Source organism: Hemibagrus wyckioides, linkage group LG16, assembly GCF_019097595.1.
Source record: "Hemibagrus wyckioides isolate EC202008001 linkage group LG16, SWU_Hwy_1.0, whole genome shotgun sequence".
Taxonomy (NCBI): domain Eukaryota; kingdom Metazoa; phylum Chordata; class Actinopteri; order Siluriformes; family Bagridae; genus Hemibagrus; species Hemibagrus wyckioides.
This window is the reverse complement of record NC_080725.1, coordinates 8,168,066-8,240,154: the sequence shown is the minus strand read 5'-3', so window position 1 is coordinate 8,240,154 and position 72,089 is coordinate 8,168,066. Positions and strand designations below refer to the sequence as shown.

The following is a 72,089-nucleotide window of genomic DNA, read 5'->3' as shown; positions in this document are numbered from 1 at the left end:
CGGAAGAAGGAGTGTGTACTTGTTTGGAGACCAATGTTGTACTTACATTCCAGTGCACACTGGTCCAGAGGGTAACCTGAGTAAAATATTGAGGCAGATGAAAGATCTTAGAGATGAGCACGTAGAAAACACATATAAACCGACAAATGATTGGCTGGCATGGTTGTTCTCCTCAAATTGGAGAGCCGTCATACTTAGGATAGGAACAGTTGTAGGTGTGGTTTTGCTGGTACTAGCAGTTCTGTTGTGTTGTGTAGTTCCACTACTGCGTTCCATGATTACACAGATGATGCACACATTGTTTGGCCAATATGTTCAGATGACACATGAGATTGAGTCTCCGTTTAAACCCAGCAATGGCAGTGATGAATTGGACTTAATAAAGATGATTGCATAATGGAGGGGGATTGGAGGCATATATGGAAGTATTTATGGGGTAGGTTGTTGAAAAACGATTTGGGGGAGTGGGAGCCAAATGTAGGATTGCTAGAGTACCCTTTTATAGACAGACGTACATCAGTGAGGGAGATTTACACAGACAGGATGTATGTTACAGAGATACAAACATTTGCATACACTCCGAGGCAGACAGCGCAGTTACCTATTGTGGTAGAACATGTACATTATAGTGTAGAACGGTTACTTAATCTTGCGTACAGGAGGAAGAGAAGGTTCGGAATATGGATAGGCGTACCTCTTAGAAAGAGGGTAGAGGTCATTACAGGCAAGTTAGGAGAAGATGTATTGTGGACCAATGTTCCTAGACGAATGATGGAGCTGCTGAGATCCTTGCCGTTCCAATCATCAGGCGGGGGCTAAGTGATGTGCTAGTAACCTCTCCTTAGCCCCCCAACAGCCCCTCTACGTGGCGCAAAGTCACATGGGCAGAAGAACAACAGGGGACGTCATAGAAAGGACGTGGGTTATGTTATGTCGGCGTGTCGTATTATATTGTGTTTTAAGTCACTAATGTTTATGCATGCAACACTATTATCATTTACGTGTGTTTTGAAATACTACTGATGGAAAAGCGTAATCAGCTTCTTATATGAATCTATCCGTATGCCGAGTGTCAAATGTGCCGGAATCACTGGAGAAGTCTTATAATGACTACTGAATGATTGAATGTTACTCATTTATGCATCTTAATGACAACTGCTGATTTATGGTTAAAGGGAACATAATAATAATGATTCAGGCTTATTGGTCGTGTGGGAACGAGTGGTAGACATTACTGAATGTGTTATAAACATAGAGTATTTAAGTTGATACTTAATGTTTGCACACTTGAAGCTCTCTGCAGGTACAGTGGCTGGGTAGGTAAGGTGATGAGATCTCAAGAGTGACTGAGGACGGAGTGACTGAGGTTCCAATTTGGCTCATGGTACAGATCCCAACAATGCCCTACTGAAGAATCAATAGAAGACAGACCAGCAACACAAAAGCCACACCAGAGTCAGAGGTGTTGGGCAAAGGGAAAGCTGCTACCCGGAAAAAACAGGGGGCAGCCGGTGACCAGAGAAGAAGGCCGGTTAGCCAAAGACGGGTAAGATCTCACTGGGTGGGACAACCTAAGGCAGGCACGGTCATGCTGCTGGTCACCGGGTGTGGAACGGAAACAACGTGGATTGCGTGTAACCAGGGGAATACCTGGTGGGTAGGGTTGGGATCCAGGTAGGTATGAAATTGATTGGCGAATGTGAGAGAATGAGTGAGGTGGGTGATAGCAAGACTGAAAAGAACTACATGCCGTGGTACCTGCACAGAGCTTGGAGTACTTATTTCATTACTTAACGAGTATATAATCCAAATTTGTTTACTAGCACAATGATAGTAGTAAATCACCGAAAATGAATCATACGAGTATGTAATCCTTATGCTGATTTATGTACGTATATAAGGCATGTATGCATAGCGCCTGAACAAGTTGAGTGTGTTGTGACTTGAGTCACAAAAGGGGGGAAATGTGGGAGATAATTTTGTAAATGAGGATATATGTATGAGGTGTATGTTTGATGTAGTGTGAAATAATCAGGGGACAGCAGGAGTGAGTTCTCAGGTAAGGTTTATTCGTTAGGTCGTTTGAGCTTAAGAACAATATAAGGTTTAACACGGCATGTTGGCCTGTCACGGGCCTTGCACACAGGCTGCAAGGGCTTTGAAGAACAAATAGTTGTATCAATGATGTCAGCCTGGCAGGCTTTCTCTGCGGTACCAGGCTTTCCAAACTTGGACCAATCAATGGCAGAGATGTACCCTAGATTATTATGGTCAATCTTCGCTCCACTGGTACCTTGAGCGGCAGTGATCTCATCATGAAGTAAGCGCAGCGCGTGCTGGATGGAAATGGTGGTACCAGGCGAAATATCTAGAGTACATATGTAGAAGACAGTGGATAAATCAGAAAAGCCGTGAAGCGTAGAGTGAAATGTAGAAAAATAAAAGAAAGGGTGTTGGCCCCTGAAGGACTGAGAACTTACCCATGCTGTCTCCTGAAGAAGAATGAGGTGTTGGCGAGAGTGAGGCCGAAGACAATCCCACTGGTGGGGGCGGAAACGCCCAATTTTTAATATAATGATTTAGGGAAGTTTAATTATAATGGTATTCGAAAAGTTGTAAATTCAAAGATAATGGTGTAAAAAAAGAACCTAAAAGGTCCAAAAAAGAAAGATGGGTGGGATTGTCTAGGGAAAGAACCAGTGACGTGTTGCATTGGGAAGATAAAGGAAATGTATATAAAGGCTGTAGTTGGAGTTCCCCAGGGAGAGGTTGTTGGGACGTTCATGTGTGAGCATCTCAATTCTTGTGTCAGCGCTGATTACAAAATAAAATCTCTTATCTGCATTCATCTAGTCTGCTTGATTGGCTCATTTAGTTTGGTGGCCTTACTAACTATGAGTCTCACTCAGACAGGTCAGTGTGGAGCTGGAGTCAGATTTTAGTAGTGAGTACAGTAGAATTTTTATTCCACAATTTCTAAAAGTTAGATTGGAGAGCGTAGAAGTTCTGTACCCTCTGTTAGATCCTCTAAGTTGTGAAACCACTTGGGAGACCCAACAATTTATAAAACATTTTTTTAAAATAATAATTTCAAATAATCAATAGACTAAAAACAAATTAAACTTTATTCATAAACATTTTTTAAAATAATCAATAGACTAAAAACAAATTAAACTTTATTTATAAACATTTTTTAAAATAATAATTTCAAATAATCAATAGACTAAAAACAAATTAAACTTTATTTTTATAAAACATTTTTTAAAATAATAATTTCAAATAATCAGTAGACTAAAAACAAATTAAACTTTATTTATAAAGATTTTTAAAATAATAATTTCAAGTAATCAATAGACTAAAAACAAATTAAACTTTATTTTTATAAAATATTTTTAAAATAATAATTTCAAATAATCAATAGACTAAAACAAATTAAACTTTATTTTTTATAAACATTGGGTTTGTGCACGTGTGTGTGTGTGTCAAGGTAAGGGTTAAGGGGTTGTATGTGTGTGGGCGATTGTGGGGTGACTATGGAATATGTAACCTTCAGGAGATAAACTTATAACGTCTATGTTTTATCAGTAGAAACATACTTGTCCATATGTTTATGTGCGTAGGTGCGTCACGTACTTACGGTTTGTGCACGTGTGTGTGTGTGTGTGTGTGTGTGAGATTAAGATTCTGATGACTAAGGGAATATGTAACACCACCCCATCAATCAACCTCATCGGATGAAAGGGGGGGACATTGTGACGTAGACAATTCTGATTGGTTGAAAGGGGGCGGGACAATGTGATGTGGGCGATTCTGATTGGCTGTCAGACCTGTCAAAATCGGTTTGATGGAATATACACCATAAATCTCTCTTTCATATCATAGTTGACCCCAAACGTGAAAAAAGTCAAAGAAAACTGCCCCATTCAGCTGCACACATGCGTTTGTCTGAAAAACCACTTTCCTTTGCTTGTAGAGCACTGAGACTTGCGGAATCACATTTTCAGCGCCAGAGAAGCACAATGCAGAGAGCACACTGCGCTGAGGCAGGAAACGAGCCAGTTCGATGAAAAATGATGAAAGTTGACTGTGTTAAGTGAATTTTCGTGGAATATCACGTTTCTTATGAATTTGTGCACTTTCACTGTATAGGTGTAGCCTCAGGCTGTCCGTTAAGCAGAGGAGATAAAAGTTTATTGCTTCATGGCCTTTTGGCTAAGATCAAGTGTTCTCTGGTCTGGTTTTGGGCTTTGACTGGGTTTGAGAAGGAGAATAGATGGAATGGGGTTTATGTAGGATCGCTTCTTAGGCTTTTTAGCTAGGATCTATTGTGTTCACTGGTCTGGCTTTTTGGCCTTGGTCTGGGTTTACGTTACAATCCTTAGTCTGGCCTTGAGAAAACTAAAAATACCAAAATTCATATATTTATCACTTTCCTATATTTCTCATGAATTTTGGCATTTTAAAGTAAACAATCACATTTCATATCATAGTTGATCCCAAACATGTGAAAAAAGTCAAAGAAAACTGCCCCATTCAGCAGCACACATGCGTTTGTCTGAAACACCGCTTTCCCTTAGTCATAGAGCGCTGAGACTTGTGGAATCGTATTTTCAGCGCCAGAGAAGCACAATGCAGAGAGCTCACCGCGCTGAGGCAGGAAATGAGCCAGATCGATGAAAAATGATGAAAGTTGACTTTGTCAAGTGAATTTTCATGGATTATCACTGTTTCAATATTTCTTATGAATTTTTTCACTTTGATATAAAAAATCATATTTCATATCAAAATTCATATTTTTTATGACTTTCCTATGTTTCTTAAGAATTTTGGCATTTTAAAGTAAACAATCACATTTCATATCATAGTTGATCCCAAACATGTGAAAAAAGTCAAAGAAAACTGCTCCATTCAGCTGCACACATATGTTTGTATGAAAAACCTCTTTTCCCTTGCTCGTAGAGCACTGAGACTTGCGGAATTGCATTTTCAGCGCCAGAGAAGCACAATGCAGAGAGCACAGTGAGCTGAGGCAGGAAACGAGCCAGTTCGATGAAAAATCTTGAAAGATGACTTTGTTAAGTGAATTTTCATGGAATATAACTGTTTCCATGTTTCTCATGAATTGTTGCACTTTCACTGTATAGGTGTAGCCTCAGGCTGTCCGTTAAGCAGAGGAGATAAAAGTTTCTTGCCTCTTGGCCTTTTGGCTGAGATCAAGTGTTCTCTGGTCTGGTTTTGGGCTTTGACTGGGTTTGAGAAGGAGAATAGATGGAATGGGGTTTGTGTAGGATTGCTTCTCAGGCTTTTTAGCTAGGATCAATTGTGTTCACTGGTCTGGCTGTTTGGCCTTGGTCTGGGTTCACGTTACAATCCTTAGTCTGGCCTTGAGAAGGCGAATGGTTACACTGTAAAAAATGTATGTGAAAATTACAGTAAAATCTGTGAAATAGCAACAGTAAAAGACTGTAAAGTCAAAAATAGTATATCACCGTAGTACATACATCAAATTACCGTAAATAATGAACCAGTATGTACTTGACTGCCTGAATAACAGTATGTGGTACAAGTTCTACCAGGTGAGGCACTTGATTAGCCATTTATTTATTTAATATAGCCATTTGATTGTAGTTTACATTGAGATGCTTGAGATGATTTTACTTTCAATTAAGGCAATATATTTCTTACTGTCTTTGTTGCTGTCATCTGCCAGCAGTTGTTCTTGAAATGGACCTCATCAATCTCTTTCCTGTTCTACAAATCCCCCCTTTTGATCAGATGCTGGTCTTGTCGTGGATAAATATTGGTAAGTGGTTGTACATTTGACTGGTTACTGGTCAGTGTTGTAGTAAATTTGATTATTAATTGCTTCAGTGGAGGCAACTGTGTTTAGACTTCATGTCAACAGACATAAAATAAATGCTAATGATGACTTGTATGAAATGTTTCTGAAATGAGAACTTTCTCCCTGAGACCATCAGTTATAAAAAATAACCTGCAAAACCATATTAATTATTTAATTAATAAATAAATATTGCCTTCATTAATGTATAATTCATTGGAGCAAAGTTGAACATATTTGAACCACTTATTGGACAACTAGAAGGCTGTTTATCTTTCTGTGTAGGCATCATGCTTAAACATTGCATCAATCCAACATGTGCTTTGTGTATGTTTTCTGGCTGCAGAGGGGATCATATCAGCCCACAGTGGACAACATGCAAGTCCTCAAGCTGAACTAGTGACAGTACATGCTGCAGCTTCCAGTTTCTCGAACATCATGTCCAAGTCTATCCCATGTCTTCATACAAGTCTGGACTCAGTGACTTATTCCTCTTGTTCAACCAGGGAAAGTAAGCCCTGATACATAATGTTGGTTTATTTCACCATGGATTATCCAATCATATGGATGTGTGCTGTTTTTTCAAGATTTCATTACTAATTTGTGAGTACTGGACAAGGTATTTGATCAATTCAAACTGTTAAAACTGAATATGTACATGTTTTCTTGCTTTAGTCTGACAATGATATTTTTGTGCCTTGATTTACAATGGACCTTATTCATTTAGTAATTAATCATAAGTTGTTGACAGGAAAATCTAGGCAAACCAACTGTAATGCATTATGTGTTGTACTGTATTTTTTACGGTAAAATTCTGGCAACCACAGCTGCCAGTAATTTACCGTAAATTTGAACTTTACAATAAAACACTGTAATATATAATAGATATACGGCTGTTGTGGTTTTTATCTGAGAAAGACTGTAAATAGGTTTACAGTATATTTGCAATTTTACAGTAGTTTACCGTAAACAGGTTTACATTCTGTCTGCTTTTTTAACAGTAATTTGTTGTAAACAAACAACAGTTCTCAACTGTGAAATTTACAGTTGCTAATAAAGCATACTGTGAAGTGGTGAACAGTGTCATGGTACAATTTACGGTAAAATTCTGGCAACCACAGCTGCCAGTATTTTACCATAAAATATACAGATGTTTTTTTACAGTGTAAGGATATGGGTAGGATTTGGATTGAAAAAAAAAAGAAAATCTGTTCTTGTCAGTTTAATATCTGATACGTCCTCTATATTAAACAGATTTTTAGAGCTGGGAGCCGGAAAAGGGGCTTGCTACACCCACTCTGCAGATCGGCCTGGTATTGCATTACTGCCAGGTTTGGTGCACCGTTTTCTGATGTAAAATGAAAGAGAAAAAATTACTGACTTAATGACATACTTACTTGCCAAATTATGTCTGCGTTCAACCCGCCCTGTTCCCTACCCTATCTTCACCTCCTTCTGCTCAACACTGTCAGTTGTTGCTCTGCAAGATTTCCCCACCCTTTCTCCACTCAACCAACCCAAGAGGCCGGCCTTACCCTCATCGAGCATTGTGTTTCTCCGAAAAGGGTTTCCTGGTGCGGCTAGCCTTTTTTTCCTTCATAGCGCTGGTTTTTCTTAAGTCGTGCATAAATCTTTCGCCTTTTATTAAAGATTTTTGTGGTGAGGAACATCAATGAGTTTAATGTGTTTTTGTGGGCTTTGCCCTGGCAATGCTGTGTATGCTTCAATGTTGAATGGGTAGTTTCCAGTAGTTGTGTCTTATTAGGTTATGTGACTTTTATGCATGCTTGTATAGGTGTGGCCGGAGGCTGTCTATTAAACAGAGGTGATAAAAGTTTATTTTTCTTGGCCTTTGGGCTAAGATCAAGTATTCTCTGATCGGGTTTCGGCTTGGACTGGGTTTGAGAAAGAGAATAGATGGAATGGGGTTTGTGAAGGATCACTTCTCAGGCTTTGTTGCAAGAATCTATTGTGAATACTGGTCTGGCTTCATGGCCATGGTCTGGGTTCACGTTACAATCCTTAGTCTGGCCTTAAGAAAACTAAAAATACCTAAATTCATATATTTAACACTTTCGTATGATTATTAAGAATTTTGGCATTTTAAAGTAAACAATCACATTTCATATCATAATTGATAAAAACGTGAAAATATTCAAAGAAAACTTCCCCTTTCAGCTGCACACATATGTTTGTCTGAAAAACCGCTTTCCCTTGCTCGTAGAGCGCTGAGACTTGCGGAATCGCATTTTCAGCGCCAGAGAAGCACAATGCAGAGAGCTCACCGCGCTGAGGCAGGAAACGAGCCAGTTCGATGAAAAATGATGAAAGTTGACTTTGTCAAGTGAATTTTCCTGGAATATCACATTTTCCATGTTTCTTATGAATTTTTGCACCTTGACATAAAAAATCATGTTTCATATCAAAATTCATATTTTTTGTGACTTTCCTGTTTCTTTAGAATTTAGGCATATTAAAGTAAACAATCACATTTCATATCATAGTTGACCGCAAACATGTTAACAAAGTCAATCAAGACTGACCCAATCAGCTGCACACATATGTTTGTCTGAAAAACCGCTTTCCCTTGCTCGTAGAGCGCTGAGACTTGCGGAATAGCATTTTCAGCGCCAGAGAAGCACAATGCAGAGAGCTCACCGCGCTGAGGCAGGAAACGAGCCAGTTCGATGAAAAATGATGAAAGTTGACTTTGTTAACTGAATTTTCATGGATAAACACTTATTCCATGTTTTTTATGAATTTTTGAACTTTGATGAAAAAAATCATGTTTCATATGAAAATACATATTTTTGATGACTTTCCTTTGTTTCTTATGAATTTTTGCATTTTAAAGTAAACAAGCACGTTTCATATCATAGTCGACCCCAAACGTGTGAAAAAAGTCAAAGAAAACTGCCCCATTCAGCTGCACACATGCGTTTGTCTGAAAAACCGCTTTCCCTTGCTCGTAGAGCGCTGAGACTTGCGGAATCGCATTTTCAGCGCCAGAGAAGCACAATGCAGAGAGCTCACCGTGCTGAGGCAGGAAACGAGCCAGTTCGATGAAAAATGTTGAAAATTGACTTTGTTAAGTGAATTTTCATGGAATAACACCTTTTCCATGTTTCATATGATTTTTTGAACTTTCATGATAAAAATCATATTTCATGTGAAAATTCATGTTTGATGACTTTCCTTTGTTTCTTATGAATTTTTGCATTTTAAAGTAAACAAGCACGTTTCATATCATAGTCGACCCCAAACGTGTGAAAAAAGTAAAAAAAAACTGCCCCATTCAGATGCACACGAATGAAAAATGATGAAAGTTGACTTTCTTAACTGAATTTTCAAGGATTAACACCTTTTCCATGTTTCATATGAATTTTTGAACTTTGATGAAAAAAAATCATATTTCATGTGAAAATTCATATTTTTGATGACTTTCCTTTGTTTCTTATGAATTTTTGCATTTTAAAGTAAACAAGCACGTTTCATGTCATAGTCGACCACCAAACGTGTGAAAAAAGTCAAAGAAAACTGCCCCAATCAACTGCACACATGCGTTTGTCTGAAAAACCGCTTTCCCTTACTCGTAGAGCGCTGAGACTTGCGGAATCGCATTTTCAGCGCCAGAGAAGCACAATGCAGAGAGCTCACCGCGCTGAAGCAGGAAACGAGCCAGTTCGATGAACAATGATGAAAGTTGACTATGTTAAGTGAAGTTTCATGGAATAACACCTTTTCCATGTTTCATATGAATTTTTGAACTTTGATGAAAAAAATCATATTTCATTTGAAAATTCATATTTTTGATGACTTTCCTTTGTTTCTAATGAATGTTTGCATTTTAAAGTAAACAAGCACGTTTCATATCATAGTCGACCCCAAACGTGTGAAAAAAGTAAAAACAAAACTGCCCCATTCAGCTGCACACATGCGTTTGTCTGAAAAACCGCTTTCCCTTGCTCCTAGAGCGCTGAGACTTGCGGTATCGCATTTTCAGCGCCAGAGAAGCAAATGCAGAGAGCTCACCGTGCTGAGAAAGGAAACGAGCCAGTTCGATGAAAAATGTTGAAAGTTGATTTTGTTAAGTGAATTTTCATCGAATAAAACCTTTTCCATGTTTCATATGATTTTTTGAACTTTGATGAAAAAAATCATATTTCATATGAAAATTCATATTTTTGATGACTTGCCTTTGTTTCTAATGAATGTTTGCATTTTGAAGTAAACAAGCACGTTTCATATCATAGTCGACCCCAAACGTGTGAAAAAAGTCAAAGAAAACTGCCCCAATCAGCTGCACACATGCGTTTGTCTGAAAAACCGCTTTCCCTTGCTCGTAGAGCGCTGAGACTTGCGGAATCGCATTTTCAGCGCCAGAGAAGCACAATGCAGAGAGCTCACCGTGCTGAGAAAGGAAACGAGCCAGTTCGATGAAAAATGTTGAAAGTTGACTTTGTTAAGTGAATTTTCATCGAATAAAACCTTTTCCATGTTTCATATGATTTTTTGAACTTTGATGAAAAAAATCATATTTCATGTGAAAATTCATATGTTTGATGACTTTCCTTTGTTTTTTATGAATTATGGCATTTCAAAGTAAACAAGCACGTTTCATGTCATAATCGACCCCAAACGTGTGAAAAAAGTCAAAGAAAACTGCCCCAATCAGCTGCACACATGCATTTGTCTGAAAAACCGCTTTCCCTTGCTCGTAGAGCGCTGAGACTTGCGGAATCGCATTTTCAGCGCCAGAGAAGCACAATGCAGAGAGCTCACCGTGCTGAGGAAGGAAACGAGCCAGTTCGATGAAAAATGTTGAACGTTGACCTTGTTAAGTGAATTTTCATGGAATAACACCTTTTCCATGTTTAATATGATTTTTTGAACTTTGATGAAAAAAATCATATTTCATGTGAAAATTCATATTTTTGATTTCTTTCCTTTCTTTCTTATGAATTTTTGCATTTTAAAGTAAACAAGCACGTTTCATGTCATAGTCGACCCCAAACGTGTGAAAAAAGTCAAAGAAAACTGCCCCAATCAGCTGCACACGAATGAACAATGATGAAAGTTGACTATGTTAAGTGAAGTTTCATGGAATAACACCTTTTCCATGTTTCATATGAATTTTGAACTTTGATGAAAAAAATCATATTTCATTTGAAAATTCATATTTTTGATGAATTTCCTTTGTTTCGTATGAATTTTTGCATTTTAAAGTAAACAAGCACGTTTCATATCATAGTCGACCCCAAACGTGTGAAAAAAGTCAAAGAAAACTGCCCCAATCAGCTGCACACATGCGTTTGTCTGAAAAATCGCTTTCCCTTGCTCGTAGAGCGCTGAGACTTGCGGAATCGCATTTTCAGCGCCAGAGAAGCAAATGCAGAGAGCTCACCGTGCTGAGGCAGGAAACGAGCCAGTTCGATGAAAAATGTTGAAAGTTGACTTTGTTAAGTGAATTTTCATGGAATAACACCTTTTCCATGTTTCATTTGAATTTTTGAACTTTGATGAAAAAAATCATATTTCATGTGAAAATTCATATTTTTGATGACTTTCCTTTGTTTCTTATGAATTTTTGCATTTTAAAGTAAACAAGCACGTTTCATGTCATAGTCGACCCCAAACGTGTGATAAAAGTAAAAACAAAACTGCCCCATTCAGCTGCACACATGCGTTTGTCTGAAAAACCGCTTTCCCTTGCTCGTAGAGCGCTGAGACTTGCGGAATCGCATTTTCAGCGCCAGAGAAGCACAATGCAGAGAGCTCACCGTGCTGAGAAAGGAAACGAGCCAGTTCGATGAAAAATGTTGAAAGTTGACTTTGTTAAGTGAATTTTCATGGAATAACACCTTTTCCATGTTTCATATGATTTTTTGAACTTTGATGAAAAAAATCATATTTCATGTGAAAATTCATATTTTTGATGACTTTCCTTTGTTTCTAATGAATGTTTGCATTTTAAAGTAAACAAGCACGTTTCATATCATAGTCGACCCCAAACGTGTGAAAAACGTAAAAACAAAACTGCCCCATTCAGCTGCACACATGCGTTTGTCTGAAAAACCGCTTTCCCTTGCTCGTAGAGCGCTGAGACTTGCGGAATCGCATTTTCAGCGCCAGAGAAGCACAATGCAGAGAGCTCACCGCGCTGAAGTAGGAAAAGAGCCAGTTCGATGAAAAATGATGAAAGTTGACTATGTTAAGTGAATTTTCATGGAATAACACCTTTTCCATGTTTCATATGAATTTTTGAACTTTGATGAAAAAAATCATATTTCATGTGAAAATTCATATTTTTGATGACTTTCCTTTGTTTCTTATGAATTTTTGCATTTTAAAGTAAACAAGCACGTTTCATATCATAGTCGACCCCAAACGTGTGAAAAAAGTCAAAGAAAACTGCCCCAATCAGCTGCACACATGCGTTTGTCTGAAAAACCGCTTTCCCTTGCTCGTAGAGCGCTGAGACTTGCGGAATCGCATTTTCAGCGCCAGAGAAGCACAATGCAGAGAGCTCACCGTGCTGAGGCAGGAAACGAGCCAGTTCGATGAAAAATGTTGAAAGTTGACTTTGTTAAGTGAATTTTCATCGAATAACACCTTTTCCATGTTTCATATGAATTTTTGAACTTTGATGAAAAAAAATCATATTTCATTTGAAAATTAATATTTTTGATGACTTTCCTTTGTTTCTAATGAATGTTTGCATTTTAAAGTAAACAAGCACGTTTCATATCATAGTCGACCCCAAACGTGTGAAAAAAGTCAAAGAAAACTGCCCCAATCAGCTGCACACATGCGTTTGTCTGAAAAACCGCTTTCCCTTGCTCGTAGAGCGCTGAGACTTGCGGAATCGCATTTTCAGCGCCAGAGAAGCACAATGCAGAGAGCTCACCGTGCTGAGGCAGGAAACGAGCCAGTTCGATGAAAAATGTTGAAAGTTGACTTTGTTAAGTGAATTTTCATCGAATAACACCTTTTCCATGTTTCATATGATTTTTTGAACTTTGATGAAAAAAATCATATTTCATATGAAAATTCATATTTTTGATGACTTGCCTTTGTTTCTAATGAATGTTTGCATTTTGAAGTAAACAAGCACGTTTCATATCATAGTCGACCCAAACGTGTGAAAAAAGTTAAAGAAAACTGCCCCAATCAGCTGCTCACATGCGTTTGTCTGAAAAACCGCTTTCCCTTGCTCGTAGAGCGCTGAGACTTGCGGAATCGCATTTTCAGCGCCAGAGAAGCACAATGCAGAGAGCTCACCGTGCTGAGGCAGGAAACGAGCCAGTTCGATGAAAAATGTTGAAAGTTGACTTTGTTAAGTGAATTTTCATGGAATAACACCTTTTCCATGTTTCATATGATTTTTTTGAACTTTGATGAAAAAAATCATATTTCATGTGAAAATTCATATGTTTGATGACTTTCCTTTGTTTTTTATGAATTATGGCATTTCAAAGTAAACAAGCACGTTTCATGTCATAGTCGACCCCAAACGTGTGAAAAAAGTCAAAGAAAACTGCCCCAATCAGCTGCACACATGCGTTTGTCTGAAAAACCGCTTTCCCTTGCTCGTAGAGCGCTGAGACTTGCGGAATCGCATTTTCAGCGCCAGAGAAGCACAATGCAGAGAGCTCACCGTGCTGAGGAAGGAAACGAGCCAGTTCGATGAAAAATGTTGAACGTTGACCTTGTTAAGTGAATTTTCATGGAATAACACCTTTTCCATGTTTCATATGATTTTTTGAACTTTGATGAAAAAAATCATATTTCATGTGAAAATTCATATTTTTGATTTCTTTCCTTTCTTTCTTATGAATTTTTGCATTTTAAAGTAAACAACCACGTTTCATGTCATAGTCGACCCCAAACGTGTGAAAAAAGTCAAAGAAAACTGCCCCAATCAGCTGCACACATGCGTTTGTCTGAAAAACCGCTTTCCCTTGCTCGTAGAGCGCTGAGACTTGCGGAATCGCATTTTCAGCGCCAGAGAAGCACAATGCAGAGAGCTCACCGTGCTGAGGCAGGAAACGAGCCAGTTCGATGAAAAATGTTGAAAGTTGACTTTGTTAAGTGAATTTTCATGGAATAACACCTTTTCCATGTTTCATATGATTTTTTGAACTTTGATGAAAAAAATCATATTTCATGTGAAAATTCATATTTTTGATGACTTTCCTTTGTTTCTTATGATTTTTTGCATTTTAAAGTAAACAACCACGTTTCATGTCATAGTCGACCCCAAACGTGTGAAAAAAGTCAAAGAAAACTGCCCCAATCAGCTGCACACATGCGTTTGTCTGAAAAACCGCTTTCCCTTGCTCGTAGAGCGCTGAGACTTGCGGAATCGCATTTTCAGCGCCAGAGAAGCACAATGCAGAGAGCTCACCGTGCTGAGGAAGGAAACGAGCCAGTTCGATGAAAAATGTTGAACGTTGACCTTGTTAAGTGAATTTTCATGGAATAACACCTTTTCCATGTTTCATATGATTTTTTGAACTTTGATGAAAAAAATCATATTTCATGTGAAAATTCATATTTTTGATGACTTTCCTTTGTTTCTTATGAATTTTTGCATTTTAAAGTAAACAAGCACGTTTCATGTCATAGTCGACCCCAAACGTGTGAAAAAAGTCAAAGAAAACTGCCCCAATCAGCTGCACACATGCGTTTGTCTGAAAAACCGCTTTCCCTTGCTCGTAGAGCGCTGAGACTTGCGGAATCGCATTTTCAGCGCCAGAGAAGCACAATGCAGAGAGCTCACCGTGCTGAGGCAGGAAACGAGCCAGTTCGATGAAAAATGTTGAAAGTTGACTTTGTTAAGTGAATTTTCATGGAATAACACCTTTTCCATGTTTCATATGATTTTTTGAACTTTGATGAAAAAAATCATATTTCATGTGAAAATTCATATGTTTGATGACTTTCCTTTGTTTCTTATGAATTATGGCATTTCAAAGTAAACAAGCACGTTTCATGTCATAGTCGACCCCAAACGTGTGAAAAAAGTCAAAGAAAACTGCCCCAATCAGCTGCACACATGCGTTTGTCTGAAAAACCGCTTTCCCTTGCTCGTAGAGCGCTGAGACTTGCGGAATCGCATTTTCAGCGCCAGAGAAGCACAATGCAGAGAGCTCACCGTGCTGAGGCAGGAAACGAGCCAGTTCGATGAAAAATGTTGAAAGTTGACTTTGTTAAGTGAATTTTCATGGAATAACACCTTTTCCATGTTTCATATGATTTTTTGAACTTTGATGAAAAAAATCATATTTCATGTGAAAATTCATATTTTTGATGACTTTCCTTTGTTTCTTATGATTTTTTGCATTTTAAAGTAAACAACCACGTTTCATGTCATAGTCGACCCCAAACGTGTGAAAAAAGTCAAAGAAAACTGCCCCAATCAGCTGCACACATGCGTTTGTCTGAAAAACCGCTTTCCCTTGCTCGTAGAGCGCTGAGACTTGCGGAATCGCATTTTCAGCGCCAGAGAAGCACAATGCAGAGAGCTCACCGTGCTGAGGAAGGAAACGAGCCAGTTCGATGAAAAATGTTGAAAGTTGACCTTGTTAAGTGAATTTTCATGGAATAACACCTTTTCCATGTTTCATATGATTTTTTGAACTTTGATGAAAAAAATCATATTTCATGTGAAAATTCATATTTTTGATGACTTTCCTTTGATTCTTATGAATTTTTGCATTTTAAAGTAAACAAGCACGTTTCATGTCATAGTCGACCCCAAACGTGTGAAAAAAGTCAAAGAAAACTGCCCCAATCAGCTGCACACATGCGTTTGTCTGAAAAACCGCTTTCCCTTGCTCGTAGAGCGCTGAGACTTGCGGAATCGCATTTTCAGCGCCAGAGAAGCACAATGCAGAGAGCTCACCGTGCTGAGGCAGGAAACGAGCCAGTTCGATGAAAAATGTTGAAAGTTGACTTTGTTAAGTGAATTTTCATGGAATAACACCTTTTCCATGTTTCATATGATTTTTTGAACTTTGATGAAAAAAATCATATTTCATGTGAAAATTCATATGTTTGATGACTTTCCTTTGTTTCTTATGAATTATGGCATTTCAAAGTAAACAAGCACGTTTCATGTCATAGTCGACCCCAAACGTGTGAAAAAAGTCAAAGAAAACTGCCCCAATCAGCTGCACACATGCGTTTGTCTGAAAAACCGCTTTCCCTTGCTCGTAGAGCGCTGAGACTTGCGGAATCGCATTTTCAGCGCCAGAGAAGCACAATGCAGAGAGCTCACCGTGCTGAGGCAGGAAACGAGCCAGTTCGATGAAAAATGTTGAAAGTTGACTTTGTTAAGTGAATTTTCATGGAATAACACCTTTTCCATGTTTCATATGATTTTTTGAACTTTGATGAAAAAAATCATATTTCATGTGAAAATTCATATTTTTGATGACTTTCCTTTGTTTCTAATGAATGTTTGCATTTTAAAGTAAACAAGCACGTTTCATGTCATAGTCGACCCCAAACGTGTGAAAAAAGTCAAAGAAAACTGCCCCAATCAGCTGCACACATGCGTTTGTCTGAAAAACCGCTTTCCCTTGCTCGTAGAGCGCTGAGACTTGCGGAATCGCATTTTCAGCGCCAGAGAAGCACAATGCAGAGAGCTCACCGTGCTGAGGCAGGAAACGAGCCAGTTCGATGAAAAATGTTGAAAGTTGACTTTGTTAAGTGAATTTTCATGGAATAATACCTTTTCCATGTTTCATATGATTTTTTGAACTTTGATGAAAAAAATCATATTTCATGTGAAAATTCATATTTTTGATGACTTTCCTTTGTTTCTTATGATTTTTTGCATTTTAAAGTAAACAACCACGTTTCATGTCATAGTCGAACCCAAACGTGTGAAAAAAGTCAAAGAAAACTGCCCCATTCAGCTGCACACATGCGTTTGTCTGAAAAACCGCTTTCCCTTGCTCGTAGAGCGCTGAGACTTGCGGAATCGCATTTTCAGCGCCAGAGAAGCACAATGCAGAGTGCTCACCGTGCTGAGGCAGGAAACGAGGCAGTTCGATGAAAAATGTTGAAAGTTGACTTTGTTAAGTGAATTTTCATGGAATAACACCTTTTCCATGTTTCAAATGATTTTTTGAACTTTGATGAAAAAAATCATATTTCATGTGAAAATTCATATTTTTGATGACTTTCCTTTGTTTCTTATGAATTTTTGCATTTTAAAGTAAACAACCACGTTTCATGTCATAGTCGACCCCAAACGTGTGAAAAAAGTCAAAGAAAACTGCCCCATTCAACTGCACACATGCGTTTGTCTGAAAAACGGCTTTCCCTTGCTCGTAGGCCGCTGAGACTTGCGGAATCGCATTTTCAGCGCCAGAGAAGCACAATGCAGAGAGCTCACCGTGCTGAGAAAGGAAACGAGCCAGTTCGATGAAAAATGTTGAAAGTTGACTTTGTTAAGTGAATTTTCAAGGAATAACACCTTTTCCATGTTTCATATGATTTTTTGAACTTTGATGAAAAAAATCATATTTCATGTGAAAATTCATATGTTTGATGACTTTCCTTTGTTTCTTATGAATTATGGCATTTCAAAGTAAACAAGCACGTTTCATGTCATAGTCGACCCCAAACGTGTGAAAAAAGTCAAAGAAAACTGCCCCAATCAGCTGCACACATGCGTTTGTCTGAAAAACCGCTTTCCCTTGCTCGTAGAGCGCTGAGACTTGCGGAATCGCATTTTCAGCGCCAGAGAAGCACAATGCAGAGAGCTCACCGTGCTGAGGCAGGAAACGAGCCAGTTCGATGAAAAATGTTGAAAGTTGACTTTGTTAAGTGAATTTTCATGGAATAACACCTTTTCCATGTTTCATATGAATTTTTGAACTTTGATGAAAAAAATCATATTTCATGTGAAAATTCATATTTTTGATGACTTTCCTTTGTTTCTAATGAATGTTTGCATTTTAAAGTAAACAAGCACGTTTCATGTCATAGTCGACCCCAAACGTGTGAAAAAAGTCAAAGAAAACTGCCCCAATCAGCTGCACACATGCGTTTGTCTGAAAAACCGCTTTCCCTTGCTCGTAGAGCGCTGAGACTTGCGGAATCGCATTTTCAGCGCCAGAGAAGCACAATGCAGAGAGCTCACCGTGCTGAGGCAGGAAACGAGCCAGTTCGATGAAAAATGTTGAAAGTTGACTTTGTTAAGTGAATTTTCATGGAATAACACCTTTTCCATGTTTCATATGATTTTTTGAACTTTGATGAAAAAAATCATATTTCATGTGAAAATTCATATTTTTGATGACTTTCCTTTGTTTCTTATGATTTTTTGCATTTTAAAGTAAACAAGCACGTTTCATGTCATAGTCGACCCCAAACGTGTGAAAAAAGTCAAAGAAAACTGCCCCAATCAGCTGCACACATGCGTTTGTCTGAAAAACCGCTTTCCCTTGCTCGTAGAGCGCTGAGACTTGCGGAATCGCATTTTCAGCGCCAGAGAAGCACAATGCAGAGAGCTCACCGTGCTGAGGCAGGAAACGAGCCAGTTCGATGAAAAATGTTGAAAGTTGACTTTGTTAAGTGAATTTTCATGGAATAACACCTTTTCCATGTTTCATATGAATTTTTGAACTTTGATGAAAAAAATCATATTTCATGTGAAAATTCATATTTTTCATGACTTTCCTTTGATTCTTATGAATTTTTGCATTTTAAAGTAAACAAGCACGTTTCATGTTATAGTCGACCCCAAACGTGTGAAAAAAGTCAAAGAAAACTGCCCCAATCAGCTGCACACATGCGTTTGTCTGAAAAACCGCTTTCCCTTGCTCGTAGAGCGCTGAGACTTGCGGAATCGCATTTTCAGCGCCAGAGAAGCACAATGCAGAGAGCTCACCGTGCTGAGGCAGGAAACGAGCCAGTTCGATGAAAAATGTTGAAAGTTGACTTTGTTAAGTGAATTTTCATGGAATAACACCTTTTCCATGTTTCATATGATTTTTTGAACTTTGATGAAAAAAATCATATTTCATGTGAAAATTCATATTTTTGATGACTTTCCTTTGTTTCTTATGAATTTTTTGCATTTTAAAGTAAACAAGCACGTTTCATGTCATAGTCGACCCCAAACGTGTGAAAAAAGTCAAAGAAAACTGCCCCAATCAGCTGCACACATGCGTTTGTCTGAAAAACCGCTTTCCCTTGCTCGTAGAGCGCTGAGACTTGCGGAATCGCATTTTCAGCGCCAGAGAAGCACAATGCAGAGAGCTCACCGTGCTGAGGCAGGAAACGAGCCAGTTCGATGAAAAATGTTGAAAGTTGACTTTGTTAAGTGAATTTTCATGGAATAACACCTTTTCCATGTTTCATATGATTTTTTGAACTTTGATGAAAAAAATCATATTTCATGTGAAAATTCATATTTTTGATGACTTTCCTTTGTTTCTCATGAATTTTTTGCACTGTAAAGTAAACAAGCACGTTTCATGTCATAGTCGACCCCAAACGTGTGAAAAAAGTCAAAGAAAACTGCCCCAATCAGCTGCACACATGCGTTTGTCTGAAAAACCGCTTTCCCTTGCTCGTAGAGCGCTGAGACTTGCGGAATCGCATTTTCAGCGCCAGAGAAGCACAATGCAGAGAGCTCACCGTGCTGAGGCAGGAAACGAGCCAGTTCGATGAAAAATGTTGAAAGTTGACTTTGTTAAGTGAATTTTCATGGAATAACACCTTTTCCATGTTTCATATGATTTTTTGAACTTTGATGAAAAAAATCATATTTCATGTGAAAATTCATATTTTTGATGACTTTCCTTTGTTTCTTATGATTTTTTTGCATTTTAAAGTAAACAACCACGTTTCATGTCATAGTCGACCCCAAACGTGTGAAAAAAGTCAAAGAAAACTGCCCCAATCAGCTGCACACATGCGTTTGTCTGAAAAACCGCTTTCCCTTGCTCGTAGAGCGCTGAGACTTGCGGAATCGCATTTTCAGCGCCAGAGAAGCACAATGCAGAGAGCTCACCGTGCTGAGGCAGGAAACGAGCCAGTTCGATGAAAAATGTTGAAAGTTGACTTTGTTAAGTGAATTTTCATGGAATAACACCTTTTCCATGTTTCATATGATTTTTTGAACTTTGATGAAAAAAATCATATTTCATGTGAAAATTCATATTTTTGATGACTTTCCTTTGTTTCTATGAATGTTTGCATTTTAAAGTAAACAAGCACGTTTCATGTCATAGTCGACCCCAAACGTGTGAAAAAAGTCAAAGAAAACTGCCCCAATCAGCTGCACACATGCGTTTGTCTGAAAAACCGCTTTCCCTTGCTCGTAGAGCGCTGAGACTTGCGGAATCGCATTTTCAGCGCCAGAGAAGCACAATGCAGAGAGCTCACCGTGCTGAGGCAGGAAACGAGCCAGTTCGATGAAAAATGTTGAAAGTTGACTTTGTTAAGTGAATTTTCATGGAATAACACCTTTTCCATGTTTCATATGATTTTTTGAACTTTGATGAAAAAAATCATATTTCATGTGAAAATTCATATTTTTGATGACTTTCCTTTGTTTCTTATGAATTTTTGCATTTTAAAGTAAACAAGCACGTTTCATGTCATAGTCGACCCCAAACGTGTGAAAAAAGTCAAAGAAAACTGCCCCAATCAGCTGCACACATGCGTTTGTCTGAAAAACCGCTTTCCCTTGCTCGTAGAGCGCTGAGACTTGCGGAATCGCATTTTCAGCGCCAGAGAAGCACAATGCAGAGAGCTCACCGTGCTGAGGCAGGAAACGAGCCAGTTCGATGAAAAATGTTGAAAGTTGACTTTGTTAAGTGAATTTTCATGGAATAACACCTTTTCCATGTTTCATATGATTTTTTTGAACTTTGTTGAAAAAAATCATATTTCATATGAAAATTCATATTTTTGATGACTTGCCTTTGTTTCTAATGAATGTTTGCATTTTGAAGTAAACAACCACGTTTCATGTCATAGTCGACCCCAAACGTGTGAAAAAAGTCAAAGAAAACTGCCCCAATCAGCTGCACACATGCGTTTGTCTGAAAAACCGCTTTCCCTTGCTCGTAGAGCGCTGAGACTTGCGGAATCGCATTTTCAGCGCCAGAGAAGCACAATGCAGAGAGCTCACCGTGCTGAGGCAGGAAACGAGCCAGTTCGATGAAAAATGTTGAAAGTTGACTTTGTTAAGTGAATTTTCATGGAATAACACCTTTTCCATGTTTCATATGATTTTTTGAACTTTGATGAAAAAAATCATATTTCATGTGAAAATTCATATTTTTGATGACTTTCCTTTGTTTCTAATGAATGTTTGCATTTTGAAGTAAACAAGCACGTTTCATATCATAGTCGACCCAAACGTGTGAAAAAAGTCAAAGAAAACTGCCCCAATCAGCTGCACACATGCGTTTGTCTGAAAAACCGCTTTCCCTTGCTCGTAGAGCGCTGAGACTTGCGGAATCGCATTTTCAGCGCCAGAGAAGCACAATGCAGAGAGCTCACCGTGCTGAGGCAGGAAACGAGCCAGTTCGATGAAAAATGTTGAAAGTTGACTTTGTTAAGTGAATTTTCATGGAATAACACCTTTTCCATGTTTCATATGATTTTTTGAACTTTGATGAAAAAAATCATATTTCATGTGAAAATTCATATGTTTGATGACTTTCCTTTGTTTCTTATGAATTATGGCATTTCAAAGTAAACAAGCACGTTTCATGTCATAGTCGACCCCAAACGTGTGAAAAAAGTCAAAGAAAACTGCCCCAATCAGCTGCACACATGCGTTTGTCTGAAAAACCGCTTTCCCTTGCTCGTAGAGCGCTGAGACTTGCGGAATCGCATTTTCAGCGCCAGAGAAGCACAATGCAGAGAGCTCACCGTGCTGAGGCAGGAAACGAGCCAGTTCGATGAAAAATGTTGAAAGTTGACTTTGTTAAGTGAATTTTCATGGAATAACACCTTTTCCATGTTTCATATGATTTTTTGAACTTTGATGAAAAAAATCATATTTCATGTGAAAATTCATATTTTTGATGACTTTCCTTTGATTCTTATGAATTTTTGCATTTTAAAGTAAACAAGCACGTTTCATGTCATAGTCGACCCCAAACGTGTGAAAAAAGTCAAAGAAAACTGCCCCAATCAGCTGCACACATGCGTTTGTCTGAAAAACCGCTTTCCCTTGCTCGTAGAGCGCTGAGACTTGCGGAATCGCATTTTCAGCGCCAGAGAAGCACAATGCAGAGAGCTCACCGTGCTGAGGCAGGAAACGAGCCAGTTCGATGAAAAATGTTGAAAGTTGACTTTGTTAAGTGAATTTTCATGGAATAACACCTTTTCCATGTTTCATATGATTTTTTGAACTTTGATGAAAAAAATCATATTTCATGTGAAAATTCATATTTTTGATGACTTTCCTTTGTTTCTTATGAATTTTTTGCATTTTAAAGTAAACAAGCACGTTTCATGTCATAGTCGACCCCAAACGTGTGAAAAAAGTCAAAGAAAACTGCCCCAATCAGCTGCACACATGCGTTTGTCTGAAAAACCGCTTTCCCTTGCTCGTAGAGCGCTGAGACTTGCGGAATCGCATTTTCAGCGCCAGAGAAGCACAATGCAGAGAGCTCACCGTGCTGAGGCAGGAAACGAGCCAGTTCGATGAAAAATGTTGAAAGTTGACTTTGTTAAGTGAATTTTCATGGAATAACACCTTTTCCATGTTTCATATGATTTTTTGAACTTTGATGAAAAAAATCATATTTCATGTGAAAATTCATATTTTTGATGACTTTCCTTTGTTTCTTATGAATTTTTGCATTTTAAAGTAAACAAGCACGTTTCATGTCATAGTCGACCCCAAACGTGTGAAAAAAGTCAAAGAAAACTGCCCCAATCAGCTGCACACATGCGTTTGTCTGAAAAACCGCTTTCCCTTGCTCGTAGAGCGCTGAGACTTGCGGAATCGCATTTTCAGCGCCAGAGAAGCACAATGCAGAGAGCTCACCGTGCTGAGGCAGGAAACGAGCCAGTTCGATGAAAAATGTTGAAAGTTGACTTTGTTAAGTGAATTTTCATGGAATAACACCTTTTCCATGTTTCATATGATTTTTTGAACTTTGATGAAAAAAATCATATATCATGTGAAAATTCATATTTTTGATGACTTTCCTTTGTTTCTTATGATTTTTGCATTTTAAAGTAAACAACCACGTTTCATGTCATAGTCGACCCCAAACGTGTGAAAAAAGTCAAAGAAAACTGCCCCAATCAGCTGCACACATGCGTTTGTCTGAAAAACCGCTTTCCCTTGCTCGTAGAGCGCTGAGACTTGCGGAATCGCATTTTCAGCGCCAGAGAAGCACAATGCAGAGAGCTCACCGTGCTGAGGCAGGAAACGAGCCAGTTCGATGAAAAATGTTGAAAGTTGACTTTGTTAAGTGAATTTTCATGGAATAACACCTTTTCCATGTTTCATATGATTTTTTGAACTTTGATGAAAAAAATCATATTTCATGTGAAAATTCATATTTTTGATGACTTTCCTTTGTTTCTTATGAATTTTTGCATTTTAAAGTAAACAAGCACGTTTCATGTCATAGTCGACCCCAAACGTGTGAAAAAAGTCAAAGAAAACTGCCCCAATCAGCTGCACACATGCGTTTGTCTGAAAAACCGCTTTCCCTTGCTCGTAGAGCGCTGAGACTTGCGGAATCGCATTTTCAGCGCCAGAGAAGCACAATGCAGAGAGCTCACCGTGCTGAGGCAGGAAACGAGCCAGTTCGATGAAAAATGTTGAAAGTTGACTTTGTTAAGTGAATTTTCATGGAATAACACCTTTTCCATGTTTCATATGATTTTTTGAACTTTGATGAAAAAAATCATATTTCATGTGAAAATTCATATTTTTGATGACTTTCCTTTGTTTCTTATGAATTTTTGCATTTTAAAGTAAACAAGCACGTTTCATGTCATAGTCGACCCCAAACGTGTGAAAAAAGTCAAAGAAAACTGCCCCAATCAGCTGCACACATGCGTTTGTCTGAAAAACCGCTTTCCCTTGCTCGTAGAGCGCTGAGACTTGCGGAATCGCATTTTCAGCGCCAGAGAAGCACAATGCAGAGAGCTCACCGTGCTGAGGCAGGAAACGAGCCAGTTCGATGAAAAATGTTGAAAGTTGACTTTGTTAAGTGAATTTTCATGGAATAACACCTTTTCCATGTTTCATATGATTTTTTGAACTTTGATGAAAAAAATCATATTTCATGTGAAAATTCATATTTTTGATGACTTTCCTTTGTTTCTTATGAATTTTTGCATTTTAAAGTAAACAAGCACGTTTCATGTCATAGTCGACCCCAAACGTGTGAAAAAAGTCAAAGAAAACTGCCCCAATCAGCTGCACACATGCGTTTGTCTGAAAAACCGCTTTCCCTTGCTCGTAGAGCGCTGAGACTTGCGGAATCGCATTTTCAGCGCCAGAGAAGCACAATGCAGAGAGCTCACCGTGCTGAGGCAGGAAACGAGCCAGTTCGATGAAAAATGTTGAAAGTTGACTTTGTTAAGTGAATTTTCATGGAATAACACCTTTTCCATGTTTCATATGATTTTTTGAACTTTGATGAAAAAAATCATATTTCATGTGAAAATTCATATGTTTGATGACTTTCCTTTGTTTCTTATGAATTATGGCATTTCAAAGTAAACAAGCACGTTTCATGTCATAGTCGACCCCAAACGTGTGAAAAAAGTCAAAGAAAACTGCCCCAATCAGCTGCACACATGCGTTTGTCTGAAAAACCGCTTTCCCTTGCTCGTAGAGCGCTGAGACTTGCGGAATCGCATTTTCAGCGCCAGAGAAGCACAATGCAGAGAGCTCACCGTGCTGAGGCAGGAAACGAGCCAGTTCGATGAAAAATGTTGAAAGTTGACTTTGTTAAGTGAATTTTCATGGAATAACACCTTTTCCATGTTTCATATGATTTTTTGAACTTTGATGAAAAAAATCATATTTCATGTGAAAATTCATATTTTTGATGACTTTCCTTTGTTTCTTATGATTTTTTGCATTTTAAAGTAAACAAGCACGTTTCATGTCATAGTCGACCCCAAACGTGTGAAAAAAGTCAAAGAAAACTGCCCCAATCAGCTGCACACATGCGTTTGTCTGAAAAACCGCTTTCCCTTGCTCGTAGAGCGCTGAGACTTGCGGAATCGCATTTTCAGCGCCAGAGAAGCACAATGCAGAGAGCTCACCGTGCTGAGGCAGGAAACGAGCCAGTTCGATGAAAAATGTTGAAAGTTGACTTTGTTAAGTGAATTTTCATGGAATAACACCTTTTCCATGTTTCATATGATTTTTTGAACTTTGATGAAAAAAATCATATTTCATGTGAAAATTCATATTTTTGATGACTTTCCTTTGTTTCTTATGAATTTTTGCATTTTAAAGTAAACAACCACGTTTCATGTCATAGTCGACCCCAAACGTGTGAAAAAAGTCAAAGAAAACTGCCCCAATCAGCTGCACACATGCGTTTGTCTGAAAAACCGCTTTCCCTTGCTCGTAGAGCGCTGAGACTTGCGGAATCGCATTTTCAGCGCCAGAGAAGCACAATGCAGAGAGCTCACCGTGCTGAGGCAGGAAACGAGCCAGTTCGATGAAAAATGTTGAAAGTTGACTTTGTTAAGTGAATTTTCATGGAATAACACCTTTTCCATGTTTCATATGATTTTTTGAACTTTGATGAAAAAAATCATATTTCATGTGAAAATTCATATTTTTGATGACTTTCCTTTGTTTCTTATGAATTTTTGCATTTTAAAGTAAACAAGCACGTTTCATGTCATAGTCGACCCCAAACGTGTGAAAAAAGTCAAAGAAAACTGCCCCAATCAGCTGCACACATGCGTTTGTCTGAAAAACCGCTTTCCCTTGCTCGTAGAGCGCTGAGACTTGCGGAATCGCATTTTCAGCGCCAGAGAAGCACAATGCAGAGAGCTCACCGTGCTGAGGCAGGAAACGAGCCAGTTCGATGAAAAATGTTGAAAGTTGACTTTGTTAAGTGAATTTTCATGGAATAACACCTTTTCCATGTTTCATATGATTTTTTGAACTTTGATGAAAAAAATCATATTTCATGTGAAAATTCATATTTTTGATGACTTTCCTTTGTTTCTTATGAATTATGGCATTTCAAAGTAAACAAGCACGTTTCATGTCATAGTCGACCCCAAACGTGTGAAAAAAGTCAAAGAAAACTGCCCCAATCAGCTGCACACATGCGTTTGTCTGAAAAACCGCTTTCCCTTGCTCGTAGAGCGCTGAGACTTGCGGAATCGCATTTTCAGCGCCAGAGAAGCACAATGCAGAGAGCTCACCGTGCTGAGGCAGGAAACGAGCCAGTTCGATGAAAAATGTTGAAAGTTGACTTTGTTAAGTGAATTTTCATGGAATAACACCTTTTCCATGTTTCATATGAATTTTTGAACTTTGATGAAAAAAATCATATTTCATGTGAAAATTCATATTTTTGATGACTTTCCTTTGATTCTTAATGAATGTTTGCATTTTAAAGTAAACAAGCACGTTTCATGTCATAGTCGACCCCAAACGTGTGAAAAAAGTCAAAGAAAACTGCCCCAATCAGCTGCACACATGCGTTTGTCTGAAAAACCGCTTTCCCTTGCTCGTAGAGCGCTGAGACTTGCGGAATCGCATTTTCAGCGCCAGAGAAGCACAATGCAGAGAGCTCACCGTGCTGAGGCAGGAAACGAGCCAGTTCGATGAAAAATGTTGAAAGTTGACTTTGTTAAGTGAATTTTCATGGAATAACACCTTTTCCATGTTTCATATGATTTTTTGAACTTTGATGAAAAAAATCATATTTCATGTGAAAATTCATATTTTTGATGACTTTCCTTTGTTTCTAATGAATGTTTGCATTTTAAAGTAAACAAGCACGTTTCATATCATAGTCGACCCCAAACGTGTGAAAAAAGTCAAAGAAAACTGCCCCAATCAGCTGCACACATGCGTTTGTCTGAAAAACCGCTTTCCCTTGCTCGTAGAGCGCTGAGACTTGCGGAATCGCATTTTCAGCGCCAGAGAAGCACAATGCAGAGAGCTCACCGTGCTGAGGCAGGAAACGAGCCAGTTCGATGAAAAATGTTGAAAGTTGACTTTGTTAAGTGAATTTTCATGGAATAACACCTTTTCCATGTTTCATATGATTTTTTGAACTTTGATGAAAAAAATCATATTTCATGTGAAAATTCATATTTTTCATGACTTTCCTTTGATTCTTATGAATTTTTGCATTTTAAAGTAAACAAGCACGTTTCATGTTATAGTCGACCCCAAACGTGTGAAAAAAGTCAAAGAAAACTGCCCCAATCAGCTGCACACATGCGTTTGTCTGAAAAACCGCTTTCCCTTGCTCGTAGAGCGCTGAGACTTGCGGAATCGCATTTTCAGCGCCAGAGAAGCACAATGCAGAGAGCTCACCGTGCTGAGAAAGGAAACGAGCCAGTTCGATGAAAAATGTTGAAAGTTGACTTTGTTAAGTGAATTTTCATGGAATAACACCTTTTCCATGTTTCATATGATTTTTTGAACTTTGATGAAAAAAATCATATTTCATGTGAAAATTCATATTTTTGATGACTTTCCTTTGTTTCTTATGATTTTTGCATTTTAAAGTAAACAACCACGTTTCATGTCATAGTCGACCCCAAACGTGTGAAAAAAGTCAAAGAAAACTGCCCCAATCAGCTGCACACATGCGTTTGTCTGAAAAACCGCTTTCCCTTGCTCGTAGAGCGCTGAGACTTGCGGAATCGCATTTTCAGCGCCAGAGAAGCACAATGCAGAGAGCTCACCGTGCTGAGGCAGGAAACGAGCCAGTTCGATGAAAAATGTTGAAAGTTGACTTTGTTAAGTGAATTTTCATGGAATAACACCTTTTCCATGTTTCATATGATTTTTTGAACTTTGATGAAAAAAATCATATTTCATGTGAAAATTCATATTTTTGATGACTTTCCTTTGTTTCTTATGATTTTTTGCATTTTAAAGTAAACAAGCACGTTTCATGTCATAGTCGACCCCAAACGTGTGAAAAAAGTCAAAGAAAACTGCCCCAATCAGCTGCACACATGCGTTTGTCTGAAAAACCGCTTTCCCTTGCTCGTAGAGCGCTGAGACTTGCGGAATCGCATTTTCAGCGCCAGAGAAGCACAATGCAGAGAGCTCACCGTGCTGAGGCAGGAAACGAGCCAGTTCGATGAAAAATGTTGAAAGTTGACTTTGTTAAGTGAATTTTCATGGAATAACACCTTTTCCATGTTTCATATGATTTTTTGAACTTTGATGAAAAAAATCATATTTCATGTGAAAATTCATATTTTTGATGACTTTCCTTTGTTTCTTATGAATTTTTGCATTTTAAAGTAAACAAGCACGTTTCATGTCATAGTCGACCCCAAACGTGTGAAAAAAGTCAAAGAAAACTGCCCCAATCAGCTGCACACATGCGTTTGTCTGAAAAACCGCTTTCCCTTGCTCGTAGAGCGCTGAGACTTGCGGAATCGCATTTTCAGCGCCAGAGAAGCACAATGCAGAGAGCTCACCGTGCTGAGGCAGGAAACGAGCCAGTTCGATGAAAAATGTTGAAAGTTGACTTTGTTAAGTGAATTTTCATGGAATAACACCTTTTCCATGTTTCATATGATTTTTTGAACTTTGATGAAAAAAATCATATTTCATGTGAAAATTCATATTTTTGATGACTTTCCTTTGTTTCTTATGAATTTTTGCATTTTAAAGTAAACAAGCACGTTTCATGTCATAGTCGACCCCAAACGTGTGAAAAAAGTCAAAGAAAACTGCCCCAATCAGCTGCACACATGCGTTTGTCTGAAAAACCGCTTTCCCTTGCTCGTAGAGCGCTGAGACTTGCGGAATCGCATTTTCAGCGCCAGAGAAGCACAATGCAGAGAGCTCACCGTGCTGAGGCAGGAAACGAGCCAGTTCGATGAAAAATGTTGAAAGTTGACTTTGTTAAGTGAATTTTCATGGAATAACACCTTTTCCATGTTTCATATGATTTTTTGAACTTTGATGAAAAAAATCATATTTCATGTGAAAATTCATATTTTTGATGACTTTCCTTTGTTTCTTATGAATTTTTGCATTTTAAAGTAAACAAGCACGTTTCATGTCATAGTCGACCCCAAACGTGTGAAAAAAGTCAAAGAAAACTGCCCCAATCAGCTGCACACATGCGTTTGTCTGAAAAACCGCTTTCCCTTGCTCGTAGAGCGCTGAGACTTGCGGAATCGCATTTTCAGCGCCAGAGAAGCACAATGCAGAGAGCTCACCGTGCTGAGGCAGGAAACGAGCCAGTTCGATGAAAAATGTTGAAAGTTGACTTTGTTAAGTGAATTTTCATGGAATAACACCTTTTCCATGTTTCATATGATTTTTTGAACTTTGATGAAAAAAATCATATTTCATGTGAAAATTCATATTTTTGATGACTTTCCTTTGTTTCTTATGATTTTTTGCATTTTAAAGTAAACAACCACGTTTCATGTCATAGTCGACCCCAAACGTGTGAAAAAAGTCAAAGAAAACTGCCCCAATCAGCTGCACACATGCGTTTGTCTGAAAAACCGCTTTCCCTTGCTCGTAGAGCGCTGAGACTTGCGGAATCGCATTTTCAGCGCCAGAGAAGCACAATGCAGAGAGCTCACCGTGCTGAGGCAGGAAACGAGCCAGTTCGATGAAAAATGTTGAAAGTTGACTTTGTTAAGTGAATTTTCATGGAATAACACCTTTTCCATGTTTCATATGATTTTTTGAACTTTGATGAAAAAAATCATATTTCATGTGAAAATTCATATTTTTGATGACTTTCCTTTGTTTCTTATGATTTTTTGCATTTTAAAGTAAACAACCACGTTTCATGTCATAGTCGACCCCAAACGTGTGAAAAAAGTCAAAGAAAACTGCCCCAATCAGCTGCACACATGCGTTTGTCTGAAAAACCGCTTTCCCTTGCTCGTAGAGCGCTGAGACTTGCGGAATCGCATTTTCAGCGCCAGAGAAGCACAATGCAGAGAGCTCACCGTGCTGAGAAAGGAAACGAGCCAGTTCGATGAAAAATGTTGAAAGTTGACTTTGTTAAGTGAATTTTCATGGAATAACACCTTTTCCATGTTTCATATGATTTTTTGAACTTTGATGAAAAAAATCATATTTCATGTGAAAATTCATATTTTTCATGACTTTCCTTTGATTCTTATGAATTTTTGCATTTTAAAGTAAACAAGCACGTTTCATGTCATAGTCGACCCCAAACGTGTGAAAAAAGTCAAAGAAAACTGCCCCAATCAGCTGCACACATGCGTTTGTCTGAAAAACCGCTTTCCCTTGCTCGTAGAGCGCTGAGACTTGCGGAATCGCATTTTCAGCGCCAGAGAAGCACAATGCAGAGAGCTCACCGTGCTGAGGCAGGAAACGAGCCAGTTCGATGAAAAATGTTGAAAGTTGACTTTGTTAAGTGAATTTTCATGGAATAACACCTTTTCCATGTTTCATATGATTTTTTGAACTTTGATGAAAAAAATCATATTTCATGTGAAAATTCATATGTTTGATGACTTTCCTTTGTTTTTTATGAATTATGGCATTTCAAAGTAAACAAGCACGTTTCATGTCATAGTCGACCCCAAACGTGTGAAAAAAGTCAAAGAAAACTGCCCCAATCAGCTGCACACATGCGTTTGTCTGAAAAACCGCTTTCCCTTGCTCGTAGAGCGCTGAGACTTGCGGAATCGCATTTTCAGCGCCAGAGAAGCACAATGCAGAGAGCTCACCGTGCTGAGGCAGGAAACGAGCCAGTTCGATGAAAAATGTTGAAAGTTGACTTTGTTAAGTGAATTTTCATGGAATAACACCTTTTCCATGTTTCATATGATTTTTTGAACTTTGATGAAAAAAATCATATTTCATGTGAAAATTCATATTTTTGATGACTTTCCTTTGTTTCTTATGATTTTTTGCATTTTAAAGTAAACAAGCACGTTTCATGTCATAGTCGACCCCAAACGTGTGAAAAAAGTCAAAGAAAACTGCCCCAATCAGCTGCACACATGCGTTTGTCTGAAAAACCGCTTTCCCTTGCTCGTAGAGCGCTGAGACTTGCGGAATCGCATTTTCAGCGTCAGAGAAGCACAATGCAGAGAGCTCACCGTGCTGAAGCAGGAAACGAGCCAGTTCGATGAAAAATGTTGAAAGTTGACTTTGTTAAGTGAATTTTCATGGAATAACACCTTTTCCATGTTTCATATGAATTTTTGAACTTTGATGAAAAAAATCATATTTCATTTGAAAATTCATATTTTTGATGACTTTCCTTTGTTTCTAATGAATGTTTGCATTTTAAAGTAAACAAGCACGTTTCATATCATAGTCGACCCCAAACGTGTGAAAAAAGTCAAAGAAAACTGCCCCAATCAGCTGCACACATGCGTTTGTCTGAAAAACCGCTTTCCCTTGCTCGTAGAGCGCTGAGACTTGCGGAATCGCATTTTCAGCGCCAGAGAAGCACAATGCAGAGAGCTCACCGTGCTGAGGCAGGAAACGAGCCAGTTCGATGAAAAATGTTGAAAGTTGACTTTGTTAAGTGAATTTTCATGGAATAACACCTTTTCCATGTTTCATATGATTTTTTGAACTTTGATGAAAAAAATCATATTTCATGTGAAAATTCATATGTTTGATGACTTTCCTTTGTTTCTTATGAATTATGGCATTTCAAAGTAAACAAGCACGTTTCATGTCATAGTCGACCCCAAACGTGTGAAAAAAGTCAAAGAAAACTGCCCCAATCAGCTGCACACATGCGTTTGTCTGAAAAACCGCTTTCCCTTGCTCGTAGAGCGCTGAGACTTGCGGAATCGCATTTTCAGCGCCAGAGAAGCACAATGCAGAGAGCTCACCGTGCTGAGGCAGGAAACGAGCCAGTTCGATGAAAAATGTTGAAAGTTGACTTTGTTAAGTGAATTTTCATGGAATAACACCTTTTCCATGTTTCATATGATTTTTTGAACTTTGATGAAAAAAATCATATTTCATGTGAAAATTCATATTTTTGATGACTTTCCTTTGATTCTTATGAATTTTTGCATTTTAAAGTAAACAAGCACGTTTCATGTCATAGTCGACCCCAAACGTGTGAAAAAAGTCAAAGAAAACTGCCCCAATCAGCTGCACACATGCGTTTGTCTGAAAAACCGCTTTCCCTTGCTCGTAGAGCGCTGAGACTTGCGGAATCGCATTTTCAGCGCCAGAGAAGCACAATGCAGAGAGCTCACCGTGCTGAGGCAGGAAACGAGCCAGTTCGATGAAAAATGTTGAAAGTTGACTTTGTTAAGTGAATTTTCATGGAATAACACCTTTTCCATGTTTCATATGATTTTTTGAACTTTGATGAAAAAAATCATATTTCATGTGAAAATTCATATTTTTGATGACTTTCCTTTGTTTCTTATGATTTTTTGCATTTTAAAGTAAACAACCACGTTTCATGTCATAGTCGACCCCAAACGTGTGAAAAAAGTCAAAGAAAACTGCCCCAATCAGCTGCACACATGCGTTTGTCTGAAAAACCGCTTTCCCTTGCTCGTAGAGCGCTGAGACTTGCGGAATCGCATTTTCAGCGCCAGAGAAGCACAATGCAGAGTGCTCACCGTGCTGAGGCAGGAAACGAGCCAGTTCGATGAAAAATGTTGAAAGTTGACTTTGTTAAGTGAATTTTCATGGAATAACACCTTTTCCATGTTTCATATGATTTTTTGAACTTTGATGAAAAAAATCATATTTCATGTGAAAATTCATATTTTTGATGACTTTCCTTTGTTTCTAATGAATGTTTGCATTTTAAAGTAAACAAGCACGTTTCATGTCATAGTCGACCCCAAACGTGTGAAAAAAGTCAAAGAAAACTGCCCCAATCAGCTGCACACATGCGTTTGTCTGAAAAACCGCTTTCCCTTGCTCGTAGAGCGCTGAGACTTGCGGAATCGCATTTTCAGCGCCAGAGAAGCACAATGCAGAGAGCTCACCGTGCTGAGGCAGGAAACGAGCCAGTTCGATGAAAAATGTTGAAAGTTGACTTTGTTAAGTGAATTTTCATGGAATAACACCTTTTCCATGTTTCATATGATTTTTTGAACTTTGATGAAAAAAATCATATTTCATGTGAAAATTCATATTTTTGATGACTTTCCTTTGTTTCTAATGAATGTTTGCATTTTAAAGTAAACAAGCACGTTTCATGTCATAGTCGACCCCAAACGTGTGAAAAAAGTCAAAGAAAACTGCCCCAATCAGCTGCACACATGCGTTTGTCTGAAAAACCGCTTTCCCTTGCTCGTAGAGCGCTGAGACTTGCGGAATCGCATTTTCAGCGCCAGAGAAGCACAATGCAGAGAGCTCACCGTGCTGAGAAAGGAAACGAGCCAGTTCGATGAAAAATGTTGAAAGTTGACTTTGTTAAGTGAATTTTCATGGAATAACACCTTTTCCATGTTTCATATGAATTTTTGAACTTTGATGAAAAAAATCATATTTCATGTGAAAATTCATATTTTTGATGACTTTCCTTTGTTTCTAATGAATGTTTGCATTTTGAAGTAAACAAGCACGTTTCATATCATAGTCGACCCAAACGTGTGAAAAAAGTCAAAGAAAACTGCCCCAATCAGCTGCACACATGCGTTTGTCTGAAAAACCGCTTTCCCTTGCTCGTAGAGCGCTGAGACTTGCGGAATCGCATTTTCAGCGCCAGAGAAGCACAATGCAGAGAGCTCACCGTGCTGAGGCAGGAAACGAGCCAGTTCGATGAAAAATGTTGAAAGTTGACCTTGTTAAGTGAATTTTCATGGAATAACACCTTTTCCATGTTTCATATGAATTTTTGAACTTTGATGAAAAAAATCATATTTCATTTGAAAATTCATATTTTTGATGACTTTCCTTTGTTTTTTATGAATTATGGCATTTCAAAGTAAACAAGCACGTTTCATGTCATATTCGACCCCAAACGTGTGAAAAAATGTCAAAGAAAACTGCCCCAAAAAGCTGCACACATGCGTTTGTCTGAAAAACCGCTTTCCCTTGCTCGTAGAGCGCTGAGACTTGCGGAATCGCATTTTCAGCGCCAGAGAAGCACAATGCAGAGAGCTCACCGTGCTGAGGCAGGAAACGAGCCAGTTCGATGAAAAATGTTGAAAGTTGACTTTGTTAAGTGAATTTTCATGGAATAACACCTTTTCCATGTTTCATATGATTTTTTGAACTTTGATGAAAAAAATCATATTTCATGTGAAAATTCATATTTTTGATGACTTTCCTTTGTTTCTTATGATTTTTTGCATTTTAAAGTAAACAAGCACGTTTCATGTCATAGTCGACCCCAAACGTGTGAAAAAAGTCAAAGAAAACTGCCCCAATCAGCTGCACACATGCGTTTGTCTGAAAAACCGCTTTCCCTTGCTCGTAGAGCGCTGAGACTTGCGGAATCGCATTTTCAGCGCCAGAGAAGCACAATGCAGAGAGCTCACCGTGCTGAGGCAGGAAACGAGCCAGTTCGATGAAAAATGTTGAAAGTTGACTTTGTTAAGTGAATTTTCATGGAATAACACCTTTTCCATGTTTCATATGATTTTTTGAACTTTGATGAAAAAAATCATATTTCATGTGAAAATTCATATTTTTGATGACTTTCCTTTGTTTCTTATGAATTTTTGCATTTTAAAGTAAACAAGCACGTTTCATGTCATAGTCGACCCCAAACGTGTGAAAAAAGTCAAAGAAAACTGCCCCAATCAGCTGCACACATGCGTTTGTCTGAAAAACCGCTTTCCCTTGCTCGTAGAGCGCTGAGACTTGCGGAATCGCATTTTCAGCGCCAGAGAAGCACAATGCAGAGAGCTCACCGTGCTGAGGCAGGAAACGAGCCAGTTCGATGAAAAATGTTGAAAGTTGACTTTGTTAAGTGAATTTTCATGGAATAACACCTTTTCCATGTTTCATATGATTTTTTGAACTTTGATGAAAAAAATCATATTTCATGTGAAAATTCATATTTTTGATGACTTGCCTTTGTTTCTAATGAATGTTTGCATTTTGAAGTAAACAACCACGTTTCATGTCATAGTCGACCCCAAACGTGTGAAAAAAGTCAAAGAAAACTGCCCCAATCAGCTGCACACATGCGTTTGTCTGAAAAACCGCTTTCCCTTGCTCGTAGAGCGCTGAGACTTGCGGAATCGCATTTTCAGCGCCAGAGAAGCACAATGCAGAGAGCTCACCGTGCTGAGAAAGGAAACGAGCCAGTTCGATGAAAAATGTTGAAAGTTGACTTTGTTAAGTGAATTTTCATGGAATAACACCTTTTCCATGTTTCATATGATTTTTTGAACTTTGATGAAAAAAATCATATTTCATATGAAAATTCATATTTTTGATGACTTGCCTTTGTTTCTAATGAATGTTTGCATTTTGAAGTAAACAAGCACGTTTCATATCATAGTCGACCCCAAACGTGTGAAAAAAGTCAAAGAAAACTGCCCCAATCAGCTGCACACATGCGTTTGTCTGAAAAACCGCTTTCCCTTGCTCGTAGAGCGCTGAGACTTGCGGAATCGCATTTTCAGCGCCAGAGAAGCACAATGCAGAGAGCTCACCGTGCTGAGGCAGGAAACGAGCCAGTTCGATGAAAAATGTTGAAAGTTGACTTTGTTAAGTGAATTTTCATGGAATAACACCTTTTCCATGTTTCATATGAATTTTTGAACTTTGATGAAAAAAATCATATTTCATGTGAAAATTCATATTTTTGATGACTTTCCTTTGTTTCTAATGAATGTTTGCATTTTAAAGTAAACAAGCACGTTTCATATCATAGTCGACCCCAAACGTGTGAAAAAAGTCAAAGAAAACTGCCCCAATCAGCTGCACACATGCGTTTGTCTGAAAAACCGCTTTCCCTTGCTCGTAGAGCGCTGAGACTTGCGGAATCGCATTTTCAGCGCCAGAGAAGCACAATGCAGAGAGCTCACCGTGCTGAGGCAGGAAACGAGCCAGTTCGATGAAAAATGTTGAAAGTTGACTTTGTTAAGTGAATTTTCATCGAATAACACCTTTTCCATGTTTCATATGAATTTTTGAACTTTGATGAAAAAAATCATATTTCATGTGAAAATTCATATTTTTGATGACTTTCCTTTGTTTCTTATGAATTATGGCATTTCAAAGTAAACAAGCACGTTTCATGTCATAGTCGACCCCAAACGTGTGAAAAAAGTCAAAGAAAACTGCCCCAATCAGCTGCACACATGCGTTTGTCTGAAAAACCGCTTTCCCTTGCTCGTAGAGCGCTGAGACTTGCGGAATCGCATTTTCAGCGCCAGAGAAGCACAATGCAGAGAGCTCACCGTGCTGAGGCAGGAAACGAGCCAGTTCGATGAAAAATGTTGAAAGTTGACTTTGTTAAGTGAATTTTCATGGAATAACACCTTTTCCATGTTTCATATGATTTTTTGAACTTTGATGAAAAAAATCATATTTCATGTGAAAATTCATATTTTTGATGACTTTCCTTTGTTTCTTATGAATTTTTGCATTTTAAAGTAAACAAGCACGTTTCATGTCATAGTCGACCCCAAACGTGTGAAAAAAGTCAAAGAAAACTGCCCCAATCAGCTGCACACATGCGTTTGTCTGAAAAACCGCTTTCCCTTGCTCGTAGAGCGCTGAGACTTGCGGAATCGCATTTTCAGCGCCAGAGAAGCACAATGCAGAGAGCTCACCGTGCTGAGGCAGGAAACGAGCCAGTTCGATGAAAAATGTTGAACGTTGACTTTGTTAAGTGAATTTTCATGGAATAACACCTTTTCCATGTTTCATATGATTTTTTGAACTTTGATGAAAAAAATCAAATTTCATGTGAAAATTCATATTTTTGATGACTTTCCTTTGTTTCTCATGAAGTATTGCATTTTAAAGTAAACAAGCACGTTTCATGTCATAGTCGACCCCAAACGTGTGAAAAAAGTCAAAGAAAACTGCCCCATTCAGCTGCACACATGCGATTGTCTGAAAAACCGCTTTCCCTTGCTCGTAGAGCGCTGAGACTTGCGGAATCGCATTTTCAGCGCCAGAGAAGCACAATGCAGAGAGCTCACCGCGCTGAAGCAGGAAACGAGCCAGTTCGATGAACAATGATGAAAGTTGACTATGTTAAGTGAAGTTTCATGGAATAACACCTTTTCCATGTTTCATATGAATTTTTGAACTTTGATGAAAAAAAATCATATTTCATTTGAAAATTAATATTTTTGATGACTTTCCTTTGTTTCTAATGAATGTTTGCATTTTAAAGTAAACAAGCACGTTTCATATCATAGTCGACCCCAAACGTGTGAAAAAAGTCAAAGAAAACTGCCCCAATCAGCTGCACACATGCGTTTGTCTGAAAAACCGCTTTCCCTTGCTCGTAGAGCGCTGAGACTTGCGGAATCGCATTTTCAGCGCCAGAGAAGCACAATGCAGAGAGCTCACCGTGCTGAGGAAGGAAACGAGCCAGTTCGATGAAAAATGTTGAAAGTTGACCTTGTTAAGTGAATTTTCATGGAATAACACCTTTTCCATGTTTCATATGATTTTTTGAACTTTGATGAAAAAAATCATATTTCATGTGAAAATTCATATTTTTGATTTCTTTCCTTTCTTTCTTATGAATTTTTGCATTTTAAAGTAAACAAGCACGTTTCATGTCATAGTCGACCCCAAACGTGTGAAAAAAGTCAAAGAAAACTGCCCCAATCAGCTGCACACATGCGTTTGTCTGAAAAACCGCTTTCCCTTGCTCGTAGAGCGCTGAGACTTGCGGAATCGCATTTTCAGCGCCAGAGAAGCACAATGCAGAGAGCTCACCGTGCTGAGGCAGGAAACGAGCCAGTTCGATGAAAAATGTTGAAAGTTGACTTTGTTAAGTGAATTTTCATGGAATAACACCTTTTCCATGTTTCATATGAATTTTTGAACTTTGATGAAAAAAAATCATATTTCATGTGAAAATTCATATTTTTGATGACTTGCCTTTGTTTCTTATGAATTATGGCATTTCAAAGTAAACAAGCACGTTTCATGTCATAGTCGACCCCAAACGTGTGAAAAAAGTCAAAGAAAACTGCCCCAATCAGCTGCACACATGCATTTGTCTGAAAAACCGCTTTCCCTTGCTCGTAGAGCGCTGAGACTTGCGGAATCGCATTTTCAGCGCCAGAGAAGCACAATGCAGAGAGCTCACCGTGCTGAGGAAGGAAACGAGCCAGTTCGATGAAAAATGTTGAACGTTGACCTTGTTAAGTGAATTTTCATGGAATAACACCTTTTCCATGTTTCATATGATTTTTTGAACTTTGATGAAAAAAATCATATTTCATGTGAAAATTCATATTTTTGATGACTTTCCTTTGTTTCTTATGAATTTTTGCATTTTAAAGTAAACAAGCACGTTTCATGTCATAGTCGACCCCAAACGTGTGAAAAAAGTCAAAGAAAACTGCCCCAATCAGCTGCACACATGCGTTTGTCTGAAAAACCGCTTTCCCTTGCTCGTAGAGCGCTGAGACTTGCGGAATCGCATTTTCAGCGCCAGAGAAGCACAATGCAGAGAGCTCACCGTGCTGAGGCAGGAAACGAGCCAGTTCGATGAAAAATGTTGAAAGTTGACTTTGTTAAGTGAATTTTCATGGAATAACACCTTTTCCATGTTTCATATGATTTTTTGAACTTTGATGAAAAAAATCATATTTCATGTGAAAATTCATATTTTTGATGACTTTCCTTTGTTTCTTATGATTTTTTGCATTTTAAAGTAAACAAGCACGTTTCATGTCATAGTCGACCCCAAACGTGTGAAAAAAGTCAAAGAAAACTGCCCCAATCAGCTGCACACATGCGTTTGTCTGAAAAACCGCTTTCCCTTGCTCGTAGAGCGCTGAGACTTGCGGAATCGCATTTTCAGCGCCAGAGAAGCACAATGCAGAGAGCTCACCGTGCTGAGGAAGGAAACGAGCCAGTTCGATGAAAAATGTTGAAAGTTGACCTTGTTAAGTGAATTTTCATGGAATAACACCTTTTCCATGTTTCATATGATTTTTTGAACTTTGATGAAAAAAATCATATTTCATGTGAAAATTCATATTTTTGATGACTTTCCTTTGTTTCTTATGAATTTTTGCATTTTAAAGTAAACAACCACGTTTCATGTCATAGTCGACCCCAAACGTGTGAAAAAAGTCAAAGAAAACTGCCCCATTCAACTGCACACATGCGTTTGTCTGAAAAACCGCTTTCCCTTGCTCGTAGAGCGCTGAGACTTGCGGAATCGCATTTTCAGCGCCAGAGAAGCACAATGCAGAGAGCTCACCGTGCTGAAGCAGGAAACGAGCCAGTTCGATGAAAAATGTTGAAAGTTGACTTTGTTAAGTGAATTTTCATGGAATAACACCTTTTCCATGTTTCATATGATTTTTTGAACTTTGATGAAAAAAATCATATTTCATGTGAAAATTCATATTTTTGATGACTTTCCTTTGTTTCTTATGAATTTTTGCATTTTAAAGTAAACAACCACGTTTCATGTCATAGTCGACCCCAAACGTGTGAAAAAAGTCAAAGAAAACTGCCCCAATCAGCTGCACACATGCATTTGTCTGAAAAACCGCTTTCCCTTGCTCGTAGAGCGCTGAGACTTGCGGAATCGCATTTTCAGCGCCAGAGAAGCACAATGCAGAGAGCTCACCGTGCTGAGGAAGGAAACGAGCCAGTTCGATGAAAAATGTTGAACGTTGACCTTGTTAAGTGAATTTTCATGGAATAACACCTTTTCCATGTTTAATATGATTTTTTGAACTTTGATGAAAAAAATCATATTTCATGTGAAAATTCATATTTTTGATGACTTTCCTTTGTTTCTTATGAATTATGGCATTTCAAAGTAAACAAGCACGTTTCATGTCATAGTCGACCCCAAACGTGTGAAAAAAGTCAAAGAAAACTGCCCCAATCAGCTGCACACATGCGTTTGTCTGAAAAACCGCTTTCCCTTGCTCGTAGAGCGCTGAGACTTGCGGAATCGCATTTTCAGCGCCAGAGAAGCACAATGCAGAGAGCTCACCGTGCTGAGGCAGGAAACGAGCCAGTTCGATGAAAAATGTTGAAAGTTGACTTTGTTAAGTGAATTTTCATGGAATAACACCTTTTCCATGTTTCATATGATTTTTTGAACTTTGATGAAAAAAATCATATTTCATTTGAAAATTCATATTTTTGATGACTTTCCTTTGTTTCTAATGAATGTTTGCATCTTAAAGTAAACAAGCACGTTTCATATCATAGTCGACCCCAAACGTGTGAAAAAAGTAAAAACAAAACTGCCCCATTCAGCTGCACACATGCGTTTGTCTGAAAAACCGCTTTCCCTTGCTCGTAGAGCGCTGAGACTTGCGGAATCGCATTTTCAGCGCCAGAGAAGCACAATGCAGAGAGCTCACCGTGCTGAGGCAGGAAACGAGCCAGTTCGATGAAAAATGTTGAAAGTTGACTTTGTTAAGTGAATTTTCATGGAATAACACCTTTTCCATGTATCATATGATTTTTTGAACTTTGATGAAAAAAATCATATTTTATGTGAAAATTCATATTTTTGATGACTTTCCTTTGTTTCTCATGAAGTATTGCATTTTAAAGTAAACAAGCACGTTTCATGTCATAGTCGACCCCAAACGTGTGAAAAAAGTCAAAGAAAACTGCCCCAATCAGCTGCACACATGCGTTTGTCTGAAAAACCGCTTTCCCTTGCTCGTAGAGCGCTGAGACTTGCGGAATCGCATTTTCAGCGCCAGAGAAGCACAATGCAGAGAGCTCACCGTGCTGAGGAAGGAAACGAGCCAGTTCGATGAAAAATGTTGAAAGTTGACTTTGTTAAGTGAATTTTCATCGAATAACACCTTTTCCATGTTTCATATGATTTTTTGAACTTTGATGATAAAAATCATATTTCATGTGAAATTTCATGTTTGATGACTTTCCTTTGTTTCTTATGAATTATTGCATTTTAAAGTAAACAAGCACGTTTCATGTCATAGTCGACCCCAAACGTGTGAAAAAAGTCAAAGAAAACTGCCCCATTCAGCTGCATACATGCGTTTGTCTGAAAAACCGCTTTCCCTTGCTCGTAGAGCGCTGAGACTTGCGGAATCGCATTTTCAGCGCCAGAGAAGCACAATGCAGAGAGCTCACCGTGCTGAGGCAGGAAACGAGCCAGATCGAAGACAAATCTTGGAAGATGACTTTGTTAAGTGAATTTTCATGGAATACAACTGTTTCCATGTTGCTTATCAATTGTTGCTCTTTCACTGTATAGGTGTAGCCTCAGGCTGTCCGTTAAGTAGAGGACATAAAAGTTTATTGCTTCTTGGCCTTTTGGCTAAGATCAAGTGTTCTCTGCTCTGGTTTTGGGCTTTGACTGTGTTTGAGAAGGACAATAGATGGAATGGGGTTTGTGTAGGATCGCTTCTCAGGCTTTTTAGGTAGGATAAATTGTGTTCACTAGTCTGGCTGTTTGGACTTGGTCTGGATTCACGTTATAATCCTTAGTCTGTCCTTGAGAAGGCGAATGGTTAGTTATCGATATGGGTAGGATTTAGATTGAAAAAAAAAACAATCTGTTGAAATCAGTTTAATATCTTATACCTCCTCTATATTAATCAGATTTTTAGAGCTGGGAGCCGGAAAGGGGGCTTGCTACGTCTGCTCTGCAGATCGGCCTGATATTGTATTAGTTCCAGGCTTGGTGCACCGTTTTCTGATGTAAAATGACGGAGAAAAAATTATTGAATTACTGACTTACTGACATACTTACTTAACAATTTATGTCTGCATTTAATCCGCCCTGTTCCCTAACCTATCTTCGCCTCCTTCTGCTCGCCACTGTCAGTTGTTGCTCTTCAACCTTTCCCCACCCTTTCTCCACTCAACCCACCCAAGGGGCCGGCCTTACCCTCATCGAGCATTGTGTTTCTCCGACAAGGGTTTCCTGGTGCTGCTAACCTTTTATAGTCTGATTTTTCTTAAGTCATACATAAATGTTTTGCTTTTTTCTAAAGATTTTTGTGGTGAGGAAGATTACTTTGTTTAATGTGTTTTTGTGGGCTTTTCTCTGGCAAAACTGTGTATGCTTCAATTTTGAGTGGGTTGTTTCCAGGACTTGGGTCTTATTTGGTTTTGTGACTTTATGCATTCTTGTATAGGTGTGGCCTGATGCTGTCCGTTAAGCAGAGAAGATTAAAAGTTTATTCTTTCTTGACCTTATGGCTAAGATTAAGTGTTCTCTGGTCTGTTTTTGGGCTTTGACTGGGTTTGAGAAAAAGAATAGATGGAATGGGGTTTGTGTAGGATCGCTTCTTAGGCTTTTTAGCTAGGATCAATTGTGTTCACTGGTCTGGCTTTTTGGCCTTGGTCTGGATTCACATTACAATCCTTAGTCTGGCTTTGAGAAGGCGAATGGTTATGGGTAGGATTTGGATTGAAAAAAATAAAATCTGTTCTTGTCAGTTTAATATCTGATTCGTAATCTATATTAAACAGATTTTTAGAGCTGGGAGGCGGAAAAGGGGCTTTCTACGCCCGCTCTGCAGATCGGCCTGGTATTGCATTACTTCCAGGCTTGGTGCACCGTTTTCTGATGTAAAATGAAGGAGAAAAAATTACTGAATTAATGACTTACTGATTTACCAAATTATGTCTTCATTCATCCCGCCCTGTTCCCTAGCCTATCTTCGCCTCCTTCTGCTCACCACTGTCAGTTGTTCCTTGTCAACCTTTCCCCACCCTTTCTCCACTCAACCAACCCAAGGGGCCGGCCTTACCCTCATCGAGCATTGTGTTTCTCCGAAAAGGGTTTCTTGGTGCTGCTAGCCTGTTTTACTTTATAGATCTGGTTTCTTTTAAGTCACGCATAAATCTTTCGCCTTTTACTAAAGATTTCCGTGTGGAGGAACATCAATGAGTTTGATGTATTTTTGTGAGCTTTGCTCTGGCAAAGCTGTGTATGCTTCAATGTTGAATGGGTAGTTTCCAGCAGTTGGGTCTTATTTGGTTATGTGACTTTATGTATGCTTGTATAGGTGTGGCCTGAGGCTGTCTGTTAAGCAGAGGGGATAAAAGTTTATTGTTTCTTGGCCTTTTGGCTAAGATCAAGTGTTCTCTGATCTGGTTTTGGGCTTTGACTGGGTTTGAGAAGGAGAATAGATGGAATGGGGTTTGTGTAGGATCGCTTCTCAGGCTTTTTAGCTAAGATCTATTGTGTTGACTGGTCTGGCTTTTTGCCCTTGGTCTGGGTTCACGTTACAATCCTTAGTCTGGCCTTGAGAAGGCGAATGGTTAGGTATGGATATGGGTAGGATTTGGATTGAAAAAAAAAATCTGTTCTTATCTGTTTAATATCTGACCCGTCCTCTATATCAAACAGATTTTTTGAGCTGGGAACCAGAAAAGGGGCTTGCTACATCCGCTCTGCAGATCGGCCTGGTATTGCATTACTTCCAGGCTTGGAGCACCGTTTTCTGATGTAAAATAGAGAAAAAATTAATGAATTACTGACTTACTGACTTACTTACTTACCAAATTATGTCTGCATTCAACCAGCCCTGTTCCCTAACCTATCTTCGCCTCCTTCTGCTCACCACTGTCAGTTGTTGCTCTTCAACCTTTCCCCACCCTTTCTCCACTCAACCCACCCAAGGGGCCGGCCTTACCCTCATCGAGCATTGTGTTTCTCCAACAAGGGTTTCCTGGTGCTGCTAACCTTTTTTTCTTTTTCTTTTTGTTTTCTCTTGAGTTAAGTATAAGTCTATCGCCTTTTGCTAAAGATTTTTGTGTTGAGGAACGTCAATGAGTTTGATGTTTTTTTATAAGCTTTGCTCAGGTAAAGCTGTGTATGCTTCAATGTTAAGTGGGTTGTTTCCAGTAGTTGGGTCTTAATTGGTTATCTGACTTTATGCATGCCTGTATAGGTTTGGCCGGAGGCTGTCTATTAAACAGAGGTGATAAAAGTTTATTGCTTCTTGGCCGTTTGGCTAAGATCAAATGTTCTCTGGTCTGGTTTTGGGCTTTGACTGGGTTTGAGAAAGAGAATAGATGGAATGGGGTTTGTGTAGGATCGCTTCTCAGGCTTTTTAGCTAGGATCAATTCTGTTCACTGGTCTGGCTTTTTGCCCTTGGTCTGGGTTCACGTTATAATCCTTAGTCTGGCCTTGAGAAGGCGCATGGTTAGGTATGGATATGGGTAGGATTTGGATTGAAAAAAAAAAAAATCTGTTTTTGTCAGTTTAATATCTGATACGTACTCTATATTAAACAGATTTTAAGAGCTGGGAGGCTTAATAGGAGCTTGCTACGCCCGCTCTGCAGATCGGCCTGGTATTGCATTACTTCCAGGCTTGGTGCACCGTTTTCTGATGTAAAATGAAGGAGAAAAAATTACTGAATTACTGACTTACTGACTTACAAAATTATGTCTGCATTCATCCTGCCCTGTTGCCTAGCCTATCTTCACCTCCTTCTGCTCACCACTGTCAGTTGTTGCTTGTCAACCTTTCCCCACCCATTCTCCACTAAACCAGCCCAAGGGGCCGGCTTTACCCTCATCGAGCATTGTGTTTCTCCGACAAGGGTTTCCTGGTGCTGCTGGCCCTTTTTGTCTTTATAGATCTGGTTTCTTTTAAGTCATGCATAAAGCTTTTGCTTTTTACTAAAGATTTCTGTTGTGAGCAACATCAATGAGTTTGATGTATTTTTGTTAGCTTTGCTCTAGCAAAGTTGTGTAATCTTCAATGTTGAATGGGTAGTTTCCAGCAGTTGGTTCTTATTTGGTTATGTGACTTTATGCATGCTTGTATAGGTGTGGCCTGAGGCTGTCCGTTAAGCAGAGGGGATAAAAGTTTATTGTTTCTTGGCCTTTTGGCTAAGATCAAGTATTCTCTGATCTGGTTTTGGGCTTGGACTGGGTTTGAGAAGGAGAATAGATGGAATGGGGTTTGTGAAGGATCACTTCTCAGGCTTTTTTGCAAGAATCTATTGTGAATACTGGTCTGGCTTCATGGCCATGGTCTGGGTTCACGTTACAATCCTTAGTCTGGCCTTAAGAAAACTAAAAATACCTAAATTCATATATTTAACACTTTCTTATGTTTATTAAGAATTTTGGCATTTTAAAGTAAACAATCACATTTCATATCATAATTGATAAAAAACGTGAAAATATTCAAAGAAAACTTCCCCTTTCAGCTGCACACATATGTTTGTCTGAAAAACCACTTTCCCTTGCTCGTAGAGCGCTGAGACTTGCAGAATCGCATTTTCAGCGCCAGAGAAGCACAATGCAGAGAGCTCACCGCGCTGAGGCAGGAAACGAGCCAGTTCGATGAAAAATGATGAAAGTTGACTTTGTCAAGTGAATTTTCCTGGAATATCACTTTTCCCATGTTTCTTATGAATTTTTGCAGATTGATATAAAAAATCATATTTCATATCAAAATTCATATTTTTTGTGACTTTCCTGTTTCTTTAGAATTTAGGCATTTTAAAGTAAACAATCACATTTCATATCACAGTTGACCGCAAACGTGAAAAAAGTCAAAGAAAACTGCCCCATTCAGCTGCACACATATGTTTGTCTGAATAACCGCTTTCCCTTGCTCGTAGAGCGCTGAGACTTGCGGAATCGCATTTTCAGCGCCAGAGAAGCACAATGCAGAGAGGACACTACGCTGAGGCAGAGAAAGAGCCAGTTCGATGAAAAATGATGAAAGTTGACTTTGTCAAGTGAATTTTCATGGAATATCACTTTTTCCATGTTTATGATGAATTTCTGCACTTTGATGAAAAAAATCATATTTCATATCAAAATTCATAATTTTTATGACTTTCCTATGTTTCTCATGAATTTTGGCATTTTAAAGTAAATAATCACATTTCATATCATAGTCGACCCCAAATGTGAAAAAAGTCAAAGAAAACTGCCCCATTCAGCTGCACACATGCGTTTGTCTGAAAAACCGCTTTCCCTTGCTCGTAGAGCGCTGAGACTTGCGGAATCGCATTTTCAGTGCCAGAGAAGCACAATGCAGAGAGCTCACCGTGCTGAGGCAGGAAACGAGCCAGTTAGATGAAACATGATGAAAATTGACTTTGTCAAGTGAAGTTTTATGGAATAGCACTTTTTCCATGTTTCTTAAGAATTTTTGCACTTTGATGAAAAAAATCATATTTCATATCAAAATTCATAATTTTTATGACTTTCATATGTTTCTCATGAATTTTGGCATTTTAAAGTAAACAATCACATTTCATATCATAGTTGACCCCAAACATGTGACAAAAGTCAAAGAAAACTGCCCCATTCAGCTGCACACATATGTTTGTCTGAAAAACCGCTTTCCCTTGCTCGAAGAGCGCTGAGACTTGCAGAATCGCATTTTCAGCGCCAGAGATGCACAATGCAGAGATCACAGTGCGCTGAGGCAGGAAACGAGCCATTTCGAAGACAAATCTTGAAAGATGACTTTGTTAAGTGAATTTTCATGGAATACAACTGTTTCCATGTTTCTTATCAATTGTTGCACTTTCACTGTAGCCTCAGGCTGTCCGTTAAGCAGAGGAGATAAAAGTTTATTCTTTCTTGACGTTATGGCTAATATCAAGTTTTCTCTGGTCTGTTTTTGGGCTTTGACTGGGTTTGAGAAAGAGAATAGATGGAATGGGGTTTGTGTAGGATCACTTCTCAGGCTTTTTAGCTAGGATCTATTCTGTTCACTGGTCTGGCTTTTTGGCCTTGGTCTGGGTTCACGTTACAATCCTTAGTCTGGCCTTGAGAAGGCAAATGGTTAGGTATGAATATGGGTAGGATTTGGATTGAAAAAAAAAAAAATCTGTTTTTATCAGTTTAATATCTGATACATACTCTATATTAAACAGATTTTAAGAGCTGGGAGGCTTAATAGGGGCTTGCTACGTCCGCTCTGCAGATTGGCCTGGTATTGCATTAGTTCCAGGCTTGGTACACTGTTTTCTGATGCAAAATGAAGGAGAAAAATTTGCTGAATTACTGACTTACTGACTTAATGACTTACTTACTTACCAAATTATGTCTGCATTCAACCCGCCCTGTTCCCTAACCTATCTTCGCCTCCTTCTGCTCACCACTGTCAGTTGTTGCTCTGCAACATTTCCCCACCCTTTCTCCACTCAACCCACCCAAGGGGCTGGCCTTACCCTCATCAAGCATTGTGTTTCTCTGACAAGGGTTTCCTGGTGCTGCTATCCCTTCTTTTCTTCATAGATCTGGTTTCGTTTAAGTTACGCGGAAATCTTTCGCCATTTACTAAAGATTTCTGTGGCGAGGAACATCAATGAGTTTGATGTATTTTTGTGAGCTTTGCACTGGCAAAGCTGTGTAAGCTTCAATGTTGAATGGGTAGTTTCCAGGAGTTGGGTCTTATTTGGTTATGTGACTTTATGCATGCTTGTATAGGCGTGGCCTGAGGCTGTCCGTTAAGCAGAGGGGATAAAAGTTTATTGTTTCTTGGCCTATTGGCTATGATCAAGTGTTCTCTGATCTGGTTTTGGGCTTGGACTGGGTTTGAGAAGGAGAATAGATGGAATGGGGTTTGTGTAGGATCGCTTCTCAGGCTTTTTTGCAAGAATCTATTGTGTTCACTGGTCTGGCTTCTTGGCCTTGGTCTGGGTTCACGTTACAATCCTTAGTCTGGCCTTAAGAAAACTAAAAATACCAAAATTCATATATTTATCACTTTCCTATGTTTCTTAAGAATTTTGGCATTTTAAAGTACACAATCACATTTCATATCATAATTGATAACAAACGTGAAAATATTCAAAGAAAACTTCCCCATTCAGCTGCACACCTATGTTTGTCTGAAAAACCGCTTTCCCTTGCTCTTAGGGCACTGACAATTGCGGAATCGCATCTTCAGCGCCAGAGAAGCAGCATGCAGAGAGCACACTGCGCTGAGGCCGGAAACCAGCCAGTTCGATGAAAAATGATGAAAGTTGACTTTGTCAAGTGAGTTTTCATGGAATATCACTTTTTCCATGTTTCTTATGAATTTTTGGACTTTGATGAAAAAATTCATATTTCATATAAAAATTCATAATTTTTATGACTTTCCTATGTTTCTCATGAATTTTGGCATTTTAAAGTAAACAATCACATTTCATATCATAGTTGACCCCAAACATGTGAAAAAAGTCAAAGAAAACTGACCCTTTAAGCTGCACACATGCGTTTGTCGGAACAACTGCTCTACCATGCTCGAAGAGCGCTGAGACTTGCAGAATCGCATTTTCAGCGCCAGAGAAGCACAATGCAGAGAACACAGTGTGCTGAGGCAGGACACGAGCCATTTCGAAGACAAATCTTGAAAGATGACTTTGTTAAGTGAATTTTCATGGAATACAACTGTTTCCATGTTTCTTATCAATTGTTGCACTTTCACTGTAGCCTCAGGCTGTCCGTTAAGCAGAGGAGATAAAACTTTATTGCTTCTTGGCCTTTTGGCTAAGATCAAGTGTTCTCTGGTCTGGTTTTGGGCTTTGACTGGGTTTGAGAAGGAGAATAGATGGAATGGGTTTTGTGTAGGATGGCTTCTTAGGCTTTTTAGTTAGGCTCAATTGTGTTCACTGATCTGGCTTTTTGGCCTTGGTCTGGGTTCACGTTACAATCCTTAGTCTGGCCTTGAGAAGGCAAATGGTTATGGGTAGGATTTGGTTTGAAAAAAAAAAAAAATCTGTTTTTGTCAGTTTAATATCTGATACGTACTCTATATTAAACAGATTTTTAGAGCTGGGAGGCGGAAAAGGGGCTTGCTACACCCACTCTGCAGATCGGCCTGGTATTGCATTAGTTCCAGGCTTGGTACACCGTTTTATGATGCAAAATGAAGGAGAAAAATTTGCTGAATTACTGACTTACTTACTTACCAAATTATGTCTTCATTCAACCCGCCCTGTTCCCTAACCTATCTTCGCCTCCTTCTGCTCACCACTGTCAGTTGTTGCTCTTCAACCTTTCCCCACTCTTTCTCCACTCAACCCATCCAAGGGGCCGGCCTTACCATCATCGAGCATTGTGTTTCTCCGATAAGGGTTTCCTGATGCTGCTGACCTTTTTTCTTTTTTTTATCTTTGTTTTCACTTGAGTCATGCATAAATCTTTTGCCTTTTTTCTAAAGCTTTCTGTGGTTAGGAACATCAATGAGTTTGATGTTTTTTTATGAGCTTTGCTCTGGTAAAGCTGTGTATGCTTCCATGTTAAATGGGTATTTTCCAGTAGTTGTGTCTTATTTGGTTATGTGACTTTATGCATGCCTGTATAGGTTTGGCCTGAGGCTGTCCATTAAACAGAGGTGATAAACGTTTATTGCTTCTTGGCCTTTTGGCTAAGATCAAGTGTTCTCTGGTCTGGTTTTGGGCTTTGACTGGGTTTGAGAAGGAGAATAGATGGAATGGGGTTTGTGTAGGATCACTTTTTAGATAGGATCTATTGTGTTCACTGGTCTGGCTTTTTGGTCTTGGTCTGGGTTCACGTTACAATCCTTAGTCTGGCCTTGAGAAGGCGAATGGTTAGGTATGGATATGGGTAGGATTTGGATTGAAAAAAAAAAAAATCTGTTTATGTCAGTTTAATATCTGATACGTACTCTATATTAAACAGATTTTTAGAGCTGGGAGGCTTAATAGGGGCTTGCTACGCCCGCTCTGCAGATCGGCCTGGTATTGCATTACTTCCAGGCTTGGTGCATCATTTTCTGATGTAAAATGAAAGAGAAAAAATTACTGAATTACTGACTTACTGACTTACTTACTTACCAAATTATGTCTGCATTCATCCCACCCTGTTCCCGCCCTCACGTTACAATCCTTGGTCTGGCCTTAAGAAAACTAAAAATACCAAAATTCATATATTTATCACTTTCCTATGTTTCTTAAGAATTTTGGCATTTTAAAGTACACAATCACATTTCATATCATAATTGATACCAAACGTGAAAATATTCAAAGAAAACTTCCCCATTCAGCTGCACACATATGTTTGTCTGAAAAACCGCTTTCCCTTGCTCATAGAACGCTGAGACTTGCTGAATCGCATTTTCAGTGCCAGAGAAGCACAATGCAGAGAGCACACTGCGCTGAGGCAGGAAACGAGCCAGTTCGATGAAAAATGATGAAAGTTGACTTCGTCAAGTGAATTTTCATGGAATATCACTGTTTCAATGTTTCTTATGAATTTTTGCACTTTAATATAAAAAATCATATTTCATATCAAAATTCATGTTTTTTATGACTTTCCTATGTTTCTTAAGAATTTTGGCATTTTAAAGTAAACAATCACATTTCATATCATAGTTGACCCCAAACATGTGAAAAAAGTCAAAGAAAACTGCCCCATTCAGTTGCACAAATATGTTTGTCTGAAAAACCGCTTTCCCTTGCTCGTAGAGCGCTGAGACTTGCGGAATCGCATTTTCAGTGCCAGAGAAGCACAATGCAGAGAGCACACTGCGCTGAGGCAGGAAACGAGCCATTTCGAAGACAAATCTTGAAAGATGACTTTGTTAAGTGAATTTTCATGGAATACAACTGTTTCCATGTTTCTTATCAATTGTTGCACTTTCACTGTATAGGTGTAGCCTCAGGCTGTCCGTTAAGCAGAGGAGATAAAAGTTTATTGCTTCTTGGCCTTTTGGCTAAGATCAAGTGTTCTCTGGTCTGTTTTTGGGCTTTGACTGGGTTTGAGAAGGAGAATAGATGGAATGGGGTTTGTGTAGGATCGCTTCTTAGGCTTTTTAGGTAGGATTTATTGTGTTCACTGGTCTGGCTTTTTGGCCTTGGTCTGGGTTCACGTTACAATCCTTGGTCTGTCCTTGAGAAGGCGAATGGTCAGGTATGGATATGGGTAGGATTTGGATTGAAAAAAAACAATCTGTTCTAATCAGTTTAATATCTGATACGTCCTCTATATTAAATAGATTTTTAGAGCTGGGAGCCGGAAACTGGGCTTGCTACGTCTGCTCTGCAGATCGGACTGGTATTGCATTACTTCCAGGCTTGGTGCACCGTTTTCTGATGCAAAATGAAGGAGAAAACTGAATTACTGACTTACTGACTTACCAAATTATGTCTGCATTCAACCCGCCCTGTTCCCTAACCTATCTTCGCCTCCTTCTGCTCACCACTGTCAGTTGTTGCTCTGCAACATTTCCCCACTCTTTCTCCACTCAACCAACCCAAGGGGCCGGCCTTACCCTCATCGTGCATTGTGTTTCTCCGAAAAGGGTTTCCTGGTGCGGCTAGAACTCTGAACACTAGCTGTGTAGGATATTTTGGTCGCGGTTCAGTGCAATTTGCTGTGTAGAAACTTACATTCCCGCTAGTAAGAAGGCTTTTCCCTGTCATAACAACATTACTGATACTAGCCACGAGTTCGCAGGATGTCAACACCTGTTTTATCATGCTTGCAGTCATGAACAGTTTTGAACATCTGATGAACTTGAAGACAAAGCCAGCATGACGTATTGATTTGAAGTTCTTTGTGTTGCATAAGGGCTAAAGCACAGGCGTAATTGTCTTCACACTCAAAGAGAGTTCCGTTCATTCCTGCAGATCAGTGGCATTAGATCCCTTATTTGTGGAAATCTGTTCCGTGAGATCATCATCCAAATTAGCCTGGGCCAGAGCTGGTATGACTACATTTATTACCCTATCTATCATGGCTGGTTTAATCACTTTGATGTCCATCGTGTATTCGTAGGAGTCTGCTCAGTAGCACACCAGAACTTGCCTCTGTCAGAGTTAGTGGCATTGTTTAAAATAAATTTAACTGTTGGTCCGTTCTTACTCTAGAAGCAGCCTCCTGGACGTTGACTCGTCAAAGATGTACTGGTACTACATCACACTGAGAGCCACCCTTTTGGCCCACATGCATATTTGCAGAGATAATGAACCCATTCCCATATATTTCCCTTATTATCCTAGACTGTTGTGCAAGTCACTGTCCCCTTCTTTCCTTCTGTTAGCTGTATGTTAGCCTCTGGTTTGGTCCATTTTATGCACAGTCATAGTACTAATGTAAGGGATAACGTAAAACCCTTTGCTTTGCAGGTATTGTTCTACCTCCTATTTGATTTTCTCACTTGAGTAGAGGTGCACTTTCGTCTTCTCTCGAGGAAATGGGTTTACACACACTAGACCACTTGGGGTGTCCAAACCGTGTGCACAGGAGTGTTGTCTTTTTGAGTTTCACCTTTTCGTGTCTCAGTAGCAGGATTCTTAGAATGTCTCTCAGATGATTCATATGAACAACACCAAACTTTAAGTGAACCTTCACCTTTCTTGACTTACATTGGTGCTCAGAGTGCAGGCACTGCCCTTACACACTCGTCCCACCTCACCAAGGCTCTGAAACACAATCTGTTAGGGCTGTCTTCCTAAGTGCGGGTGTTAGAGATTTTTTCTAGATTTCATCTAGAAACCAACAGTTCTACCATTCGGGGTGGTTACAATGAATCTTTACTCTCCCTCAGTTCCTGATCTGGCACTGGTACCCGCTTACAGTGATTGGCATGTATCCACATTGCTCTCTCTGCTATCTTCACAGCAGTGGGTGTAGTCAGCAGAATCTGGAACGGTCCCAACCAATGCTTAGCCTTCCAATTCTTCCTCCTGAAGTCTTTCACCACGATCCACTCGCCAGGCTTCAGGTCATGCAGGGTGTCTGCGTACGGTTTAGGAAGGGCGTCCTTCACCTGCCTGTGAATATCAGATAACTCAGAAGACAAATTTATGCAATAGTTCAACATTTGATCTTCACATTTGCCGATACTGTGTCTCTGGCTTCCTTGAAAACCCACTCCTGTGGTTGATGGCCTGCCAAAAAGGATTTCAAATGGACTCAGGTTAGCTCTCCCTCTTGCTCATGCTCGCATGTACATCAACACTATTGGGAGGGCTTTAACCCATAACAAACCTGTCTCAGCGCAGCATTTTGCCAATTTTTTTTTAATGTGCCATTCTCCCTTTCTACTGCTCCACCACTAGCTGGGTGATAGTAGTCAGTGAAAGTATTCACTGACTTTCTGTAATGCCTGATTCACGAATGGGTTACCATTATCACTACCAATTCTCTCAGTAACTTTTGTTCTAAAAGCAGTTGCAACACTGCATGTGGTACCAACAAAGTTAATTCGCTGTAGCCTACGATATCTCGTGAGGAACTGACAGCTTTGTCTGCTGCAGCCTCTGCTCTAAGACACATAGGAAGTCCTGCTGCTACTGGATCTAGCTTTGCTGAGAAGCCACTGGTCGCAGCCTACCCCCATGCTCTTGAAGTAAAACAGATGTCATGCACCCCCATTTTTCATCCACAGTCTGTGTAAATGGTCTCATCAGGTCAGGAATGCCCAATGTGGGTGTTGTCTGTAATGTCTGTTTCAGTCGTTCAAACACAGCGTTTGCAGTCTCAGTTCACGTCACTTTGCTGTGTGCTTGCAGGCCTTGTCCATGAGCAATAGCGTTCAGCGGTGCCTCTAACACAGCATAATCAGGATGAAAACGTATGAACACATACCCAAGAATGACATTAACTGTTTTTTAGTAACCGGTTTGGGAATTTTCTGTATTACTTCCATTCTACTCGACTCAAGTCTTTTATTTTCTGCAGAAATAAAATGTCCTAGGGACTTTACTTCTTGTTGTACAAATTGCAGTTTTGACAGGCTTGCTCTATGTCCTTCTTTACCAAGGTGACAGAGCAATTTAATAGTGTCTTTTTCACACTGCTCTTTAGTCGGTGTGGCCAAAAGAATGTCATATACATACTGAAGCAACACAGATTTCTCAGTCAGCTGCAGTGTATGTAAACTGTTCTTTAATGTTTCATTATAAATTGTAAGTGACTCACAATAGCCCTAACATAAGCGTGTAAAAGTATAGGCCTTTCCATTAAATGAAAATGTAAACCAAAATTGACAATCTGGATCAACTGGTACGCTAAAGAATGTGTTAGCTATATCGACAACAGAAAACCATGCACTGTCAACTGGAATTTGGGACAAGATAGTGTATGGGTTGGGAACATCAGGTGCTCGTTGGATCACAGCGTCAGTGACCACTTTCAAATCTTGTACGAATCTCCACTCCTCCGGCTCCCCTGGAGCTGTTATTTTCCAGATAACTGCAGATTTTAATAAATAATTAAACACTGGTGTTAATTATATAGCTTCTGGTTTTATGGGATATTGAGCCCTCTTTGGCCTATAATCTGATTTTGATGTTTAAAGAACATAATTTCCTTATGTAAAAACAATGAGGTTAGCTATAAATATGGTCGAACACTGCTATAATACAAATAATGAGCCTTAAAAGTGCAAAACAGTGCTGTAATTAGTTGGGTTTTTTAAAATCATTTCATTTAAAAAACTTGTAAATTTAATCAATATATCCCAAGTTTACTGTTTTTACCTATAATTCCACAAAAAAGTGCATATTTTAAAGGTCTTTGCTATAAAAAAAAGTATGCCTGCCTGTAAAATTGATGTAAAATTGATTGACTTTACATGACAAATTACACAATGATGCAACATAGCTTTTCAGTAACAGCACACACTTGCTTTCTGTTCTCAACATTTATTTAATTCTGTTGCCCAACAGACCAGAAAAGAAAACAGTTGCACCTCTTGCAACATTCTTGCTTAGAAAACTGTGCAATACTGTATGTAATGTCCAACATTTCTTATAAAATAAAAAATAATCTGCACCAAATGGCTTTTAAGAAGCCATAAGTAATATAAAAAAATCAAATAATCAAGCTAAAAATTAAACAGTCTGCCTGTACACCTGAAACATACAACCAAGAGAACAGACAATGCTACATGGTTGTGCAGCTTTTGGGCAGATACATTAAAAAAGAGTCATACAAACAAAACAGAACATTTTAACATTTTTAAATATATATAATATATATAACAATTAAACAAAAGGTACCAAAACCACAGTGAATACCAGTGGCCACCTGGTGCTGCAGAGTTCCAACAATTGGTTACTTGTGGCCAGCTGTACCTGCAACTGTGATTCAAACCAGGTACACTGAAGGTAGACTGAAACAGCTGCCCATTATGAGGGAAAAAATAAAACAAAATAAAACCAAAAATCAAGCAATAAAATTAAAATGTCCACTTTATGCTGCAGACATCTCAAAAAAAATTACCACTTTAAAAGAATGTTTCTTTCTTACTCCCTCCATTCATAGTCTGCAATTTTTGTTATCAGTGAAAGAACCTTTGGATTGACTGCCAGCAGCTTTTTTTTACGTGGCCTTTTGAGCCCTTTTCAGGATTTATCTTGAAAAGGCATCTGTCAAATGAAATACAAACAACTTCAGTGATGAAATACTGACTCTACTATAATATATTCATTTAATATATTATAAGTAAAATTGGCAGAATAGAGAAAATTTGCACAGAGAATGTTTGTGGTGAACATGTTCTCCCTGTACCAGAAACACCCTTTATGTACAAAGACGTTAGGTTAACTGGTGACTCTGTATTGGCCATACAACTTTTGGGGAACGGAAGGTAAATTGATGGTTGTCTACTTGAAGGTTTCTGAAGTAGTTTTTCGTATCATTTTTTTATAAACAAAATCTTAGGAAGAGCTCTCAAGTTGATGTTATGTGTGACATTTGCATTTGGAGCCTGCTGCTACATCTTGACATGAGGATGAATCAGGAATGTAAGAAAAGAGACACAGCCAAAACACAAATATCAATATTCGGTTGCATTAGGAGTAACAATGTATGGATGTTGCCAACAACCTGGTAATCCTCTATTGACCAGTGTAGTAAATGACAGTTGGAATAGTCAGGAACACTATCCAGGATGTGTGTTAAAGATAACCACAAAGAGCAATTGTTTTTTGTAGATGGACAACATTAGAAAGACCTCTGAATATATCCAACCCAATTAAAAGTGCAAACTGCAGCCTTCCTAATTGCCACCGAATTGAATCAATCACTCTCTGACAGAGTCTCATAGGTAGGGTCTGTTGCACACCTCTTGTATTGGACTGCTTTAGATTATAGAGGATTAGCTATATCTGTTTTGATGTATAAAATTGACTTCTGCTTTCTTACCTCTGCAAGAAGTCCAATGTTGCTCCTTGGGCTGGTGGGTAGGAGATGTTCAGGCAGTAGTAGGAGGCAAACATCAACACAACAGCATCTCTGAAGACAGTAGTGTGGCTATTCACAATGGTTTGGTCCACAGATAACATGAAGTACTCTACTTCCAAAGGAGAAGTTCCTAGTGTACACATACAGAAGAGAGGAAACTGTTACTTTGTGACAAACTTGAGCTCAAAGTTCAACAATTATTAAATTAAATTTTACTTTACAAACTGATTGAACTGTATATTGAAAAACCCTTCAACGTTCACCTAAATGGTTATATAAGCAAAATTGCCCAATACATATAACAAAAGGATTTGGATTTGTTTTTACATACAGTGATATGAATTATAGACAGATAAGTATATTAATAATACATACTAATAGAAATCTATGTTATGTAAAATCATTTGCTGCTGTCTGGCAAGCTGCTGGCTCACTGAAATATTTTATTTGCATACCAGTAGCCTGAGCCCATCATATATTAATTTGCATGAATGTCATTAACTCATGCCATCATGTCAGAGCATAACAACTACCCCTTTAAACACCAACAGAACAATAGTACAGTAAAAAAAAAAAATCAAACGTACCACACACAACTATGCATGGCATACTTGGAAGTTCAGCACAGTTCAATTCAGATGGCAGAGTTGTTTGATCCACTTTATAGAACATCTGATCCTCCTCCTCATTAAAATGCTTGAGAAGTAGTTGAAGGAACCCAGCAGCATTGACATCTGCAATATTTTTGCTTGATGTTTCCATTTCTGTGAAGATGGTTTTCATTTTCCCTGTCTTGTCACTAGACTTGAGGTATGAAACAACTCTGGCACATTTATTTGCTATGGCTTTGTCATCAATGTCCAGGCCTGTAAGCTCTTTAAAATGTGTCCTCTTGCCAACTGTCTCAAATAAATATGGCCATTCCTTTGTCAAATCAGACGTCTCAATTCCACTGATAATGTCATTTCTCTGAGTGAAGAAGGTGGCCCTCATCATATTCTCAATACCCTTGATGTCATGGCATCTTTCTTTGTACATTTTCTTCAACTGTTCTTGTGCATCTTTTTGAAATTCAGGTGTTTCATCAGGTGGTAGCTGCACTGTTTGCCAGTTTAAACATCCATAATTGTCTAGTCTTCTCCTCCTGGGTGGGGTATCCTCTCTTTCACTGGTGCCAGTGGCTTGTCTTTTCAAGAAAAGTGAAGTGGTTCCTCTCCTCAAGTTATCCACTCTCATCATTTGTTTTGTGATTGAATCATACCCACTGCCTACAATTTCACCTTCAATGACATCTCTAAATGCCGCAGGATATGCCTTTACCATCTTTCTTGCAATCTCACTTATGTGTTTCTTCCCAGGTGTTGGGCATATTGTTAAGATTTCACTAACAATCAGTCAAATTATTTGAAGTCTCTCACTTTTTGTTGGTCACTTCCCTGTGTCCAGCTTTCTGATAATGGCAGATGGCATCTTCTTCCAAGGAATTTCATATCTGAAATGCCAGCTGTTGTCATACAGTTGAGAAGGTGTGAAATCCAAACTGGAACTAGATGTTGATATCGGCGAGTTTGAAATTGAAGAGTTGTAGCAACCTGAAGGGTTGCAGAAGAAACAATAAAAAAACAAATTAGGCTGCAAATTCAGATGTGACTTTTCAAATTTACATTGATCAAAGATGTTGCGGGGGACACCATACATTTTGTTCATGTTAACAGCTAATGTATGTTCATAATTTCTAATTTGCAGGCCAACCTGGAGGCCATTTAATTTACCATTAAATTAAATTAACAATAATTATGAGTGCAAAAAATTAAGAAGATGCATTCTGCACAATAAAAGTATGTACTCACCAGAAAGGGACATTTTGTCAGGCTGTGTTTGAGGACTGTCACAGGCTGTATCTGAGGACAGCTGGTTTCTGGGAAGACTGTCTAACACATCTCTTTGGCTTTAATAAATGACACACAATATTTGACTTATATCATGTATTATATTATGCTACAGCAAAACCATATAGCTTCTTACTATAGCTTCATACCAAATCTTACTATGCTTTTGTTCTTAATATGGAAGTTCCATTATGTACAATTTTAAACACATACTTGTGGTTTTGAAGTGTGAAAGAAGTCTCCTCACTTCCACTGGCTTTAGGACATGAAGAAGGTCACTCTCTTGGATGTAGTTCAAGTCCTCTAGTTCCTGGACTCCTAATTCCAGAAGAACCTCAAGCAAAGGCTCAAGTTCCGTTAGTTTTGGAAAAGTTGATTTAATTAAAGAAGCAAGAGCACTCCCTCGATCCATGACTATACAGGAGAGATGAGACCGACAGTTTAGTTTCTCACATCATTGTTTTTATGTATAACTCAAGTGACTATTTGTAATTTTAAGATAAATGCTATAAATTTTATTATCATGAACCAGTGTTAAATTTCCAGATCTGTGGGGTAGTCTGACCCTCACTGATATTGCTCATACATTGGTGTATTTACTGCAGTTAAAGTTACTTACCAAGTCTATGTGTCACAGGGACCCAGGAACAGAGACTGGAGAGCTGATGGTGAATCAAGTGACTGAGTCTTTATTGTGCAGCCAAACAGTGCAAAACAGGTGAAGAACTGAAAACGTAACTTAAAGAGAGGCTTATCTGAGTGGCGTGCAGGGAATCCGAGATACGTCCACACAGGGCAAGACGAGGTAGGAGCTGTAGCTTAAAGTCCACAGGGAACGGGAAGGTAGTATGAACAAGACAAGTGTAACGTCAATACTAGCCGTTGCTCGTCTTAAATAGTGTGTAATAATGAGTGTCAGGTGAGGTGTCAATATTCCGGTGATTGAGGGCGTGGTTGCGACTCTGAGGTAGGAGCCCCGTGACAGCAACGGGTGTCGGCCTGACTCTTGTGGTGACGGACCGCCCCTTGCAGGTGAACGTGGGCTGATTCCCATACCCTCTCACTCTCTCGGAACCAGAAATCCACGGTGGGCACTTCGGCTGGTTCCCCCGTCCAAGGGAACAGCGGTGGCTGATACCCAAGTACACACTGAAAAGAAGTCAGCTGGGTCGATTCTTGACGGAGGGAATTTTGGGCGTATTCGACCCAGGGGAGGTATTGACTCCAGGTATGTTGGCGGTCGTGGCAGTAGGCCCTTAGATAGCATCTGATCTCTTGAATCTTCTGCTCTGTCTGGCCGTTGGTCTGAGGGTGATAGCCCGAGGACAGACTCACAGACACGCCGAGCAACTTGAAGAAGCTTTGCCACACTCTGGAGACGAATTGAGGCCCCTATCAGACACGATGTCTTCGGGAAGGCCGTAGTGTCGGAAGACATTGTGGAAGAGGGCCTCTGCTGTCTCCAAGGCCGATGGGAGTCCTTTGAGTACGATGAGTTTGCACACTTTGGAGAAGCGATCGACGGTGATGAGGATAGTGGTGTACCCATTAGAACTGGGCAGATCAGTGGCAAAGTCAACGCCTAGGGGTGACCAGGGATGACATGGAATGGGAAATGGTTTTAGTTTACCTTCGGGTAGACGTCTCGGGGTAGAAACCATGGCACAGACAGAGCATCCTTTGACACAGCGGGCCACATCTTGGGCCATGTTGGGCCACCAATACTGCTCCTGGAGGAGTGAGAGGGTTCGCTGCCTGCCCGGATGACCCGATCCCAGAGATGTGTGCAATGAGTCCAGAAGGGTGAGGCGTAGAGAAGTGGGTATGTACGTCTTACTTTCTGGACCTCCCGGCGGGGCAGGTTCATCTCTGGTGGCAGCACGAATATTCTCGTCCAGAGACCATGTGATGGGGCATACAAACAAGGCTGGAGGGAGGATGGGCTCTGACTCTTCAGGTGTAGGGTCTGGAGAATGGAGGCAAGAGAGAGCGTCGGTTTTAGTAATTTTTGTTCCTGGACGATAGCTGACGGAAAAACAGAAGTGGGTGAAGAAGAGAGCCCACCAAGCTTGTCGTGGGTTTAGCCATTTAGCCTCTCAGAAATACTGCAGATTCTTGTGGTTGGTTATAACCTCGAATGGGTGGTTAACTCCCTCCAGCCAGTGCCGCCACTCTTCCAGGGCCAGTTTAATGGCCAACAGTTCCCTGTTTACGATGTCATAATTCTGCTCCACCGGGGATAGCTTTTTGGAAAAGTAGGCACACGGGTGGAGTACAGGAGGCTCACCTCTCCTCTGGGATAGGACGGCTCCCACTCCAAGGGAAGAGGCATCCACTTCCACTACGAAGGGTCGGGTAAGGGGGACGTGCAGGGCCATGGGGGCCGTGCAGAAGGCGGCTTTCAGCTTCTGGAAGGCGACATTAGCTTCGGGTGTCCAGGTGAGTTTCTTCGGCTTTTGGCGTAGCAGGGACGTGAGGGGGCCGTGAGTCCGCTGTTTCATCGCATTTCATTGCAGGATAGAAGTTCGCAAAACCCCAGGAAACGCTGTAGGTCCCTAATGGAGGACGGCTGTGGCCAGCATTGGACGGCCTCCACCTTGGTGTGGTCCATCCGGATGCCCTTAGGTGAGATGACGTAACCTAGGAATTGGATAGTAGACTGGTGGAACTCACATTTCTCCTGTTTCAGGTACAGGTGGTGGTGATGGAGCCGGGTCAGTACCTGTCTGACATGCTCTACATGCTCGGTGAGATTAGAGGAGTAGATAAGTATGTCATCAATGTAAATGATGACAAACTTGTGGAGCATGTCCCGGAAGATCTCATTAACGAAGTTCTGGAAGACGGATGGGGCGTTAGTGAGATCGTACGGCATAACTCATAGTGCTCTGATGGTGTAACAAAGGCGGTCTTCCACTCATCTCCTCGTCGAATACGGATTAAATTGTAAGCGCTTCAGAGATCCAGTTTCGAGAAGATGTGAGCTCCCCGTAACTCTTCCAGGGCCGAGGGCACCAGAGGTAGGGGGTATGCGAACTTCACGGTTTGAGAATTGAGGACTCTATAATCGATCACGGCCAAAGTCCTCTGTCCTTTTGAGCCACGAAGAAGAAGCTGGACGCCGCCGGAGAGGTGGATGGCTGAATGAACCCCTGTTTTAGAGCCTCACTGATGTACTCCTCCATGGTTTGGTGCTCTGGGATCGAAAGAGGGTAGACTTTACCCTTGGGCAGTTTTCTCCCTGGCAGAAGGTTTATAGCACAATCCCATTGGCAGTTATGGCAGTTTGGTGGCAGCCGTCTTACAGAAGACGTCCCAGAATGTTTGGTACTGCTTCAGGAGGTCGACCTGGATGGATGAGCCGGGACTCTCAATTGTGGTAGAGCCTAGGATGGTGGTTTCCGGGGATGGCATCGGTAGGGCTCGCAGTCAGTGCTGTATACAGTACTCACTCCACCGTACAATACTTCCAGAGAGCCATTGTATGTCCGGTTGGTGTTGCGCCAGCCAGGGGCGTCCTAAGACCACATCGACTGCAGCATCCTCCAGCACCAGTAGGGACAACTTCTCCTAATGGAAGCAGCCCAGTCGTAGGGTTAACTCCGGAGTCCTCCGGAGACCAGTCCGTTACTTAGCGGTTTCCCCTGAATGGTGGTTATGAGGTAACGGGTAGGGTTTCTCTGGCAAGGTATGGTGCAGGTGGACAGTAGACGAGAGGAGATGAAATTACCAGATGATCCGGAATCAAAAAGCACTTTTACTGTGAAGGATCGGGAGGCGTGGATTAACACAGCATCATGGTAGCGGTGAGATGTCATAACTGAGTTAATAAGGGCTGTGCTCACCGCGGTGCGAGGAGGGCGGACTGGGCTGGTCTGGAGGAGATGGCCATCGTTTCTGCAGTACAGACACAACCGCTGACCAATGCGATGCTGGCGCTCGTCATAAGAGAGATGGTAGCGGTCAGTCTGCATGGGTTCTGATGCTGGGGAATCTTCAGAGGATGGAGTAGCCAGAGAACTTCCCTCCTCGACGGAGACAGCGGCAAGATGTTGGGACACGCGCTGGGCCTTTAACAGGAAATTTTCCAGGTCGACAGAGTCATCATAGATGGCCATTTGCCTATGGAGCGTGGGATGTAAGCCGTGCCGATAAGCCGAGAGAAGCGCCGCCTCATTCCAGCGGCTAGAGGACACCAGCGTGCGGAAACGGAGATTGTACTTGTGAATGGGCTGCTTGGCTTGCCGTAGGTTCCACGGCTCATCATGGGCGGAGAGAGCGGAAGCGCTCCTGCTGAACACCGCCTTGAAGTGCGCCACGAACATGTCAAGGGTGTCCAGTGTGGGACTTTTAGATGTCCAGAGTGACTCGGCCCAGCGCCGCGCGTTACCGGATAATAGCGAGAGCATGAACGCTATCTTCGTGCTGTCTCCGGAGAATTGCTGGGGTTGCATGTAGAAGTAGAGCTGGCACTGCATTAGAAACCCCTGGCACTCTGAGACCTCACCCGAATACTGTGCTGGCATGGCCATGGGACAGGGGATGGCTGGACGGTTCTGTATAGCCTCACGGAGGGAGGCAACCAGGTCGGAGATTGGATCCAAAGCGGGTGGCATTCCGGCTTCCATCTCGGAGACCATCGTTCTTTTCGGGCTAGTATTCTATCACAGGGACCCAGGAACAGAGACAGGAGAGCTGATGGTGAGTCAAGTGACTGAGTCTTTATTGTGCAGCCGAACAGTGCAAAACAGGTGAATAACTGAAAACGTAACTTAAAGAGAGGCTTATCTGAGTGGCGTGCAGGGAATCCGAGATACGTCCACACAGGGCGAGACGAGGTAGGAGCTGTAGCTTAAAGTCCACAGGGAACGGGAAGGTAGCATGAACGAGACGAGTGTAACGTCTATATTAGCCGTTGCTCGTGTGAATGAAAGCGTGTTAAATAGTGTGTAATAATGAGTGTCAGGTGAGGTGTCAATATTCCGGTGATTGAGTGCGTGGTTGTGACTCTGAGGTAGGAGCCTCCGTGACACTGCAGTGTGCAGCTTTACTTTTAAGATTGTGTTGGGGTGCAGTCAAACGGTTGGATCTTTGTACAATCTCAATAGCTCCATATATATTTAACCTAGTGTGTCTTGTTAAAAAAAAAAGTAAAATAGGGTACTACTATTCTGACAGAGAATGTATCTTTTATGAGTACATACTGAGCATATTGCTCATTTCTGTTTTCATCAACCCCCCAAAAAATGGACTGTGGATGCACATGTGGAAACTTTTCCTTAAAATAATGGTTTCTGTTGTACTCTGTGGAAAAGGGCAGAGCTACAGGATGCATGAATGTCATCTAAATTCTTCAAGATATCTTCAATTTCTGTCTCTGATAGTTCAGTTTTTGCTTGAAGAGATAATTTCAGCTGATTTTTTGTGTAGGGGAGAGCGGGGACGGTTGAAACACATTTTGTATTTTCTTCAGTTTCTCAGTGACCGTTTTAGTAGAAAGCCAAAATTTTAATATATTACACTTAAATCTGTCAGATACTCACCCACATTGTTGTAACATCCGTACGTGTAATAATATATGAACAATGTAAACTTTAACAAAGTGAAATGTTGCAACTGACCCCCTAACAGGGGACAGTTGCAACAGTCCACAGGGACAGTTGCAACATTCATTAAAATGTAATTAAAAAATACATTATATAACATCATACTGCAATTTGTGTATTTTATTTGTGAACAGACAGGGTTAAATTGGTTAAACTGATAAAGAGTAATAAAATAAATTTGTAAAGTTGTAACCCCTGTTTCATCCATGTTCCACACATCTTTTGCATGAAATTTGTTGCAACAGCAAGCTGGGATGGTTGCAACACCTTGTTGCAACTGTCCCTACTCTGAGAGCCATGATAAAACTTGCTATGCTAGCTAGACACAACAGCTTTGACACTTGCTAGCTATGCCTATTAGAAGCTAAGAAAACACTGATTTAAATTATATGAATGAATAATGCTTCACAAAAACAGTTTAGACAGTATGAGAAAAATTCTGAGCGTTAAAAAAAAATACTTTTTTTACCTTGAATTTTGCTTTTTCTAGAAGGAATGGTCACACATGCCACATCACACTATTAATTTCTTCTACAATTAATTGTACTGTGGAGGAAGGATGCAACTTCATGTAAAACATTTTTTCATATATAAACTTTTCATTTGTGCAGGGTCAAGCATATCCTCCTCAGGTCCATCATCAACTGCTGCTTCATCTGACAGGCTTTCACCAATACAGGACTGAGACTCACTAGGAACTGAAGCATAGTATGCACTAGAGATATGCAGAGATGTACTATGTTTGTGCTTCCTAGATAAGTGGGATGTAAACGATGTTTTCACTGAAAAGTGTTATCACAGTTTTTGAATGGGCAACGAATCTCCTCTGTTTTTGAAAGGTGAGATTTCTGGTGAAACAAAAGATCTTTAAGATCAATCAGCTGTTTCTGACAGTTAGGAAGATCACATGTAAAGGGTCCCTGCAGAGGTTCACACTGTGACATAGAAGATGACCGCTGATGATGGTGGAAAATATGACACTTAAAAGTATTGTCATTTCTGAAGTGAGACTTGCAACCTGGTATACAACATACAAACTGATAATGTGCCTCATTTCTGTGTAGCTCTTGATGATGCACATAACCTTTTAGGGTTTTCATAGAAACACCACAATTATGACAGGTGAAATTTTTGAACATCTTTAACTATAGCAAGATTCACCATTCGAGCTCACCCCTTAACAACTCACACAACTTATCTGCAGAGAGAAAGACAAGTTTATGTCAGTGCTTGGTACATTTTAATTAAGAAAATCTGCAAATATCCAAGAAAATAACAATATTAAACACTATCAACTGTAGGCAGCTAAATTGGAAAAACAATTAGACAACCTCAGTAGTATTGCATTAGCTATAGTATATGCTAGCATGCTAACGCTCCACTCTACACGAGAGGAGTGAGTGGGGTGGCTTAATAGCTTATGGTTAGCTAACACTTGCTTACTATATGCAAAACGACATGAAATTAAGGTTTAGTGCCTTTGCCAAGCTGAAGAAAATTACAAGTCACAGTGGTATATAACTAGAAAACTAATGCTGCTAACACGAGTTCGGTATACTTGCCTTACAGCTGCAGTGTGCCGTTGTGCCCGTCCTTCCCGCGTACCATGTAGTTATTCTCATCGCCCGCGCTTTCCATCGAAAACTCCTCCCCCCGAGCGCTGCCGTTATTGTTCAAATCTGAGTTCAGGACAGCAGCGGAGCTCCTGATAATGCACGGTTTTGACCTCTGTCAGGTGGCTCTGATAGGTGGGTTTGCTGTAATAGGAACGGTCCCCTGACAGAAAGTATATAAAATAATGTTCCGATTTTTAGATTTTCCGTTTATTTTGATTCATCCATGCGTAAACTGTATTTCATCCATATTTAAATTATTTTAGTTAATGTAGATAGAAAGCAATGCATAGATTTCGAGATTCCTAAGCATCTAGGAATGTTAGATTAGACATTATACACTAATAAAACCACATTTATTCAACGTTTTGTTGTGAAAACATCTACGTATAATAATACAAGATGCCTCTCAAATACGAAACAAATCTATCTGAAATTTTAAACATTATTTTTTTATTGTTAATTGTCACTTATTGTATCTTATTTTAAAATATCTAGTATACAACTAGAATTAAACATTTTTCTGTTAAATAAAAAGTAAATATTTGTGAAATTCTGATACATGTATTTTATATGATACATGTATTTTTAAATGTATTTTAACAGTCCTTTACTGTGAAAAGAACAAAAATTTATTTTAAAAAATGGAAATTTTATGGTTATTCACAGTTACATACTTTTCGTGGTATTTTACCTTAAACATGTAAATTTTCAGTATATTTTTGTACAAATAGTAACATTCTGTGTATTTCAAAAATACAGGAAAAATCTGTAAAAATTAACAGTAAAGATTCTGTAAAAGTACAATTTTTTTTTGCAGTGTACATATTTTCCACTTGCCCACAATTCCTAGGGCACTTTTCGTAGTCATGCATCTGAAAGTTTGAATTTAGGTAGGGCCAAGTCAGTTTTGTACCATGGGTTGGGATCTGTCCCGTCGTCAGGAAGGATCACCACGCCTCTCTCAGCTCTAGCCAGCCAATTTAGTGCTGTGCTATATGCATTTAATTTTGGGCTGTAAAGAACAGCTGGCTGCTCAGTTGGTTCCCAGTCATGACTTTGAGTAGCCTGTGACATCCATTCTCCCAAAGATTCCTACTTGTCATTGACAGATTTGGCTAGAGAGAGATGTGGAGATCATTCATGATTTATTGGGCAACACTCAGAAATTAAAAATGAGAATTCAAATTGTTTCTGTGTAGCTACTATCTCATATTTTAAGGGCACAGAGAATGTCTCAATTACTGACATGCTCCTGTAGTACACAGAGAGTGATTGGTCATTCTAGGTGAAATAGAAAATTCACACAATCGAATCACAGAATGCCCTGCTCCTGAGTCAACTAGAAACTGTATCAGTATTTGCTCAACATGTCATGTAATCACAGGCATTTTCTTAAATTCTGGTTCATGATATTTAGCATAAGTTTCATTCATAGGTGAAATAGCAACCTCTGATAGACATTGGATTAGTGACAGGTGGAAATGGAACGGTTAGCTTAAACTTTTCTTCATTGCATTGCACAAAAAGATAAGACTTACCCTTCCCTGGCTGCTCACCTGTCCCTGACCCAACCAAACCTCATGCTTCTGTGGAACAGGAAACATCCAATCTGGAATCCAGGCTTGTCCCGTCCTCGAACTCTACCTCTGCCACGGCCCCTCCCCCTGTAAAAATCTCCTTGAGCCTCAGATAATTGAACCATAGTGAGACGGTGTTTCATTTCTGTTCTTTTTTCTTTCCCTTTTTGTCTTTCAGCATTCCACAACTTTTCTGCATGCACAGTTCAATCAGAGATAACTTTCCAGTGTCCCAAGTAATGCACATTTGTTTGACTTTTCTTGCAATGTCCTCTTTTAATCCATTCATGAAACTGTTTCTCAAGTGTTCCTCATGGGGTGTAATATCCACTGTGAGCATCATGCAGTTCTGTTAATCGTGCAAGATATCTGGAGACTGTTTCGTCGTCTTCTTGTCTGCACATAGAGATTTTAGTCATGTCCATTGTTACTGGAAATTTTGGTTAAGGGCATCAGTCAGGCGCATTACTAAGTCTCTGTATTCAACATTCTCGGCATTATTCCAGTTTATGTGACGAATCTGAATATTTCTCTCTGGCCAATCAAAACCCAGGCGCGACACATCAACGCTGAGTTTTCTCATCATGAGGCGTCGCAGTTCATGGCCTGTGGGTCTGAATTTTCTGCAAAATCGGACCAGTTCATCACCAAACTTCCGACCTCCCACTTCTCTTGGATCTGGGAGTTGTTTCTGCACGTCTTCTATGTCATTTAATCCCCATGGGAAGGTAGCTGTCCAGGTCTAGGTCTACAAGAGATTTAGTACACTGAAGAGAGAAAGATTGAAAGTTAGTGTGTGCATTTGTTTTGCACGCTCTGGTTTGGGTTTCAGTTGCCCACATATTATATGCAACCCAGTCTACTTCTCTTCTCTTTTTCCCTTTTTTTTTTGAAGCCTCACATTCTTGTAACTTTTGTCTCAACTTTTCTAATTGTCTTTCACTAAAACTACCTTTCTCTGGAAATCCACAGTCCATCACCCACATACGATATTGTGATACAGAACCAGGCCCATAATTAGTTATAATAAATTGAACGTTACGATGCTTACATGCCCTCAAGAAATCATCACTCTTATCCTTACTTTCCCCACTACCCATTGTCCATGTTGGTTCCTGTATTCTGTAAACAATCAATCAACAGACAAATGCCTTATTTACCTCTTTTAGCCTGATTTTACCTGCGCAGGTCACTCAGCTGTGCTCGTCAGCACCAGCGACGGCTTTTCTTAAAGTAGGCTGAAAGTAGTTACAACATCAATATATACTACCATAGTATATAGTTAGTTACTATTCATGTAACTTTACTGGTTCCCAGAACCATTGGCCAGAATACAAGCTTAAATTCTGCCTACCTGAAGCCGATTGTCTGAAGATGGAAAGAGCGAGAGTTTAAATTAAATTAAGATTAAAATTAAGATTTTAAAATTAAAATCTTACCACCTAGTTCCAGATCCCTTCACTGGGGCAATCTCATGATTGTCCAGATCTCTCCCCACAAGTAGTCAATTGCGTGGACTGATCAGGGATCAACCCTGAGATTGGCACTCAGACAAGGGATCTCGGTGGGACCTCCAGAAATGTGGTGGCAAGCAAACTACACACAGACACAAGGGTGCGAGTCAAAGCACAGAGATGAGAAAGGAATTTTTATTTTGCCGCAGCAAAAGGCATCTCAAGCACAGTGCAATGAGATTACACAGCACAGAGGCAAGGCCCGCTTTCATGGGTCCCCCTTATATAGAACTTTTGGGTGCATCATATACCAAATGTATACATGACCAACAGCACGAAACTCTTGTAGAAGTGAGATGTAGAAATACTGAAAACTGAAGAAATGTGATTCCAGGAGTTTCAAGGTGCTAAGAACATAGGAAAAGTGTTTTTCTAACAAACGCATATGTGCAGCTGAACAGGGGAGTTTTCACTGACTTTTTTCATATCTTTGCTGTCAACTATGATAGGAAATATGATTGATTACATTAAATTGCAAAATTACATAACAAACCAGGATGTTAAGTATTGCACTCTTACTCACTAGATTATGGCATCAGCTGAACTACCTCTTGTTTTATTGAATGTAATACAGTACATTTCAAATTCAAATTCAAATTTTATTAGTCACATACATAATCGTACACAGTATGATATGCAGTGAAATACTTACATGACTGTTGTGACCCAAGGAAAAGGAATAAGGACAGAACAAAAGACAAGGATAAAATATAAAAATAAAATATAAAAATACGAAATATAAAAAATAAGAACACGAATTATACTAAAATATGAAATATAAAATATAAAAACAAGTTCACAGTAAGCAAAAAAAATAATAGAATAAAAATAGAATAAAATATAATAAATATAAATAAGTAAGATATGTATATAGAATATGTATATAAAATAAGATAGAATATGTATATAGGAAGTGTAAAATGTACATACAGGAAGTGTAAAATACAACTGTTATGCAAAATTATATAAAATTATAAAATTATATAAAGTGAATAGTGTGTAGTGCAGTAGTGTCCAAGGTGCAGACAGCAGCAGTACAAAATTTTGCAAAATTATATAAAGTGAAGTGTGTAGTGTGCAATAGTGTCATTGAAATGTCAAAGAAAACTGCCCCATTCAGCTGCACAAATGCATTTGTCAGAAAAACCGCTTTCCCTTGCTCGTAGAGCCCTGAGACTTGCGGAATCGAACTTTCATCTCCAGAGAAGCACAATGCAGAGAGCACACTGCGCTGTGACAGGAAACAAGCCTGTTTGATGAAAAATGATGAAAGTTTACTTTGTTAAGTGAATTTTCATGGAATATCACTGTTTTCTATGTTTCTTATGAATTTTTGCACTTTAATGTAAAAAAAAATCATATTTCATATCAAAGTTCATATTTTTATCACTGTTCCCATGTTTCTTATGAATTTTTGCCTTTTAATGTAAACTATCACATTTCATATCAAAGTTCACCCCAAACGTGTGAAAAAAAGTCAATGAAAACACGCGTTTGTCAAAAAAAAACGCTTTCCCCTGCTCATAGAGCCCTGAGACTTGCGGAATCGCATTTTCAGTGCCAGAGAAGCACAATGCAGAGAGCACACTGTGCTGTGACAGGAAACAAGCCTGTGCGATAAAAAATGATGAATGGTGACTTTATTAAGTGCATTTGAATCAAATGTCACCTCTTCCTGTTTTAAGTTCAACACGCATAAGAAAACAAACAAAACGTTACACGTCTCATTATCAACATCTTTGGAACATTTATTAATATACTTGAACAAGCATATCCCTCTGTACATCCGACATTAACACTATTAACGCAATGACATCACACCCAAATGCATGGCCACGTATGACTGCATGGCACTACCAACTCCACCAACATTATCAAGTCTGCTGACGACACTGTTGTAGTCGGATTGATCTCTGACAACAATGAGACGGCCTACCTGGAGGAGATTAAGACTCTGGAGGACTGGTGCCGGCGGAACAACCTCCACCTTAACGTCAGCAAGACTAAGGAGCTGATAGTGGACTTCAGCAGAAAGCAGGAGAGGAACTACCAGACCCCTGTGATCAACAACAACATCGTGGTGAAGAAGGCCCGACAGCGTCTCTTCCACATCAGACGCTTGAGAGACTTTAGACTGCCTGCTAAGGTGCTAAGGAACTTTTATTCCTGCGCCATAGAGAGCATCCTGATGGGAAACATCACCAACTGGTTCAAGAACAGTACCATGCAGGACAGACAAGCTCTTCAGAGGGTGGTGTGATCAGCTGAGCACATCATCTGCACCGAGCTCCCTGACCTGCACTCGATCTACAATAAGCAGTGCTGGACCAAGGCCAGGAAGATCGTGAAGGACCTCAGCCATCCCAACAATGGACTTTTCTCTCTGTTGAGGTCAGGGAAGCGCTTCCGCTCCCTGAAGGCCAACACTGAGAGACTGAGGAGAAGCTTCTTCCCACAGGCTATACGGTCTCTGAATCAGAACCTCACATAGGACTCAACTGATTAGACCTACTATGCTCCTACACACGTGTTGGAACTCCAACCAACCACACTGGACATTGCACATTACAGGACTGTGGCACACAATAAACACACAAATGTACATCTGCACATTTGCACATTTCAAGACTGTTCACACAATACAACACATAAACATACATGTTGCACAGTCTGCTCCCATTTACATACTAAGAGGACTTTTGCACATCTGCACTTTAAAGATGGACAATATCATTGCTCTCATCACCTCATTCCACTTCGTGACCACCCCGTACTGCTGCTGTCTGCACCTTGGACACCTTGGACACTATTGCACACTACACACTTCACTTTATATAATTTTGCAAAATTTTGTACTGCTGCTGTCTGCACCTTGGACACTACTGCACTACACACTATTCACTTTATATAATTTTATAATTTTATATAATTTTGCATAACAGTTGTATTTTACACTTCCTGTATGTACATTTTACACTTCCTATATACATATTCTATCTTATTTTATATACATATTCTATATACATATCTTACTTATTTATATTTATTATATTTTATTCTATTTTTATTCTATTATTTTTTTTGCTTACTGTGAACTTGTTTTTATATTTTATATTTCATATTTTAGTATAATTCGTGTTCTTATTTTTTATATTTCGTATTTTTATATTTTATTTTTATATTTTATCCTTGTCTTTTGTTCTGTCCTTATTCCTTTTCCTTGGGTCACAACAGTCATGTAAGTATTTCACTGCATATCATACTGTGTACGATTATGTATGTGACTAATAAAATTTGAATTTGAATTTGAAATGTACTGTATTACATTCAATAAAACAAGAGGTAGTTCAGCTGATGCCATAATCTAGTGAGTAAGAGTGCAATACTTAACATCCTGGTTTGTTATGTAATTTTGCAATTTAATGTAATCAATCATATTTCCTATCATAGTTGACAGCAAAGATATGAAAAAAGTCAGTGAAAACTCCCCTGTTCAGCTGCACATATGCGTTTGTTAGAAAAACACTTTTCCTATGTTCTTAGCACCTTGAAACTCCTGGAATCACATTTCCAGCGCCTGGTGAGCACAATACAAGGAACACACTGTGCTATTACAAGCCTGTTAGATGAA

At 39.4% G+C, this 72,089-nt stretch overlaps 5 non-coding genes and 6 pseudogenes across 5 annotated transcripts; all 11 read left to right on the top strand.

The window, feature by feature from the left end:
- Window positions 1–6,989: 6,989 nt before the first annotated feature.
- Window positions 6,990–7,186, top strand: LOC131367423 (U2 spliceosomal RNA). Its single transcript, XR_009206942.1, has one exon. It is a non-coding gene; the product is annotated as a U2 spliceosomal RNA (small nuclear RNA).
- A 252-nt stretch (window positions 7,187–7,438) lies between these two features.
- Window positions 7,439–7,553, top strand: LOC131367422 (U5 spliceosomal RNA). The gene has a single exon (XR_009206941.1). It is a non-coding gene; the product is annotated as a U5 spliceosomal RNA (small nuclear RNA).
- A 34,969-nt stretch (window positions 7,554–42,522) lies between these two features.
- On the top strand, window positions 42,523–42,689 carry LOC131367428 (U2 spliceosomal RNA; annotated as a pseudogene).
- A 251-nt stretch (window positions 42,690–42,940) lies between these two features.
- LOC131367419 (U5 spliceosomal RNA) lies at window positions 42,941–43,055 on the top strand. Its single transcript, XR_009206938.1, has one exon. It is a non-coding gene; the product is annotated as a U5 spliceosomal RNA (small nuclear RNA).
- Window positions 43,056–44,295: 1,240 nt separating this feature from the next.
- Window positions 44,296–44,463, top strand: LOC131367413 (U2 spliceosomal RNA; annotated as a pseudogene).
- Window positions 44,464–44,715: 252 nt separating this feature from the next.
- LOC131367421 (U5 spliceosomal RNA) lies at window positions 44,716–44,830 on the top strand. Its single transcript, XR_009206940.1, has one exon. It is a non-coding gene; the product is annotated as a U5 spliceosomal RNA (small nuclear RNA).
- A 2,080-nt stretch (window positions 44,831–46,910) lies between these two features.
- On the top strand, window positions 46,911–47,078 carry LOC131367414 (U2 spliceosomal RNA; annotated as a pseudogene).
- Window positions 47,079–47,346: 268 nt separating this feature from the next.
- On the top strand, window positions 47,347–47,461 carry LOC131367420 (U5 spliceosomal RNA). Its single transcript, XR_009206939.1, has one exon. It is a non-coding gene; the product is annotated as a U5 spliceosomal RNA (small nuclear RNA).
- Window positions 47,462–48,750: 1,289 nt separating this feature from the next.
- Window positions 48,751–48,956, top strand: LOC131367426 (U2 spliceosomal RNA; annotated as a pseudogene).
- Window positions 48,957–49,668: 712 nt separating this feature from the next.
- On the top strand, window positions 49,669–49,836 carry LOC131367415 (U2 spliceosomal RNA; annotated as a pseudogene).
- A 1,149-nt stretch (window positions 49,837–50,985) lies between these two features.
- LOC131367427 (U2 spliceosomal RNA) lies at window positions 50,986–51,151 on the top strand (annotated as a pseudogene).
- Window positions 51,152–72,089: the final 20,938 nt, after the last annotated feature.